At 42.3% G+C, this 62,185-nt stretch overlaps 1 protein-coding gene across 3 annotated transcripts; it reads left to right on the top strand.

The window, feature by feature from the left end:
- Window positions 1-15,612: 15,612 nt before the first annotated feature.
- On the top strand, window positions 15,613-53,467 carry LOC114049612 (presenilin-2-like). 3 transcript variants are annotated; one of them, XM_027870880.1, is made up of 11 exons: window positions 15,613-15,701; window positions 29,886-30,044; window positions 37,414-37,643; window positions 38,880-39,021; window positions 41,894-41,961; window positions 44,180-44,400; window positions 45,459-45,557; window positions 48,161-48,238; window positions 49,508-49,627; window positions 51,121-51,239; window positions 52,590-53,467. In XM_027870880.1, exons 2-11 carry the CDS (start codon window positions 29,907-29,909, stop codon window positions 52,743-52,745), a joined length of 1,371 nt encoding a protein of 456 aa, XP_027726681.1. In that variant the 5' UTR covers window positions 15,613-15,701; window positions 29,886-29,906; the 3' UTR covers window positions 52,746-53,467. The 3 variants fall into 3 exon arrangements, with proteins under 3 accessions (XP_027726681.1, XP_027726683.1, XP_027726682.1); XM_027870881.1 differs by lacking the exon at window positions 15,613-15,701 and adding an exon at window positions 16,095-16,116; XM_027870882.1 differs by lacking the exon at window positions 52,590-53,467 and having other exon boundaries at window positions 49,508-49,632; window positions 51,121-51,214.
- The last annotated feature ends 8,718 nt before the right edge of the window (window positions 53,468-62,185 follow it).

The following is a 62,185-nucleotide window of genomic DNA, read 5'->3' as shown; positions in this document are numbered from 1 at the left end:
TCTATCTATCTATCTATCTATCTATCTATCTATCTATCTATCTATCTATCCATCTATCTATCTTTTTATCTGTTTTAGAGTTCATTTGGCTGAACTTCCCCCCTATTCCAATTAATCTCCCAATAGGCAAAAAGCAGTTGTGATGTATTATTTTTGTAGGCCACCATCACTCTCTGGGGCTATCTTACAGACTGGCAAGTTGCTCTATCTTTCAGCTACCTGGTATGGGATGGCTTTCCATTGTCAAAGTTCCTTGAGGCAAGGACTGTTTCAATTTTTGTACCACCAGAGCTAGCATATAGTCTTAACAAATGCTTGTTGACTGATTGAGAGAAAGAGACCTTAGGGGACATCTAGTCTAATCCTTTCATATTACAGATGAGGGAACTGAATCCCATTAAGGTTCAGTTATTTGCTCACTAGCAGTAAGCATCAGAGGCAGTCTGACTATAGGGTCAGGGTTCTTTCCCTTGCACCAGCCTCCTATCTTATGTGTTACCTGCCTACAAAGATCTCTTTAGGAAACTATCCCCTCCATGAAAGTCCTGATAACACATTCAAACTTCATATCCTCTTGTTTCTATTGATGCTTTTCTGAGTGGAGGCTATCTCAAGGCAGAATGCCTTCTTCCTTCAATCAATCTTATTTTAGAGACATATTTATTGTGAACCTCTTTCTTTCCGTCCTTCTAGACTCCAAAGCACAAGTCAACAGACAAATGCTAGCTCTTGCCCAAAGGCATAAAGCTTGTGGAATTTATCATTCTTGGTAGCATTGTACTAGGAATGTCACATGCTGATTCCATTGTATCTTCTGCTCAGACCTTAGGGTCCCTAGTACGATCAGCTTGGAGTGATTAGAATGCTCAAATTATAAGTCTACCTAAGATTCCTATAAAAGTCAACACTTCCATAAGTAGTTTGCTCTCCAAGTCTCTCCCTTGATCATTGTGGAACCTGTCGGGAAAGGCATAAACCAAGAAATATTTCTTCTACAACATTATTAGCAATTAAAAGACCTTTCTAGTTTTTGCCTGTGCAAATTGGATGAAATGATCTGTGAGCACAAGGATGTTGCTCATATTTTTTTCCTGTCTCCTTCCAAAAACAAAAGTCTATGTTCATAAAATTCAGTGACTTGCTGGTAGTTATTTTTTTCCGAGTATATAACAAGTTAGTAATCCTTTCCTCTTCTTATATGCATCTGATGTCATCATGAGCCAGGAAATTTTTTTTTAACTAGTTCAGGTGTTCTCTCTTGACTCATGCCCAAAGTCATTCTGTAGACTTCCAGAGCCCTAGAGCCAAAGAACTTGATTAGCACCAACTGCTTCCTGGTACTTTGTGTGGGATCAGTGATAGTCTATTATATAGTACTCCCTTGCATGGTTTCTTACTTTCTCACAATAGTAAGCACCCCTTAGAGAATAAAACTTAGGTCTTTGAAGGTCACAACCTCATTTTTTGTCTTGTCTCATTGCTCTTCATCGAATATTTGCCTCCACCACTAGGCATATAAAGACAATAGAATGAAATAGGGTTTTAAGCACTGACTGGCATGCTAGGATTTGTAGTTCAGAGGGACGAGAATTTCCTGAGAGAAATTTGGAACTGTCAGGATCTTTGAATCAGAAGTCACAACCAGAGACACACCATCTGTGAGACATGGTCTAAGATGAAGGAGTGGGGACTCGAGCAGCAGTCCCACTCAAGACTTAAGAAAACGGAGTTGGAAAGAATCTATGACGTAAGAGCAATATGTGAAAGGAGAAACTGGAAGAAGAGACTGAAAGGAGAAAGTGAAATGAGACTGAGCTGTGGCAGAAAAGGCAGAGATAGAAGAGGGTCACCTGGCCTTTGCAAGCATCTTAGCGGAGAAGGCTCAAGCTGAAGCTATTGGTTGTACTTACTCTTGAAAGCCTGGAAAGGAAAGGACTAGTCTTTAAAAAAAACTTTAAAACTACCCAAGTTTTACTTCCCATGCCTTTCCAATAACAGGCTCTGTAATAAACTCTGCTTGTTTCTTTCACCTAAATGTTTCATATATCTTGATTTTTGTCTCAAGCATAAAAAAGCCAGGGGCTAGCTATAGATTAGGGCAGTTGGGTGATATAGTAGATAGAGTGTCAGGCCTGGAGTCAGGAAGACTCATCTTCCTGAGCTAAAATCTGTCCTCAGACACTTACTAGCTGAGTGACCCTGGGCCAGTTACTTAACCCTGTTTGCTTCAATTCCTCATCTGTAAAATGAGCTGGAGAAGTAAATGGCAAACTACTGTAGTATCTTTGCCAAGAAAACCCCAAAAGGGGTCACAAAGAGTCACTGAATAAAATAGCTACAGATTAACATAGATTTAAATTAAGTCAGAGAGCCCAATCTCTGCTTGAATGTTAGGATTTTTCCTACCTGAGCTACTATGATTATATTACTAATTTTACCTCTGACATAAAAACCCCATAAAATAGCAGAGAAGAAGATTACATGGATCTAAAGGCCATCATATCCTTCTCTTGCTAAAAATGAATTAAATTGTTGTAACAGGCTTATTAAATCTCCAAAGAAAAGAGAAATTGGAAGAAACACACTTTTTTTTAACTTTTGTTATTTTTCTTGTTGTTGTTTGAGGTGGGAGGGCACTATTTTCTTTCACATCATGGCTAATATAGAAATATTTTTTGCATGACTGTTCCTGTATAATCTATATCAAATTGTTTGCCTTCTCAATGGGTGGGTGAGGGGATGAAGGGAGAGAATTTGAAACTCAAAAATTTAAAAAACAAATGTCAAAAATTGTTTTTACATGTAATTAGAAAAAATAAAATATAATTTTTTTTAAAGTAAGTCAGTGGACTGTTGTTAGTCAATATGTGAGATTATGATGCATACACCTAGTATCAGAGGTTATCAGTGACTACCCACTTCAAAACTAAGAACTCTAATTTGTATATGAGATATTGGGACTCACTATTAGTAAGTTCTCTGCCAGTGCATGCAACAGGTTTTTAGTGATCATCATTCTCCTTACTCAAGAATACCCCCAAACATTCTAGGCTAGCACCATCAAGCAACACAAAGGACTTTATTAGGGTCTTCCTAAGTCAACACTGGTCCATTTATGAAGCAAATGACCAAGTCCTTCCAAAATAGCCAAAGAGAAAGCATGTACCAGCTTCCACTGACTGGTCACTATTCCCTCAATCCTCTCTTCACATTTCAACTTGTCCCTTTCAATCCCCTCCCCCTCCCCAGGTTTCCATCATTAATTGTTCCATTTTACAACATGTATGCATTACCCCTAGGGGTCTATGGGAGAAACATAAATAGTACATTCACATAAGGAAACGGTTAAGTTAGAGAAGTAAATCTCATAAGTATTTACTTGCCTGAAAGGCAGTGTACTCCAGTAGAAAGAGCCTTGGATTTGGGATCAGTGGACTTGGGTTCCTCCAAGCCCTCTTACTTACTATCTAGGTAAACTTGGGCAAATTTCCTTGACTTCTCTAAGTCATCATCATCATCATCATCATCATAGCTAGAATTTATATAGCACTTTAAGCTTTGTAAAGTATTTTACAAATGTTATTTTATTCTCACAACAACCTGGGAGGTAAGTGTTATTATTATCCCCATTTTACAGATGAAGAAACTGAGGTAGACTTGTTCTGGTTAAGTGACTTGCCCAGGGTCCCACAACTAATAAATATCTGAGGCTGGACTTGACCTCAGGTCTTACTGACTCCAGGGCCAGCTCTTTATTCACTGTACCACCTAGCCAACTCTGTGTGTGTGTGTGTGTGTGTGTGTGTGTGTGTGTGTGTGTGTGTGTAAGAGAGACAGAGAGAGAGAGAGAGAGAGAGAGAGAGAGAGCAGGGAGGGCGGGGGTTGGGCTAGATAACCTCTAAGCTCCCATCCTGCTCTAAATCTATGATTCTAATTCAACAAACATGTATTAAACACCTACTACTTTACAGAAGAGAGATATCCTGTTGTGGTAGATGGAGGATTGGTAGGTATCAGGAAAACTTTTAACATATCCCATGACACTCTGGGCAAATCACTTAACCTCTCACTGTCCCAGGGCAATTCTCAGAACACTCAAAGATGCACCAGTAGAGTTTATTCAATGGGAGTTCTCTATATCGATGAAATCACAGGAGTGGAACAAAAAAAAAATGGAATAAAATATGCCAAGCATTGTGTTAGATGCTGGATATATGTAAACAAGAGGGTGATTTTTGCCCTCAGAGAGCTTGCATTTTGTTTTTAAAGGGAATTTAAAGTCAAAAGTTATTTTTTTTAAATCAAGGAATAATCCTGATCAATGCACTATGGAGGAGGTTTGGGGTGGGAGTCGGGGGGTGAGGGGGTGGGGAGGGGGTGGGAAAGAGGCAGGGAAACTTTCCTCAACGTAGAAATACTCCTAGACAACAAAAGGAAAAGAGGAACCTTTTTAAAAATTTTAAACTTAAATACACCATAAGAAAAGAAAAAGAAACATATTATAAACTTAAATACAAAATAAGAAAAGGGGAAAAAAGCATTGCTATATGCACAGCAGAACATAAGAGAGGATTTAAAATACACCGTAATAAATTTCCATTTCAAGAAAGCCTATATAATAAATACTATGGGCGCAGCTAGGTGGCGCAGTGGATAGAGCTCCGGACTTAAAGTCAGGAGGACCTGAGTTTACATCTGGCCTCGGATACTTGACACTTACTAGCTGTATGACCTCGGGCAAGTCACTTAACCCCATTGCCTAGCAAAACAAAAACAAAACAAAAAAATGCTACGCTTGGTTTTCAGAGCTGTCCATCTTAAAAAGGAATTTTTTCATCTTCTTGTCGTTCTTCCAGGTAGACCCAGGAAGCTCCAACCTGCAGCACATGTATTATGTATAAAGGTAGCACCTACCGACCTGTGGCTTCTCATACCCACAGGCCAGCTTTCCTGTCCAGCTGCTGACCTCTGTGACTGAGGAGAAGTTTCAAAGGGTGCTTAACGAATTCTTAGCATTTCACCGACTTTTGACTGAACAATGGTGTCTGGCCCGGAGATGACTCAGTCTTTAGCTCCCAGTCACTCTTTGGTCTTGGATGAAATATTGACACCTCAAGGTTTAGGCCTCTCTGTGTAACACTGTAAACCACCTGAAAAACAAGCAGAGGCCTTGCTCATGAACTCGCTGGCAGAAGCATTCTCTTCCAGTTAGCAGTTCGAGGCTTTTAAAGTAAGAAGGTTGCTCCTAGGAAGAGGAGCGAAAGATTCCTTGTAATTAGGAACCAGCTTCATTTGCTAATTGAATGTCTGCCTGGCTGAAGAGTTAACATCTTTTACTTTCATTTTCTAAAATTAGCAGAATAGTTCCAAGGATAGTAATTTAAGGCAGTCATCCCCCGTAGTCCATGAGTCCTAGTGAAATTAGGATAACAATAATAATAATAACAGCTGGCATTTATAGAGCCTATTAACGGTTACAACTTGCTTAACATCCATATTTCATTTGAACCTCTCAACAACCCTGTAAGGCAAGTACATCATGTGCTATTATTCCCATTTTACAGATGAGAAAACTAAGACTCAGAAGAGAAGTGATTTGCTCATGGCAACCTTGGCACCCTTGAGATATTAAAACAACTAGAGCAAAGCCTTGGTGTATTGGGTGGTCCTTCTACCAGAGGACACAGAAGAGAACCCCACAGAATAAAAAAACTAAAGGAGTTTTGACCTGAACCACTGGGGGAAGCAATTACAATGGTATAACAAATTCACACTGTGTCAGAGACAGTAAATATAAAAGGTAGGATTCGAACCCAGGACTTCTTGACTCTAAGCCCATCACTCTCTAGTGCTATTACTATTGTTAGTGTCACTAATGAGCATATTTTTTCCACTGGTTTTCATGAAAATATCACACAGAACTTAAGAGGTATTATAATAATAACTAGAATTTATCCAGCTTTTCAAGGTTTGCAAAGCACTTTGCATATGTATATATTGATTCTAACAACAACACTTTGGGGCAGCTATTATTATCCCTATTTTACAGATGAGGAAACTGCGGCTGAGAGAGTGCTTAGAGTCACACTGGTAATAAATAAGTGACTAGGCCAGGATTTGAACTCAGGTCTTCCTGACTTCAGCTCCATGACTCTATCTACTATGCTACCTAGCTGCTTTGGACATGTATATAACGCCAGGTATATCCATATCCTGGGAAAAACTCTAAGGGAATAATGGTGTGGTCTTTTTACTCGAGTTTCATAGCAATCACTTTTTTCTGACTATAAACCTGTGTTTTCTGACAACATGAATCTGCATCATAGCTTGAACTTGAACCTGGTTTTCCCCACTCCAAGGCCAGGCTTCTATCCATTTGACCATAGGTTCAGATGTGGCCATGTTTCTATTCAAAAGAGCACTGAATGTTAGAACCAGAAGACCTGAGTTTGAATCCTAGCTCTGCTATTTCAGCAGCAAACAGAATGGTGGACCCAGAATATTCTCCATGCCCCTGTTAAACATCTCAGGTGAACATACGATCCCTTTTCAAAGTCTCACTTGATGTTAATATTCAATGGGTCATTGAAAAAGTTTATCTCCACAGTTACATCCCATAAAACAGATGTAGACAGGAGTTCTGTATCCCTAAATTACATCATTGGAGGAAAGGAAAGTATATAAGCTAGGGGGCGAAAATGTGAAAAGCCTGGGGCTTTTTGGGAAAGTGTGCAATTAGAAAAATTGAAAAAACTTTAGTGCCCATATAGGTGAGACTGGCCATGACAACAGCTAGGGCAGCTGCTGAGACTTTAGGGGTTTGAGGGTACCTCAGGGAAGAGAGAGTTGAGGGCAGGGAAATTCCCGAGAGAAGGGATCAAGCTATGGAGAGAAGCCCTAGACCTCACTCACCTGTCCACAATCATTAGGATAATAGCAGCAGAGATTTAGAGGTGGAAGGGACCCCCAGGAGTCATCTAATCAAACCACTTCATTTTATAGGCAAGCCCAGAAAGGGTCACCAGCCCAAGATCACACAGGCAAAAGCAAGTGGCAGAGACTGGATTTGAATTCAGTGCCTCTGACTCCAGAGCCAGCACTTTACATAACCATCTGAGTTATTTAAAAACCAAACCAAACCACGACGGCGTCAAGACGTGCCCTTCATGGTGCTGATCACGGCTTAACGTGGCGGCAAGATCCAGCCCCTGGGTGTGTTGGTGATGAGCGTGGAGCTATTACGAAAAGAATGTGCTCGGATTTGGGTGTGTTTGTGGTATACCATGGGGAGGCTAAGTGAGTGAATTGCATAGAAAGAAATGGGCAAGAGAGACTGAAGAGGGGCTTGAGGACTATCAGAGACTTCAGAGAGCATCATATCCAATTCATTCCTTTTACAGATAAGATAACTTACCTGAGGTTCAGGGTCACACAGCTAACCAGTGTCTGAGATGGGATTAGAACCCAAGTCTTCCTAACTCCAAGTCTAGGGATAAGTACTCCGTCCATCATTCCACACCACCCTCTCAGTTGCCCATAATGCAGGGTAAGAGAAAAACACCGGGGAATGAATATAAGAGGGGAAGAGTACAAAGGTATGGACTCTCAGAGTGGATTTACATTTGGAGCAAAAATAGGATGGACACCCAAGTGTGAATTCTGGGATCCCATTTTCTGTGTGCAAAGGAAGCAGTAGCATGTGCAAGTCACTGGAGGTCATTCCATGTTGGGTGATCAGGGGGCAGACTACTCTAGGGCAAGGCAGCAGAAGGAAACCACTGCTTGCGTGCCTCCCCGAGAGGCTGCAGGCCCTGGGCCACAGTGCCGGTCTCCTTGAAGCAATAACAGCATCATGGGTGCTGCAATGATCAAACCCTAGCAAATATAAATATCTGGTTGGCACAGTTCTGAGCCTCCGGTAGTATTTGTATGGGACAAAAGTATTCATTTCAGTCCCTTCTGACTCTCCATGACCCCATTTGGGGTTTTCTAGGCAAAGATAATAGAGTGATTTGCCATTTCCTTCTCCAGCTCATTTTACAGATGAGGAAACTGAGACAAACAGGGTTAAGTGACTTGCCCAGGGTCATACAGCTAGCAAGTGAACTCATGAAGATGAGTCTTTCCGATTGCAGGCCCAGTGCTCAATCCACTGGGCCACTTAGCTAAAGGAAATTAGGGATTCTAAATGTTGTGGGGGTGGGGTGGGGGCTGGGTTGAGGAGGGAATGCATTTCGGATCTGGAAGGGCTGGGGGGAGGGGTGGGAGAGAGAGTGTTGTACCCAGGGAACAGTTAGACTGAAAAGGATTGCTGTTTTTGTTGTTTGTCCTTTGTTCTCAAAGACCATGACATCAGGATGATGCCATGACTTGCAAGTGAATTGGATTTAAGTGAGAGAGGGCTGTGCAAACTCCCCAGCCTCGCTTTCCCCTCCAGAGCCATCTGGGTCCAGTGCCAAGATATAGATCAGGACAACTAGAGATGGCCCCCTCCTTTCAGGGCAGGAAAAGGGTAAGTGTAGAAAGGGACTGGACCTGTGATTTCATTGATACAGGGAACTCTCAGATGAAGAAACTCCCCCTACTAATTTAAGAAAGGCAATAATATGGAATAAGATTGCAAAGGCTGCTGGAAGCCACACCAGATTACTTCTTGTTCCTGGCTAAGCCACTGCCTCCCTCAAGGCTTCAAATTCTCCATCTAAACAGCAGGTAGAATAGGTTCTTCTACGCTAAGATTAAAGTGAGGTCCTGTCCTCATAGCATTGAAAGCCATGGGGAAAGGCACATTCTTTTACCTCTGATATTGAGCTAAGAAGAACCCGGAGGCAACAAATAAAAATAAATAAATGAAATTAATAAGATGAACAAAAATGAATGAATGAAAAAAGAAAGCAACATTCAAGGGGAATATTTTCCCCACACCTCCAATAGTTCTAAACTAAATATTTGAAAATGACTGTGAAAGGTCTATGGTGCTTTTAATTTGTTTTCCTTCTTTGATGTATCTACTACTTACATTTTGACATATATGGTCAAAATCACATCTCCCCTCCTCCAAATATCATAGGGTCATAAACTAGAAAATATCTTAAATATCTAGTGCAATCCTTTCATTTTACAGATGAGGAAACTGAGGAGGAGGGAAGTTAAGACATTGAATGACTCATGTAACCTCTTTGAGCTCCAGTAGGATCATCTGTAGAATGGAGAGATTAGATTAAGTGCTTGCCTGGGTTCCTTCCAACTCTATAATGCACTATGATTTTATGAAGAATCATATAGAGGGAGCATGGGAGTTGGATTCAGGAAAACTGGAGTTCAGATTCCATCTCTGATACTAGCTATGAGACCGTGGTAAAATCACTTAGCCTCTCTGCATCTCAGTCCCCTCATCTTTAAAATGGGAATAATAATACCAGTAGTAGCTACCTCACAAAGTTGTTGTGAGGCTCACACGAGATAATGTGACAAAAGTATTTTGTAAACCTTAAAGGGTTATATAAATGTTACTATTAATATGAACAACAGTGGCTAGCTGGCACAGCGCATAGAATGGAGTCAGGCCTGGAGTCAGGAAGATTAATCTTCCCGAGTTCAAATCCAACCTCAGACACTTACTAGCTGTGTGATCCTGGGGAAAGTCACTTAACCCTGTTTGCCTCAGTTTCCTAATCTGTAAAATGAGCTGGAGAAGGAAATGACAAACCACTCCAGTATCTTTGCCAAGAAAACCTGAAATAGGGTTACAAAGAGTTGGACCCTACTGAAATGACTTAACAACAACAACAATTAATATGAACAACTGAAGGCTGGATTAGGAATCATAATCAATCAACGAGTATTTATTACGTTACTACTGTATCTGGTTTTGTACTAGGCCCTAGAGTCAGAAGACCTAGGTTTGAATTTTACTTCTGTCACTTACTGGCTATATGACTTTTGAAAGGCCATTCCATCTCCCTAGGCCTCAGTTTCCTTATCTGTAAAATGAAAGTATTCAACTAGATGACCTTTAAGTTCTCTTCTAGTTTTAAATCTATAATCCCACGAATTCACACCCTCGTTCTTTTATCAACTATGGCTGGATGTTAAAAAAAAAACCAAACCAAAATCTATCCCTTTTGGTGACTGACACCTCTTATGAACTAAACTACTTAAAAAGGTACAGGTTCACCTGTATTTTATAATTTTATTCATATTATTTCACTGCATAATATATCAACATTGTTCTTTCTATTATCTTCAGACTTTAAAAATACAAGTATTTATTACTTCTCAAGATGACCTTTAGCAAGTATTGTCATCTCTATTGCAAGTTTGGATAAATTGAGGTACATAAAAACTCTCTTTCTAGGTCCCACTACCCTAAGAAGCTAGAGTCCAATGACACTATCCAACAGTAGGACCCACAGAAGAAATTACCACCAACATCCACTAGATGTCCCTGAAGCATCTCTGTTGGTAAGCCAAGAGCCACATTTCATCAACCTCTATCTCCTGTTTTTAAGAAAAATTTTGAGATAATTCTTTCTAAAAATTAAACAACAAAGTCAGTAATATGATCACTGACCTGAACCCTCCTAATCTGTCTCATTTCTAACTTATTTCAAAACTTCACTGAATCTGTGATACAGGATTTATACTATATACAGCATATTCCAAAAGTCTTTGTTCAGTTTTTAGCTATCCCTAATGGGGACACTGCCTCCAATGGTGCAGATTGCAGTCACCCATACTTTCTCATCCTGTGCAATTCTCATCAATTCCATCCTCCAGAGAATATCAACCAGACTTTCTGGAGGTGTTCCTCTAAGTCTTACTACATTCCATGGGGACAATGCAGAACTCTGATTCTCTATTCTCTCTCTCTTCCTTCATGGCCAGCTCAGTCCTCTTCCTGATCATGCATTTTTCCTAGATTTCCCTCATGTTCTGAAGTCTCTATGGTGCAGAGCAGGCACTGACTTGCATTGGTAGAGGGAGTTTCCTTGCTGAGAGTTCCCATCATCAAGTAAAATCATGGGTTCAGAACAACAACAACACACACAAAAAAAAACATAGCTTGGGCTACTTCTTGCACATGAGTCATCTTCATAAATATGCTGCTGCTGAGTGACTGATGCTGACTATATCTCTCCACTAACCTGTGGATCGCTTCCATTTTTTCATCTTCATAGATAGGGATATCACAGGATTTGTAAATATATCATATAAAATGCTGCCATATAGAAATCAGTGATAGGGTACTCAGTGTTCTCAGACTATGTTAAACTGAGTTCCTCCCCATAAACAATATGCTTGAGAATTTAATTTAATAATTTATAGTCATTAAGCCCCTGTAAGGTACTGTTTGAGGTGTTTAGGGTATAAAATGGATGAAAAATTCTCCTCAAGGAGCACACAGACAACTCTAAACCTACAATCTAATAGAAAAAATGTCAGAATAATACAGTGGATGCCCATCAATTGGGTAATAACTACATAAATATAATGCAATATTACTGTGCCATAAGAAATGACTACAGAAAATATGGAGAAGCATGAGAAGACTTATATGAACTGATGCAAAGTGAAGTAAGCAGAACCAGGAAAATAATATACACAGAGACTACAACACTGCAAATGGAAAAAAAAAAACAACCCAAAACCAAATGCTGTGTAATTACAATGACCAATCTTGGCCCTGTAGAAGATCTAAGAAAATGCTTGGCCCTCCTTTGTTGGCAGAGGTAGGGAACCTTTTATATACTATAAGACTTGTTGAGTTGATTAGTTTCACTGAACCTCTTTCCTCCCCTCTTTCCTTTTTATTCCTTGTAACTAGGGAAGGCTATCTTAGTAGGGGAGAGAAGATATATTAGGAAATGAAGACAGTGTTTAATCATTTCCAATTTATCCTGCATGTGACTTGTTTGTAAATCATTGTTTGTATTTTGCTTCTCTTACTAGGATGTGAGCTTCTTGAAAGCCTTTCTTTGTATCCCATGGCCTAGCATAGTACCTGGCATGTAATGGGCATTTAATAAATATTTATTGACTGAATTTTTTAAAAAGACATCAGTATTTTTTCTTTTTTTAATGAAATTTTTAGTTACATTTTAAGTTCTGAACTGTCTCCCTCCCTTCCCTCCCCATCTCACACTAGAGAAGGCCACCATTTGGCACATATATGTGTGAGTATACATGTGTGCATATGTATGTATGTAAAACCATACTATGCATACTTCTATTTATCAGTTCTTTCCCTGGAAGTAGATAATATCTTCTTTCAGATATCAGCAAACTTTAATGCCAGAATTAGGCTAAAATGGAACTGGCTTCAAAGCCACTGTCTTTCATCCCCCCTCAGAGGTATCATATTTGTATCCTCTGAAGGTAGATTTGAATTTGAGAAAAAAGCCAAAGTTATTCAGCACCAAGGCTAATGAACAAAGTGGATCTAAGCAGAGTCATACCACTTGGAGTCTAAATTAAATTAATTAATTAGCTTTCTCAAGTTGTGATGCAAATTTTCATGAGACTCAAAACTGTTCAGGTTATTACAAAAGCAGAGCTCTAAAAATGGTGTGCACAATGATAGTACTACTACAATGTAGGGATGACTCCTGACAGTGGCAATTATGAAAGACAACACTAGTTTGGATATACAAATTCTGTTCTTTTGTTGTGTCTTAGTTTGTGAATGGGTCAAAGGAAGTTTCAACAGCCACTTAGTTTATTATAATCTTGCCTTACTTATTATTACTAATACTGTCTTTTCTTTTGCTTGTTTTTGTATCTCCAATCCTTATAGCACAGTGCCTGACACACAGTAAACATTTAATAAATGTTTGTTGACTTGATTTACCTTGTATACAATTTACATATCCCAGATGAACTCTTCCATGAAGTAGATATTGAATCTAGCAATTTGCAACTGAGCTCTATAAAGACCAAGCAGAAGATGAGCGAATGATTTCTCTAACATACATAGTCTGGTAAAGTGTCAAGAGCACTGGTTTTGGAGCCAGAACATTTGGACCAGAGTCCTGGCTTTACCACTTACTGGCTGTGACTTTGGGCAAATTATTTCACACAAATGAGCCTCATTTCCCTCAGCTGTAAAATGGAGATTATATTATTTGCACTCCCTATCTTGTAGGATTGTTGTAAAGAAAGTACTCTATAGGGGCAGCTAGGTGGCGCAGTGAATAGAGGAATGGCCCTGAAGTCAGGACGACCTGAGTTCAAATTCAGCCTCAGACCAAACACTTGATACTTACTAGCTATGTGACCCCGGGGAAATCACTTAACCCCAACTGCCAAAAAAAAAAAAAAAGCACCCTATAAACCTTAAACTGATATACAAATGTAAGTTATTGTTATTGTATCCTAGACAGTTAAGGCTGGAAAGGAAATTATCCGATCTTGTCTCCTCGTTTATACAGACGGAGAAGCTGACACTTAGAGAAATTAAGTTACCTGCCCAAAGTGGTAAAGCTAGTTAGCAGAAGAGCTGGGAGGTGAACCCATTTTTCCTGAGTTCTCAGTTTGTGTTCTTTCCATTGAATCACACAGATGTGCCAACATTGGCAGCAAAATTAAAAAATCTAGGGGCAGCTAGGTGGCGCAGTGGATAGAGCACTGGCCCTGGATTCAGGAGTACCTGAGTTCAAATCCGGACTCAGACACACAACACTTAACTAGCTGTGTGGCTCTGGGCAAGTCACTTAACCCCATTGCCTAGCCAAAAAAAAAATAAAAATCTAACAGTCCCATTAAGGGAAGGGAGGGGGAAGAAACGTGACATAGTCAAGTCATTTAGTCAGCCAACAAGCATTTATTAAGTGTTTATTCTTTGCCAGGCACTATGTACCAGGCCTTGGAAATACAAAGAATGGCACAAAAAAAAAAAAAAAAAAGACAGTGCCTGCCTTCAAGAAGCTTATGTTCTAATGGGGGAAACAATATATAAATGACTACATACTACAAGATGAATAGAGTAGATGGAAGTTAATTCAGAAGGAAGGAACTAACAACAGGGGAGGAAATAGTTGACTTGCCCAGGATCACACAGCTAATAAGTGTTTGAAGTCAAATCTGAACTCCCTTCTTCCTGACATTAGGCTCAGAGCTCTATCTACTGTACCACCAGCTGCCTCCTGTTATATTGCTATGTTTATACACACATCCACATAACATGGCAGCTTTGTCCTGAGCCCTCTCCTGATCTCCCTCTTGATCCCCTCCTTCCCGTGGATTCTGCTATCTAAATCTGCACCTCAGTCTTAATTCTGTAGCTTCTCTTCCCCCAAAGCTCTGCCTACTTCATTCCAGGTTAGTATTGTCTCCCGTCATTTGCACCTGGCATCCATTTCTATGTCAATGTCCAGGCCAGCCGAGAGTGGGTTTGCTTCAGTGCTAGAAGACTAGATAGATGTGCTCTAGAACCTTGCTGTCAGTAAGCCCACCTTCTTTTACTTACCTCTCCATTCTCTGTTCTCTAGGTAACACTGAAACCATTCAAGGCATCAAACTGTCATCATGATGGCAGATCCAGGCCTTTCAGTTGCATGAAAGGTGTAATATAATACTCACCTAGTTTTTCTTTTGCATTTTTCAAAAGAGATAAAATTTTCCATTTCAAAATCTTAGATTTCACTACAAGGATGTCACACAAGTGACTAATATTACTAAACATTACTTGAACAAATAACTGTCCTTCTCAAAGCACAAACTAAGCATCTTACCATTTTACTTATTTGGAAGTACTGACTTAGGTCACACAGGAATACATTTCTCTCTCTCTCTCTCTCTCTCTCTCACACACACACACACACACACACACACACACACACACACACACACACTGGTTCACTATCTTTTGCCTACTTCCAACAGCCTTTTGGGGGCAGTGAGGCACAGCTGGAAGACTGATGAAAATGGAGTCACAGATCTTACATCCCTGTGCTCCCTTAACCTCACCGGGACATATCTGTAAAATGTGGGGACTGACCTCAATGACCATTAATCAATCAACCTTTATTTGTTGTTGTTCAGTTGTTTTCCAACTCTTCGTGACCCCATCTGGGGTTTTCTTGGCAGAGATACTGGAGCGGTTTGCCATTTCCTGCCCCAGCTTATTTTACTGATGAGGAAATGGGGGCAGAGTTAAGTGACTTGCCCAGGATCACACAGCTAGTAAGTGTCTGAGACTGGATTTGAACTAATGAAAATGAGTCTTCCTGACTCCAGGCCTGGAGCTCTATGCACTGTGCCACCTAGCAGCCCATTAACCTTTATTAAACGCCTACTATGTGCTTTACTAAATGCCTGCTTGTCCCGAGATTCAGTCCAACTAGGGGACTTGCAAAGGCACCGGCTGAGAAACCTCAGATACTTGTTGCCCAGGCTGGGCTTCTGAGGCTCACGCAGTAAGTTACCCACCGCATGCAGGAAGCCGGCATTCTTGAGCTCTCTCGCCCACTGGCCCTGCTTTCGCCCCGCCTCCAGCTACAATTGGCCTACGAGCGGGGATGACCCCGCCCCCCCGTCTCTGGGCTGGGCCCTCGGGATGAGCCAATGGGAGCTGCGCAATGGGGCTCCCAGTGCCGGGAGGGGCGGGCCGGGCCGGGGGTGGTGCCTCGGCCCTGGGCTGGGGCTGGCTCCGTTACCCTGAGAGTTAGGTAAACATCGCCGGGGCGCTTCTCTGGGAGCAGGTGAGTGGGGGCTGGGGGAGTGGGCGACTGACGGCGAAGCCCCCCCCCCGGTTCCCCGTCCACGGGAAAGCCCCCGCCTCCCTCCCCCCCCCGCGCTTTCCGGCCCCCGGAGGAGCGGGCACCCCGGGGTCCGGCGCGTGTGCGCACGCGCGTGCTCGGCCCGGGGCCCGGCGGGGTGGGGGCTCTCTTGGTTGCGCGCCCCTCCCGGCCGCTGTCCTGTCTCGCTTCCCTTTACCTGCAGCACCCTGGGCTGAGGGAGAGGGATAGGGGAGCGTTGGGTGCCTCGCACTGCATCCCCGCGCATGGCCTGGGAGCCTCCACTACCGGGGAGCGTGCCAAGCAATCTGACTGTGAACGCCGGGCCCTTGCGCTGCTGGGGAAGGCTGCTCAGGCCCACCTCCCACCCGTAGCCCAGGTATGAGTGGAGCACAGCTGTCCCCAGGTCTCTGCATCCCCAAAGCCCACCTGCCTTGTGTGCACTCCTCTGTGTCGGGCCGGAGTGTGTGCATTTAAAGGGACCGTGCATATGACTGTCATAAGACTTGGTGAAGGGTTTCCCCTTCCTCTCGGTAAAGAAAACCGGTTGCGTTTGTTCATTCACGCCTTATGTTTTCCCATTTTCACTCATCAGCCCTCAGCGTTAGCCAAGTTGGGCCTGCTGCCTCTCTAGATCGTGCCTAGGGAATTCATGTGCAAAGGAAGCACAGAAAAGCTTATTTTTAAAGACAACTTTGCAATGAAAAGTAACCTTAAGCATCACTAATAGTGTTATGAGTGCATATACCAATAGATATATGTGTGCTAGCCACCAGAGTATGGCTTTTAGGATAGGGTGCCTACTTCTGCTTTTCTCACTTTGCATTATTTTCTATAACTCTTTAAAAAACTTTTTAAATATGTGTTTTAAAATACGTATTATTTAAAAATACATATAGTCCATATAGCACTGGGGTCACCCCTCAGGTACATTAGTTTTAGCAAAATGTCTAATGATTATATATGCAAGCTGATAGTGTTGCAGAGTACATTTTGTGTACCTACAGCTATACTAGGAATTGTGGTGGAGAAAGGGGAAGTAGATTTGATTTCCACCATGATGGGGTTTATTTTCTATTTCTGTAAGCTTGAACATTTTAGTTAGGTAGAATGTTGCCCCTTGAACTTGTTTTGAGGAAGGTAGAGTGGAAAGAGTGCTAGATTTGGCCTCAGAGGACCTGTGGATGGACAGTTCTGGAGTTAAAAGACCTGAATTCAAATTGTACCTTCGAATAACTGTGTGACTTTGGGCACATCACTTATCTTCCCTTAGCCTCAGTTTCCTCATCTGTAAAACAAGATTAGCCTAGATGGCCTCTAGATTTTTAATGCTATGAAACCCTACACAGAGTATATCACTTAACTAAAAGGTTCTCAGTTTCTTCATCTGTAAAATGAGGAAATTGAACCAGATAACGTCATAGTTTCCTCCATCTATCAGTCTGTCATCCTATTAATTCACTATGCCCACAAATCCAGACACACACAATGTTCACACATGGGCTTTGAGAAGCTTCTAGTGGAGAAACTCCTTTCACTGATGCAGATGGCAGCTTCCCTCTCTTCTTCCTTCCCCACTCCACCACTCACTGCCTTAGAGAATTGTTTGAGAGACACTGAGAGATTAAGGTACTTGTCCAAAGTCTCACAACTATTTTTTGTCATTGGCAAGATTTGAATTCAGGCTTTCTTGACTCCTAAGGATCCACTCCAATGCACCATTGGTGTCAAACTCAAATAGAAAGGGGATCACTAAGCAGCACATAAAGATCTCTAAGGCTGCGTATTAACTTAGTTTTAAAATGTAATGTTATCTATGTTTTATTGTCTTTTTGTTTATTTCGTTAAATATTTCCCAATTTCGTTAAATATTTCCCAATTACATTTTAATCTAGTTCAGCATAATAGGGAGTATTGATCTGCTGGGACCCTTCTGCACAATACCATGCTAATGTTTACCATTTTTCCATGTAAACTAATTGGCACTTCTCTGCCATTCAGTGATCTCTACTTTCTAGATGAAGGCACTGAGCAGCCTCATCTTTTGTGCCTAGACAGCCTGGAGCAGACTTTATTCAGAATTAGGAAGCCCAGGTGATTTGATTTATTGTCTCTCCTTGAAGTATCCTTCATACACATAGCCTGTCCTTTCCCTAGGGACTTGAGTGCTCAGGCAGCCTCCATCTGCTTGATATTTCAAGGAGTATTTAAAATCACTGTACGAATTATGTCATTGACATGAGATTCAAGTTCCCTTTCTGTGAAATGTATGTCATGAGTCAGTGAGGGTGGAGTGATTTGTAATCATGTGAACACAGTATTTCTGCTCCTCTAAAGGCAGACTTTCTAAGAACCCAGTGGTGAAACAAATGGGTAATTCTGTGTTGCATGGACAGCCCAAGGAACCTAGGCATCCCTACTCCCAACCCAGAGTTTTATTTCTGCCAGGCTGTCTTGCCGAGAGGTCTTCAAGGAGCTGAAAATCCATAATTAGATGTAGGGGCCATTATGACTATTTAGTTGAGGTGATGCTATGGGTATGTTAGTAAGTTGCTATTCTCCAGTAAAGTTTTTGCCATTTGGACTGGAAATACTAATTTTCCTGGAGACAACAGTTTGCATGTTTTGCTTGCTAAAGGTCAGCCTTCTGTTCTTGTGTTTTTGGAAAAATACCCAGAGGTTGCCATTTATCTTTTCCAGAGGGCTGATTATCACCCCCTTTCAGCTCTTTTATTCCATATTTATCCCCAATATCCCCCTCCTGCTTAGTCTCCTTCAGACAGGAGGCTCCCAAAGCCATCCCACCTTGACTGCTTCTTAATAATAATGTTGCATTGTGTACCACTTGTTTCTTTTCTTCGAGCTTTCACATACATCATCTTATTTAAAGCAACAACCATAAAAGCTAAGAGCAGGGCAATCATTATCCCATTTTACAGATGAGGAATACTGGCCTTCACATCTGTTAAGTGGATTTGTCCAAGGTCATAAAGGTAGTAGATGGCAGAGCTGGGTCTTTTGCCTTCTTTCTACTCAATTCATTCTTTTACCAGATGGTACTGCCATTGTGATCTCAAAAGAGTCTGGCTCAGTTTACCCCACAAAGGATTTTAAAAATAAAATGCCTTTTTTAGAAGCTAGAGTGCCAATGTGGCCTACTGAATGGAAAAGCACACAGCATTACGAGTCAGGGACTTCGGTTCCAATGCTGGCTTTTCTATTAACTAGTTTTGTGAGCTTTGGCAAGTTATTTCCCAACTCTCCTCAGACCCTTCATCTACAAAGTGAGGGAACTGGACTTTTCCCTCTTCCCTCAGTTACTTTGTATTTATCGTATTTGTATTTTGTATGTTCATACATTGTTTCCTTCAATAGAATGTAAGCTCCCTGAGGATCAAGAATGTTTTGTTTATGTCTTTATGTCCCCAGCATGTGGCACAGAGCCTGGCACATAATAGGTGTTTAGTAAATATGCTTCTTGAATGATCAGATAGATCAGTGACCTCAAACTCAAATAGAAATGGGCCACTAATCCGTACGTAAGAATCCCTGCCAGCCATGTATAGACTTACTTAGTTTTAAAATGTAACGTTGTCTGTATCTTATTGTATTTTCATATATTTTGATAAATATTTCCCAATTACATTTTCATCTGGTTCCTTCGGGGAGCGTTGAGGGGCCTCGTGCTCTGAGTGTTTGATGTCTCTGATCTAGATGATCTTTAAGGCCTGTCCTAGCTCCAAAGCCTATGTTTCTTTACATGGATTCAATTTAACAGCCAAGATGGCTTTCTGTTGAAAAAAGTTTATTTAGCTTAAAAAGCTAGGACTGGAATTTTAAAATATCCTGAAGGGCCAAGCACATTTTTGTCGACTGATGTGCCTCGTCCTTCTATTAAACTTTCAGTATGAAAGCATCTAGAGGTCAGGAGTCCTCTTTGTTTATTGCCTTGGTGTCCCTTGTACTGAGAACTCTGGCACATGGTAGGAGCTTAATAAATGCTTGTTGAATTGAGATTGAATGGAATTAGGGTTAGGGACAGACAGAAATAGGGTTAGAAAAGGAGACAGGGGCAGAATTAGGGTCAGAGATAGAATTAGGGTTTCCAGGTTATAAATGTTAGTTACTTCAGGGGCCTGTGGAACTTCAGCTCCTTTTAAGATTTCCTTACTGTTCAGAGGGATATTGTGGCCTGCGGGAAGAGTCTTCTCTGGAGCTAGGATGGTCCAGATACCTGCAGAGGTGAACACTGGTATGGCTCCCTTCAGGATGCTGCCCAGAACATGTCTTTGCAGGCGCTTGAGTAACTTACCCTAACCCCGCTAGATTTGCCAGCTTGGGTTTAGGCTTCAAGAATTTTCTATTAACTGTTAAGGTGAGTCCATTGGGATCCGTGCAACTATTGCTGGTCAAGCAGAATCCATGGCAACACCAGGAACAAACAGCTGCTTAAAATCAATGAACAGGAAGAACTTCAAATCTGAGAGCCATAGAATGTCAAAGCCAGAAGGCACCTTGGGGATCATCTAATCAGGTCCTTCATTATACAGATGATGCAATATCCTTTTGGGGAAAAGGTAATGGATTTATAGATTGTTAAAGCTGAAAGGGAATTTAGCAATTATTTAGGCAGTGATGGTGTAGGAAACAATGTAGGCTTGGAATTCGGGATACCTTGGTTCAAATTCTAGTTTTCTCATTAGTTGTATTACCTTAGAGAAGTCACATCACTCCCCTGGGCCTCATTTTTCTCATAAGAATAGCTAGCACTTATTACTAATAGTTATTATTTATACAGCACTTACAGTTTGCAAAGCTGTATGCAAATATCTCATTTATCTTCTAAACAGCCCTAGGAAGTAGCTACTATTGTTATCTCCATTTTACAGATAAGGAAACTGAGGCAGACTACAGTTAAGTGACTTGTCCAAGGTTACACAGCTAGTGTCTGAGGCTAGTTAGGAACTTAGGTCTTCTTCAATCCACGTCGAGCAGTCTATCTGCTGCACCACCTAGCTACCTCATTTGTAAAATGAAGGGTTTGGGACCAGATTCTGTCTAAGGCCTCTTCCAGCTCCAGGTCCTTTGATCTCTTATTTTTTCTGAGGCAATTCTTTTGTCTTACAGATGCCAGGCCCTGGTAAATTCTGCCTTTAAAAAGACTCTGCAAGGGCAGCTAGGTGGCGCAGTGGATAGAGCACCAGCCCTGAAGTCAGGAGGACCTGAGTTCAAATGCGGCCTCAGACCAAACATTTGACACTTAGTAGCTGTGTGACCCTGGGCAAGTCACTTAACCCCAGTTGCCTGGGGAAAAAAAAGAAAGAAAAAAGAAGACTCTACAACTAGAAAGAGAGCAACAAACAGATGAAAGATGGGGAGGCAGCGTGGATGCAGTGGAAAGTTGTTGGATCTGGAGTCAGAGGCCCTGGGTTCAGATGCTGACTCTGCCCTTTTACTGCCTTTATGGCCTTGATGAGTGGCCTTGAGCTGTATGGTCCTCAGTTTCCTTATCTGTAAGATGAGGAGTGTGGGATACGGTGACCTCTAAGGCTCCTTCCAGGATCTACATCTGTAAACTAAAGATCCCTTGAAAGCATCTCTGGAAAAGAGGCTCTCTCCTTCCGGTCCTCCCTGGGATGCAAAAGCTGCTGGTGTAGGCCAGTACTTAAGTGTTATATCTTACTTGTCCAAAGCGAGCCTATTTATCCCCTGGCGTTTGCCAGAAATGTGGGTCAGTGTAAAAGCACCTGGGCTGTTTGTTGCCCAGGACCATCACAGGAGATGGGAGCTCACTGAGTGAGAGGCACCATGGCCTAGTGATTAGAAAGTCAGCCTTGGAGCAGGGAAGGCTTGGGTTCAAGGCCCGCCTCTGACCCTGGCCAAGTCACTCAACCTCTCAGTGCTCCTGGAAACTCTCCAAGACTACAGATTGCAGAGTAGGCGCTGACCTGCGTTGGTAAAGGCAGTTTCCTATTCTGTGCATTCTCTACCAGTGAAATCACAGGACCAGTCTCTACCCCGAAGGAGACTGTATGACCTTGCAGATGACAGCCAAGGGCTTGGATGAACAAACCAGGGGCTCTGAAGACTGTTTCTGGGAGCCTAGGCTTCCTCAGTGGGTCTGACACAGGAGATGAGTGAGATTAAAAATAGTCCGACTTTCCAACAGGGAAATACTTCTTTGAATATTAAAGATACACAGCGGAAAGGAGTAGCTTTGCTTAACGTGATTGCAGTGAATGCAGCCACCTGGATGTTCCATTGCAACACATCTCACCAGTGGTGCTGTTGTCAGGACACAGGAACATCTAGTCCACAGACATATGTTGTTTCGTGACAGAATCCTTTAAGAAGGGCCTGCTCCCCTCCCTGCCCCCCATGGGGGCTCAGCATTCTAGGGGGATATGAATGCAGTCAGTCCATATAGAAGTGCTGTGAGAAGGAGAGATGAGTCATGAAGTGTGCTAGAATTTGGAGTAAGTGGGAGAGGAGGATGTAAATTGAGGAAACCCTTGGCCTTCCAGCTTCACTCATTCCTTGTCAAGGTGTGGACCAGGTGAAGGGGTGGTATGTTATAGTGGGAAAATTGCTACATTTGTAGTGGGCCACTTTGTATCTAGGTGACTGCAGAGAAGTCAGGGGCCTCTCTGTGTAAGAAGCAAAGGGGGTTGGATCAGCTGGACTCAGGGATTCTTTGTGTCTCTTAGTCAGAAGCCCTCTGAGCTCACGAGGAACTGAGGAGGATGGCCTTTTTCTGGAGGGGTAGAGGGGTAGGGTTGGAGACAGGGCAGTGGCTGGTGCCATTAACTATACAAGACTCATCTCAGTATATTGGATAAAACCCTGGACTGGCAGAGAAGAAGACTTTGGTTCACATCGTGCCTTAGACACTTTACCAGATAAGTGACCCTGAGCAGATTACTTGACTGGTGTTTCAGTGGACTTATATAGGGATAAAAATTATAGCACCTACCTCACAGGGTTATTGAGAGGATCAAAAGAGAGCTCGCTGTATCAATGTTAGCTATTTTTATTAATTTGTAAATCAGAGAACCCTTACTTTTCTAGGCTAGAGCAACTCTCCAGGGGCTCCAACATGTTTCTTCTACTTGCTGATGTATGTCCACTCCCTATTGTATTCCCTCTCTTGTATTACAGATGTCTCCAGTCAGAAAAAAAAAAATCCGTAATTTTTCCTCACTGCTTGTTTGGCGGTGGGGTTGGGGATGAACGGATGGACTTTGAATTGTTGGCTTCTGGTGTTTTTCATGTCCTTAAATGTGTGTACATGTCATCCCCAGGGCTCCTTCCCTTCACCCTCCCATCAGAATGGAAAAAACAACAAACCTTTATTAAAGGCCTGCTTTGTGCAGAGCGTTGTCCTAGTCAGTGGGGCTGATACAAAGTGTAGCCAAGACATAGATTATAGGGTTATAGAGGTAGAAATGGAAGGCTCCTCATTTTACAGATGGGCAAACCGAGCCAGGAAAGGTGATCTGACTTGCCCACTTACTACAAAAGTAGTGTCAGAGGTGCGATTTGAACCCAGGTCCTCTGACTTCAGAGCCTATGCTTTGGTCTCTATCCTTATGGAATTTAGAGTGTAGTAGCTACTTAAGGGCAGAGTCAAATTTATTTTTTCTTTTTTGTGTTTCTGGCACGTAGGTCAGTAGGCATTTAAGGAATGCTCATAGGATTGAACTCTTCATAACCACTTGAGGAAAAAAATTCCTCTCCCCCCACTTTCATAGCAGTAGGAAATACAATAAAATATTGGGGGGGATGTTTTTATCTTTTATTTTTCAAGTATCACTTTTCTAGACAAGACAAGAAAATTGAAGGCCAGAAAAGAGACCATAATGAAGACTGCTTGGGACCCAAGGGGCAGTTTATTGGTATATACTAGGCCAGTGCAGCCCTCATGATTGATTCTCCTGTGGGATAACCCAGCCTGCTCCTACCTTGTCTAACAGCTAAGGCCTTCCTGATCTCCTAGCCTAGCTGGCTGCTCTGGGGATGGACCAGGGCACATGGCTGCTGCAGGAGTGTTGCATTACATGGGCTGACAAAGCTGCTCTGCTGAACTCCAGGTCCCACCACCACCCTTGGCCAGAGCCGTCTCAGCAGCCAGATTGTGGGAAAAGCAATTGCCCAGGTTGGTTCCATGTGCACTCAATCAAGTGTGACTTGATGGATAGTGGCCAAGATGATCGAAGACATGGCCAGGGACAGGCTCTGGTGCTGGGGTGACCATGGAGGGTTATGGAAGGGGATGATGCTCCGTGATTTCTAAGGGCAGTACTCAGCTTTTGGTCAAAGTAAATGCTCATAAAGGCAAGGCTGTAATCATTTCTCATGCAGTGAGGTTACCGTGACCTCTGTGTGAGAGCATACAAGGTTTACGTACCTTTTGTACCCTTCCACCCCATGGCAACTTAAGCCAGGCCGTTTTTGTTTGCTTTCTTAAATAAACAGGGTTCCCTGAACCTATTCCCCATGCTGCAGACTCAAGTGAGGCTGCATAAGTACTTAATATCCAGTGTTCCAAATTTGCTTTTAGAGCAATAATTCACATCTCCCAGAAGGCACTGCTTTTCTCCATCGGGTTTTTGACATGTTGCCAGTTCTGCTGTCGTTTGGCCTTCAAATTTAAGGGCAGACCTCCTTTGCATTCCTCCATGAAGCTCCTTTTGGATCTAGATAAAACAGGACCGAAGTGGAAAGTGGGTCACTGGGTTTCATTATAACCGCAGGGAACTGCAGGCCTAAGCAGGTTTGCTGAAATTCTGCAAGTCAGAAGAGACAATTTTGCCAGATCCGCTCATTCAGCTTTTTCAGCTAGATACACCTGAATAATGAGACCTAGTACCGGAGTGTTTTTTATAGATATTTGTTTTAAAAGGTTCCCAGAGTTGGAGTAGGTTTCAGCAAAAATGTTCTTGTTCAACTGGGTGGTTTGGGTTACTGTGGGAAGGAGGCTACCTGATGTAGCCCTTGGTGCCCTGGTCAGACTTGATTTGTTTGTTTTCTTTCCCCCCTCCCCTCAGCCCTCCACCACCTGGCCCTGCCTTAGCTTTGAGATCAGTGTCAGGTAACTAGAACCTGCTGCCATCTGTAAGTCAAATAAATGGGCTTCGTAGAAGGACCATGGGAGGAGGGAAGAGCTGGTTGGAATCTTCATTTCCTTGTTTAGGTATCGCTTTACCTCTACCAGGTGTGTCAGTTGCACAGCCTTACCCTTACCTGTTTGGGAGCCACAGAATTCCCTCCCCCATTCCACCTGGATTACTTCTGTGCGTCAGCAAAGCTTGGGGTGGACAAGCATCTTGTGGTGTTGCTTGGCAGAGTTGTTTATAAATTGTATACTGTCTGAGTGACTTTTTCTCTAAGGACTTCTGGGCACTGTGGAAAACTTAGCTATACCTTGGAAAGCAAGGTACTTGGGCAGTGGGAAGAGCATTGGACCCACTCCACCGCCAATTTAGTCTCATCTCTGCCACTCTCAAGGAAATAATCTCTCACTGGGCCTCAGTGTCTTAATCTGTAAAAGAATGCTGCTTTAGTTGATCTCTAGTCAGTCAATCCACAAACATTTATTCAATGCCTACTCTGTGTCAGGCACTGTGATGGGTGCTGGGGTTACAAAGACTTGTCCCTGCCCTTGTTAAGCCTTTGCAGCTCTTAACTAAGTCAAATTTATAAGAGTACAAATCATTCCCCAATTGATAAATGGTCAAAGGATATGAACAGGCAGTTTTCAGATGAAGAAATTAAAGCTATCTATAGTCATATGAAAAAATGCTCTCAATCACTGTTGATTAGAGAAATGCAAATCAAAACAACTCTGAGGTACCACCTCACACCTATCAGATTGGCCAAGATGACAAAACAAGAAAATGATAGATGTTGGAGAAGATGTGGGAAAATTGGAACACTAATGCATTGTTGGTGGAGTTGTGAAATGATCCAGCCATTCTGGAGAGCAATTTGGAACTATGCCCTAAGGGCTATAAAACTGACCCAGCAATACCACTTCTAGAGATCATACAAATGGGAAAAGGTCCCACATGTACAAAAATATTTATAGCAGCTCTTTTCTGTGGTGGCAAAGACTTGGAAATTGAGGGGATGCCCATCAATTAGGGAATGGCTGAACAAGTTGTGGTACATGAATGTAATATTGTACTATAAGAAATGATGAGCAGGCAGACTTCAGAAAAACCTAGAAAGACTTGTATGGACTGATGCTGAGTGAAGTGAGAGAAGAATGTTGTACACAGTATCAACCACATTGTGCAATGACTTTGTACAAAACTTTGATAGACTTAGCTCTTCTCAGCACACATGGATCTAAGACGGTTCCAAAAGATTCATGATGGAAAATGCTATCCACATCCAGAGAAAGAACTATGGAGTTTGAATGCAGATCAAAGATACTATTTGCTCTTTTTTTTCTTCTGTTTTGTTTTGTTTCCTCTTTCCTGTGGTTCCTCCTATTGGGTCTAATTCTTCTTTACAACATGACTAATGTGAAAATATGTTTAATAGGAATGTATGTGTAGAGTCCGTATCAGATTGCATGCCATCTTGGGGCGGGGGGGAGGGAGGGGGAGAAAATTTAAAACTCAAAAACTTATGGAAGTCAATGTTGAAAACTAAAAATAAATTAATTTAAAAAAATAAAAAAATTTCCAGCTCTTAATCCTGTGATTTTCCTCCCGTCTGTCCTTCAATAGTTTGCTGTGGCTAGGTAGGCTAGGCAAGGACCTCTGCCCAGGGCTTGGATGTGCTGCTGGCCTATGGGGATTAGGGGCTACCTTGCTTTCTTCCTGGGGAATCTACACAGTGCTGGCTTTTCTCCCTGGCTAACCCAACTAGTGAGAAGTCAGTTCTGCTACCTTTCTCCATGACCTGGAGTCCCCAAGTGAACCTTTTACACTTTTCTCTCCAGAGGGGACCAGGTGTTGGCTCAGCAGGATACCTTTTGATGGCAGGTAAAAGCCAATTTATAAAGGGCCTTAACTACTAGGCTGAGTTGGCACTTATTCTAGTGGCAGTAGGGTAATGTGAAATGTTTTTCAGAAGTGATAGGATGTGGTCAGACCCGTGCTTCAGGAAGATCATTTTAGCAATCATGTGGTAGATGAATGTGAGAGTGAGAGAGAGAGAGAGAACGGGAGGGAGTTCAGTTGGCTCCAAGAGTGATCTGGGAGAGAGTTGTTGCATTGGGGCTTGAATTCAGGTGACTGTGTGAGAGGAGAAAAGGGGGACAGACACATGTTGTGGAATTAAAATCTCCCAAACATGGCAATTGATTGGATAGATGAGGGGCGGGGACTGGAAACATAAAGGATTACACACACGGGTTACTAGAAGGATGGTGGTACCCTCAAGAGAAATAAAGAAATGTGGAGGAGGGGCATGTGTAAAGAGAAAGATGAGTACAGGTTGGGCCATGTTGAGTTTGATATGCCTATGGGAGAGCCAGGACCATGAATGTCTTTAATTTAGTAGTATTTTCTGCTTACCTACAGCTCTAATTCTTTTCATGGTATTACATTGTAATAGTCATAGGTGAAAGGGTACCAGAAAAATCCCATGTTATGGGATTTTAGAGCTGGAATTTAGAATTTAGAGCTGGAAAGGACCTTAGAGATATTATCCTGTGTAATTTCTGAGCCCTGAGAGATTTAAATGATTCACTCAGGGATGTATAGTATAGTAAGTAGCACAGCTGCATTTGAACCAAAGACCTCTGTTATTCCAAATCCATTTTTCTTTATGCTGTGACATGAAACATATCAGAAGCCCAGGTTGTGTGTGTATGTGTGTATAATATATAATTTGTAGTTTCTATATCTATGTATACTTATATTTATATATACATATACACATGTGCATTGTATATGTGCATGTATATAATTTGAATACATGTATGTATATAATTTTGGGGAAGGACTGGGGCACGCATTTTATTTGTGTTCGGGGGAATGAGAAAAATTTGTGATATTTTTTGTTGAATTTAAGTAGAGTGGGTCAGGAAAGAAGATCACATCAACATTATTTTGAGGTTTCCCTATGCTTTGACTCATAGGATTTAGACCCAGGGAGAACTTTTAGATGCCATCTGTTCTAATCCCCTGAAGACTGAGAGGTACATTTGACTTGGCCATGGTAACACAGTCTATAGTAGGGCTTCTGTCTTCAAATCCAGTATCCTTTCTCCCATTCCCAATCTCCTGTGGGTTGTTAAGGGATGATGACATCTAGTACATAGCACAGTGTCTTGCACATAGGTGATGTTGCTGGGAGACCCATTCCTAGAAAAAAAGAAAACATTCCACCATTTCAAGAGCTCACATGCACATATCCCCCATTTGGAAGCCATTCAATAAGTCTGCCGTTTTAGTCTGATGGCCAATCTCCACAGGACAAAGGCATCAAGCCAGAATTTGTTTTGTGAGCCATTGCTGACTATCAGTCAGTCAACAAGTATTTATTAAGCATCATCGATGTGCCAGATGCCGAGGATATGAGGACAAAAAATGAAACAGTCCTATTCACAAAGGAGCTTGCATACTAATAGAGGAGATGAGATATATGAATAAAGACAAATACAGCTTCAATGTCAAGTGAATAAATACAAACACAGACAAGATAGTTTGAAGGGGAAGTCATGAACAGTTGGGGAGCTCAGGAAAGGCTTCTTGCTGAAGATGGTGGGGTCTAACTAGGGAAATTCAGACAAAAAGATACTCATTTCTATCTGCTCTTATTCCCTTGTTCACCCTGTTTTGGTTGATGGTTCTCTCATTTCCCTTCCCATTTTATCTTTAATCACGAGTCTTTGTTCCATGTTTTTCCACCTCTCCTTTCACACATACTGTTTCAGAGTGTGATGGAAGGAGGAAGAGTGTTGCATTGACTCTTCCAAGGAACAGCATTCATGTGGAAGGTTGCTCATTCCTACCTAGGTCAGTAGTTCCCAATTTATTATTATTATTATTATCATTATTATTATTTAATCTGTAGTCTCCTTCATCCATTTTTGGTGACCCACCTACCCCTACATGCTTCCTCTTGTTACTGGGAAAAAAAAGTCATTATTTGAGAATGACTCCCAAGTTTAATTCTTAAGACACTGTGTATTTCCATGGATTTCATAGCCATAGAACATTCCTGGAAGGGTTGTTATCAGTAAAAAGATGGACTTTTGTTTCAGAATGGAGCCAATTGTCACCCATCCCTCAGCCGTCCTTCAGGATCTGGGGTATAGGAGGAATACAAGAATGATGCTCTTGATTAGACATTAGGGAGAAAGATAATAATTTAATAATTAACTTATACCAGAAACCAAAGGATAACTATTTTACAATGTAAAATTTCATAGTACGAGAAACCACCGCCCTGTAAGCCATCAGCTGTCTTGGGCTTGCTGATCAAGTGAGATAATATTTATAAAGTTCTCAGCTCAGTGTCTAGCACATAGTAGGTACTTAATAAATGCTTGTTCCCTTTCCCAGGACCATACTTGAGAATGAAAGTGAAGCACTGTGGAAAGGATGCTGAGTTTGGAGTCAGAGGACCTGAGTTCTAAAGCCAGTTACTTAGATGGAGGACTTGCAGGCTGGTTTGCAGAAAGAGAATACCTTTCTTTGAGAATCATTTGAGGGCCCTGTTGTGGGTGTGAGAAAAGAGGGCATTCTATGTCCCCATTCAGATGTCAGCAGTTAAGAGTGTACCTTAGTGTTATCTAACAACTCCTTTTTTCATTAAAGTGGATATCAGAGTGTCTTTTCTCTTGCTTCTCTGAAATAACTTATTTTATTTAGTCATCTTAGAATACAGCTGGTATGTTAGGACATCCCTTCTCTGGGGGTCTGTGCTTGGGCCCCAGGCACACTAATATAGACAATTTTAGCACCCCATCAGAATAATAGGCAGCATCCTTTACTAGCCCTTTGCGTGAGTCTTGTGACTTGACATTTCTCTTACAGATATTTAAAATGTGGTTGTTCTATTATAGCTGAGGTCGCTACCATTTTTCCAGCCCCTTCTGGTCCTGTCTGCTCCCCTCTGCAAGTAATCTTGCAGCCTCTTGCAATCCCCAGTAGCCTTTATGGATTTTCTTTGTGCCTTTCCTTTCAGACTCTTCCGAAGGAGTGAACCATGATCACATTCATGAATTCAGACAGTGAAGAGGAAGTCTGCAATGAGAGGACGTCCCTGATGTCAACAGAGAGCCCCCCAGCTCGGTCCTATCATGAAGGGATCTGCACAGAAGAAAGGGACAAGGAGGTCCAAGAGGTAGGCCCACATCGGGACAAAGGGGAGCAGCCATACAGGTGGCCTGGCTGGTTGTAGGCTTTAAACAGCTTTCCTGGGGTGGTTGTCCTTTAAAAACTCAAATCAGAAATTTAGTCACCCCCAGATGATCGATTCTGGTGCGGAAGCAATAAAAAGTGTAGATAAACCAAAACTTTGAGCCATCTCAAATGCACTTTACCTTTGGATTTGAAATGGGTGATATGGTTTTTTTATATCTACATTTACCTTCCCAGTTATGTGTTGCTCAGGATGATGCTTTGTTCAGAATAATATTAAAATGGTTTTGACTCCTAGAGAAAGTACTGATGAGTATTGGAAGAGAACAGCACAGAAGCTAATAGGTGTCATGAGAAAACCAGCCTGGGATTAAACTTTTTGTTTGCTAACCTACAAATTAGAACAAATAAGACGATTAATAAATATTTACATAATGTTTTATAGCGAGGCAACGGATAGTGTATTGGACTTGGAGTTATGAAGACCTAAGTTCAAATCCAGCCTTAGATACTTAATAGCTGTATAACCCTGGGCAAGTCAGTCAACCTCTGCTTCAGTTTTTTCAGCTGTAAAAATGGGGATAAGAATAAGTGAGATAATAATTGTAAAGCTCTTTGCACAGTGCCTGGAACACAGTCGATGCTATTTAAACATTAGTTATTATAGTTGTTGCTACCGTTACTCTACTCCCCACCTCCTGCCTCTATACTAGAACCTCATGTCAAGAATGCTCTCCCTCCCCCGCTCTGCCTCTCAGAATCCCTACTTTCCTTTAGTGCTGCCTTCTCCAGGGGCTGCCCAGCAAACTACTGATATATTGACTTACCTATATACTGATTGTTTCCCCAACATTCTTAACCCTGCAGCCCAGCTTGTTACAGGCACCTAACAAATGCTTGTTAAATTTCATTGAATTTTTTTAAATGGTCTGGCCTCTCCTGCTCCTCTGCTTTATTTTTCCATTGGTTCTCAGTGGACATAGAGAACTGCATTGAATGCGTTGGACTTTGTATGACGACTCAAGTCACCCTTTGGCCTTCTCTTGCCAGGTTAAATTATCCCAATTTCTTTAACCTTTATTTTTTTAAATGCCTGTGGATTTTAGATTTTCTCTCTTCCTGTTCATCGACTCTTTGCCTCTTTCTTCCTCCTCTTCCTCTAAATATTTAGATTGGAATGTGGTCTGGAAAAGAATGATACTTGAGCTGCAAAAGGCTTTCTCCCTCTCTTTTACTTGGCTCTGGTTTCAGGCTGTTAATAAAATGAAGTAGACGGCTAACATGCTTGTGTGACTGCAGCTGAAATATGGAAATTCTTGCATCCATCAGGGTCCCCACTTGGTCTTTTTCTAGCTGCCTGTTTACAGAATCCCACCTTTTTGCCCTGGGCTTGCCCATGAAGCACAATTGTGACAGAGATAGCACAAGCATTACTAAGAGCCTGCTGTAAGCCAAGCACAGTGCATTTTTCAGCAAAGTCAAAAAATGGAATGCTTTCTACTCTAAGGGAACTTATGTTTTCTATGTAGCAGTAGACAACATGTACATACACAAATGGAATATGAGATTGTTCAGGAGGGAGGACTCTAGCAGTTGGGGGCATCAGAAAAGGCTTCAGGCAGAGGAAAATGGGGAATTCTATGAGGCAGAGGTGAGGAAGGACTACATTCCAGGTGGGTGGAATGGCCAGCCAGTGCAAATATATGTGGAGACAGGAGATGGAATGTGATAACGTGAGAAACAACAGGATGGATTGTTAATTGGATCATAAAGTCAGGAAGGGAAGTGATGTTTAACAAGGCTGGAAAGATAGCTTGGGGCCAGGTTGCAAAAGATTTTAAAGGGGAAGAGGGGGAAGGGAACACATACTACTATGCCTAACTATCCCTTTCTCCCTCTGAGATTACCTTCCATTTACATTATATGTGTGTGTGTGTGTGTGTGTATGTGTGTATGTATATGTGTGTGTGTAGATATATAGATATAGATATAGATATAGATATCTTATTTAATTAAGCCTTGCTTTATTCCAGGAACTGTATTAAGCTCTTTACAAATAGTATCTCATTTGGTCCTTAAAACAACCCTGGGAGGTGGGTGCTGTTATTATCCTTATTTTATGGTTGAGGAAACTGAGGCCGTCAGAGGCTAAATGACTTGCCTAGTGTTTGTGTTTGATCTGAGAAGTGATAAGGAGCCACTGGATTTTACTGATGAGGGAAAGACATAATCAGACCTGTCCTTTAGAAATATCAGTTTGGCAGCTGTATAAAGCATGTATTGGAAAGAGAGAACCTTGAGGCAAGGAGACAAATCAGGTGACTATTGTAATGGACCTAAGTGAAAGTCAGTGCAAGCATGATTGAACATGGTGGCTGTGTGAGTAGAGAAATGTAGCATGTATGGTAATGACAGAAACAGCCTGGTTTGGCAACTGGTTGGATATGTCAGAGGAGAAAGAATGAGTAATTAAAGATAACTGTGAGGGTAAATTTGGGAACCCAGAGGACAGAAATAGGAAAGTTTAGTAGACGAGTGGGTTTGAGAGGAAAGGTCATGGGAGCATAGATTTAGAACTGGAAGACGTTTTAGAGGCCATCAAGTCCAGCCTCTTTATTTTACAGATGAGGAAACTGAGGCACAGAGCAGTTAAGAGACTTGCCTAGGTCATGAAACTAGTAATTGAGGCAGGATTCTGACACCCAAGTCCACTATGACTGACACTCTATCCACCATGCTACATAGATGATGAGTGTTAAGTCTGAGATGTCTCTAGGACTTCTAGTTTGAACTATCCAGTAGGCATTGGATCTTAGGGTCATGCCTACCAGCTATGGACGATTCCTAAGAGTCTATCCTGGACCCTTTTTCTTTTCCCTCTACATAGTTTCTCTGTGATCTCATCACCTCCTTGGGTTCAGTTATCGTTTCTTTGAAGACGATTTTCAGATCTGTTTACCTAACCTTAACCTCCCTCCTGACCTCTAGTCTCACCTTACCTCTTGGACACCTCAAATCGGATGTCCAGTGGGCATTTCAAACTTGACCTGTCCAAAATCAGAACTCATTATCTTTCCCCAAAACCTTCCCTTCTTTCCAGTTTCCCAAGGCCACCACTGTCCTCTCAGTGGCCCAGCCTCAAAACCTTGGTGTCCATCTAGGCTCCTCACTGTCACTCACCCTCCATAGTCAGTGCAGTGCCAAGCTTCATTGTTTCCAACCTCATGACATCTCCATTCTTTTTATTTTAATTTTTAAATTTGTTAAGTTTTAGTTTTCAACATTCACTTCCATAAGCTTTTGAGTTTTAAATTTTCTCTCCTCCCCTAGACAGCATGCAATCTGATATAAACTCTACATCTACATTCTTATTAAACATATTTTCACACTAGTCATGTTGTAAAGAAGAATTAGAACGAATGGGAGGAACCCAAAAAAAGAAGAAACAAAACAGAAAAAAAAAAAAAGAGCAAATCGTGTGCTTCGATCTGCATTCGGACTCCATAGTTCTTTCTCTGGATGTAGATAGCATTTTCCATCATGAGTCTTATGGAGATGTCTTAGATCCTTGCATTGCTGAGAAGGGCTAAGTCTGTCAAGGTCAGTCATCGCACAACGTGGCTGTTACTGTGTACAATGTTCTCCTGGTTCTGCTTACTTCACTCAGCATCAGTCCATACAAGTCTTTCCAGGTTTTTCTGAAGTCAGCCCGCTCATCATTTCTTATGGCACAATAGTATTCCATTACATTCATATACCACAACTTGTTCAGCCATTCCCCTATTGATGGGCACCCCTTCAATTTCCAATTCTTGGCCACCCCAAAAAGAACTGCTATAAATATTTTTGTATATGTGGGTCCTTTTCCCATTTTTATGATCTCTTCGGGATATAGACCTAGAAGTGTTGTTGCTGGTCAGAGGGTAACAACATCTCCCTTCTTCACCAGTACCCTGGGCTGGGCTTTCTTCACCTGGACTGTTGTAGTAGCTTTCTGGTTGGACTTCCTGCTTCAAAGTCTTTCTCAACTCTGGTGCATCCTTCATTCAGCTGTCAGAATTATCTGTCTTCCTAAAGCACAGGTCTGCCCCCTCTTACCTCTAGGATCATTAGAACATCCCCTTTCCTACCTTTCCAGTCTTCTTACACTTGATACCCTACATCTATGCTACAATCCCACAATACCGTCCTTGCTGTTCCAAACATATAGCATTCTGTGCCTTTTCACTGGCTGTCCCCCATGTTTGGAAGGCCCTGCCTCCTTATCTCCTACTCCTGTCTTTCTTGGCTTCCTTCAAGACTGAGCTCACCTGCCTTCTGCTGGAGGCCTGTCCTGGTCCTGGTCCTTCCTTCCTCCCACCTCCCCACTCTTCTGTCCCTCTGAAATTATCTTCCATTAACATTATATGGATCTCATTTGCATGTAGTTGTTTGGGTGCTGTCTCTCCCATTAGAATGGGAACTCCTTTAGAGCTGGGCCTGCCTTTCTTTAATACCCTAGGACTTAACACAGCCCCAGCTAAAGAATTAAAGAATTCTTTTAAAATAACAGTTTCTAGGTCCAGGAATTAATTGTTAAATGTTAATACACTTTCATGTGTACAATAAGCTTTTGTACAATGTAGGCCTATTACAGACTGGATAAATTAAATTCCTTTTACTATTAGTTGACCCAATTTTACATTGCAGTGCCAGGTAGTGTAAAATGTGCCATGTCTGAAGGTAACAAAATCGTCTAACACGTGTTTTAGCTATTTTAAAACGACTAATTCATACTTTTCATAAATCATAGATATATATGTGTGTGTATGTGTGTGTGTATATATATATATATATACACACATGTATATTTTTTGCTTTTCTCATCATTATTCCATTCACTGAGACAGCTTTTAGTTGGTATATATTTTGTCTTTGTTTATGTTTGTATGTGTTGTTTGTTCCCTATAAAATATAAGCTTCTTGAAGACACAGACCTAGAGCCACAAGGCCATCTGGTCCAGGCCCCTCACTTTATAGATAAGGAAATGGAGGTCGTAAGCATCAGATGTGGGATTTGAACCCAGCTCCTCTGACTTTAGAGCCAGTCTATTTTCCACTGTACTGTAGTTTCACTTTTGCTTTTGGCTCCCCAGCACATAGTACAGTGCCTGGCCCACAGTAGACACTTATTAAACATTGTTGATGAATTGATTGTATAGAGCAATGAACTTGGAATCATGACTAACCCTGAGTTCAGATTCCATCTCTGACCAAGACTAGTTGGAAACCAGACTCTGCAATAATGAAATGTTTTGTTATGTAGCTCTTCAGATCGAGCATGGGGCAATTACTAGTTATTTGTTTTAAAAGAGTTCTTTAGCCAAGGACTATGCTCATCCCTGAGGATACAAAGAGAGGTAATTACATGGTCCCATCCTAAAGGAGCTCACATTCTAGTGGGGGAGACAGCACACAGACACCTCTGTAGATACACGGTGCATATTGTGTGATCCTGAGCACATTATTTAACTTCTCTCTCAGTCTCAACTTCCTCATGGGTAAAATGGTGACAAAAATAGCACCTCAGGGACAGATAGGTGGCAAAGTGGATACAGTGCCAGGCCTAGAGTCAGGAAGACCTGAGTTCAAATCCAGCCTCAGACACTAAGGAGCTTTGTGACCCTGGGCAAGTCACTTAAGCTCTGTCTGCCTCACTTTCTTTTTCTTTTTCTTTTTTTTTTAGATTTTTTTATGAATTTCTTTTGATTTATCAACAGTCACTTCCATAAGCTTTTGAGTTTTAAATTTTTCTCCCCCTCCCTCCCCACCTTCTTCCCTAAGACAGCGCACAATCTGATATAGGCTATACATAATACATTTCTATTAAACATATTTTCACATTAGTGATGTTGTAGGTAAGAATTAGAACCAGTAGGAGGAACCACCAGAAAGAGGAAACAAAACTCAACAGAAGAAAAAAAAATAGCAAATAGTGGGTTTCGATCAGCATTCAGACTCCATAGTATGTTCTTTGGATGTGGATCTGCCTCACTGTCTTCATCTGTAAAATGAGGATTGTTATCACACCTACCTCCCAAGGTTGTTGCAAGGATCATAGGAGACAATAACACTTAGCACATAGTAAGTGCATAGTAAGTGCTTGCTCCCTTCCTTCCGTTACAACGCTGGAGTAACAATATGAACTCTTCCACTGATGTCGCTTTAATGTTGTCCATCTGCCAGAGGGAACCACATCATCTTCAGTTCCATGAGTAAGGTTGCTAAATGTGTCTATCAAGAAGACACAGTTTCCTTCCCTTGTGAGCTGAGGGCCGCTGATAAGTTTTGCCTGAACTCACAAAGAAAGATTCTGTTGCTGTGAGGGTGGGGAGGGAAGGGTCTTAGAGCCGGGAGAAATGGGGAAGGAGGGATCCCAGTATCCCCACTAGCAGCTCAGTTTCCCTTGGGGAATCTGCCCATCAAGCAAATTGACCTTCCTTGCTTTGAAGCACCCGTCCTCTTGGTCTGTCTGCTCATAGACCCCAAGTTCAGAACCCCTGGACTAGGTGAGCTGCCTTCCAGCCCCAACATTCTGTGGTATTTGAACAAGCTAAAGGTTCCCCTTGACCTCTGGTTGTGCCATGTTAACGCCTCAGTTAACTAGAACTTTGGTGAAACATGACCAGGAACCCAAAATTAAGTTTAAAAAAATGTCTATGAGGAGTCAGAATAGATTACATCTTGAGAGCTTTACCATCTCTAACGACTCCTTCTTTCATCTGCACTCTGTGCTGGACCACCTCCCTGACAGAGGCCTGCACGTTTGGCCAGCATAGGTCTCTGTGCTTTATGTCCCTCTCGACATTAATAATCAAAGAGTCATCGAACAAAGTTGCTTTTGGTAGATAGTTCAAGGAATCTTGTATGATTTTAAGCACAGGAGGCACCTTGTTGAAGGAGAGTCATTAAGGTGGTTTTTTTACTCTGCCTAATCAAGTGCCTTTTTTAATAATCAGCAAATCATCCACTCGTTGGCTACGTCTTCTGTGTCACTGTTGTTTACATGTTGTCTCCAGCATTAGAATGTGTGCTCCTTGAAGGAAGGACCGTGTTCTCCGCTTTTCTCTCCATCCCCAGCCCGCAGGACATTGTCAGTGATACTTGTGAACTGACGTGCAGTATGCACAGCGGGACCTTGTATTCCCAGCATCTCTCCATCAGTCACGAGGATAGAATGGGAACACACATGTTGTTGTTTTTAACAAAAAGAAAGGACTCTCCTCATGCTCCTTGGGCCCCGTTCTTCAGTGCCCACCCGCCGGGGGAGGGATCCGAGGCTGCCATTGACGGTGCCTGTCGCCCTCCTGCAGAAACGCCGAGGCAGCCTGGGTAACCATGGCGGTGCTGACCAGTGTACCCCCGACAGCAGGGGCTCATCGAGAAGCAGCAGCCTGGAGGAGGACGAAGAGGAGGAGGAGCTGACGCTCAAGTACGGGGCGAAGCATGTGATCATGCTCTTTGTGCCGGTCACCCTCTGCATGGTGGTCGTCGTGGCAACCATCAAGTCTGTCCGCTTCTACACGGAGAAGAATGGACAGCTGTGAGTCCGCCCCTGTGTACGGCATACCCAGGCTAGCGAAATGTGTGTGTGGGTGGGTGGGTGGGTGTGCGCGCACACGCAGTATTCATTGAGGCAATTAGGTGGCACCTTTGGGCCACTGGACTTGGAGTCAGGAAGACCCGAGTTCAAATCCTACTTCATACACTTAACTGTGGCTTTGTGACCCTAGACGATGTCACTCACTTTCTCAGCCTCAGTTTCCTCATTTATAAAAGGAAGGAGTTGGACTCCATGTCCTCTAAGGGCTCTTCTAGCTCTAAATCTGTGGTCCTTTGATTACTGCTCATTGCCTGAGGGGTACAGCAAGCACATTATACCAGGGCCTGCGAGGAAAATAAAAATCAACCTATCAAAAGGCACGGCCCCTGCCTTCTATAAGTGACAGTGTGGTCAGGGAGGGTGAGAAGATTCGAGAGCGCTTACCAAACAAATGTAAGTTAACGTAGCTAGTGAGTGTTAAGGGTAGTGAAAAGTAAAGGAATGATTTAGGGCTGTGTAGGCTTAATATGTAGAGTATGGGGAGGGGGGCCAGAATGAAGATAAATGGACCGAATAGATTTGTAGGCCTCAATGTGGCGAGAGAAAAACTGTTAGAACTGGAAAAGCCCTCAGAAGGCATCTAGCCCAGTGGTGTCCAGCTCAAAATAGAAACTGGATCACTAAATTGTACCTGCAGGTGGCATATTGACGTTATTTATGTTCTATTGTATTTGTATTTGTTTTATTAAATATTTCCTAATTACATTTTAATCTGTTCCCAACAGTCTGACACCTCTGATCTAACCCAGTTTCTTTGTTTTACATGTGAGGAAACTGAGGCCCAGAGGTTAAATTATTTCCCCAAGGTCACAAAGAAAAGTAACAGTAGGGCAGAGATTAGAGCCCAGGACAGTGCTCTTATCTCTAAAACATACATATTTAAAGAAACTTCAGTCTGAGTTTCAGCCTTAGCTAACAAGAAGACTTTGACAAGGCCATCCCATCTCTCCCTCTCCTGCTAGATTAGAGCCTGCCAACAGACTGAAATCTGAAGTTGCAAAATGACAAAGCCTGACTGTAGATGGTGGGCACGTGGTCAGACAAGGGCATGGAGAAATAGGGGAAGAAGATGGGTGAGAGAGAGAGAGTCCAAATGGTGGAGGGGAAAACATTAGATGTAGAAAGATTTGAAAGGGAGAATGTGGGTAATGGGTCATTCTTTCTCTTTCCCTTCAGAATCTATACACCCTTTACAGAAGATACCCCCTCTATCGGTCAGCGCTTGCTCAACTCGGTGCTAAACACCCTCATCATGATCAGTGTCATTGTTGTGATGACAATATTCCTGGTTGTGCTGTACAAGTATCGCTGCTACAAGGTGAGTGGTGGTGGGGATCCCTTGCCGGTCAGGAGGTCAGCCGGGGGCTTGCTCGTGGCTTTGTTCTGAATCAGCACTGAAGCTCTGGGAGCCAATATTGCTTTTTGTCCAACTGTGGCCTTCCAGGCTGCTTGATTTGTACATACCTGTTTTGCATGTATGTGATGTATGTGTGAACATATGTATTTGTCTCATATAGTTTATACAGTGTGTATATGTGTCTCATATGTGCACTATGTGTATGTGTGTTTTGGGGACATACAATATACATTTTTATATATTGTATATATGTATATTTAGAGAGTATATGTATTATTAAATATTGTATATACTTACTCATATGTCCACATCAATCTGATATCTCATCAATTTGGGAGTTCCACACACCAAAACCCATCTATACCTGCCCATCCTAAGCAGTTCTTGTCTGTGTGCTTTGGAGAGTTTGATGTGAGGGTTCTCGCCTTGCTGAATGCCTCCCTCACTTTTGGGTTATGCTATGGACACTTGTGTGTAGTGACAAACCCAGAGGCAGCCTTCATGTCTCACCTGTCGTTGACCCTGGGCAAGTCATTTAACCTTAATGCCCCAGGATTGCAGAACAATTGTTTGCAGTTTACAAATGAGGAAACTGAGACCCAGAGCTCTATAGACTTGCCGACAGTTGCATAGGTTGTAACAGAAACAGGATTCAAACCCAGGTCCTCTAACTCCAAATGCAGCATTCTTTCTGCCATTCCACACTAGTGCCCACCACTGGTCCAGCCACAGTTATGTATGCATTAATGAATGAAACATTTATTAAGTACTTATTATGTGCAAAGTACTGTGCTAAGCACTGCATGTACAGAGAGAAAAATCACACATAATGCAAGACACAGTAGTCAGTGACTATAGTAACCTATTATTTGATAAACCCAAAGACTCCAGCTTCTGGGATAAGAACCCACTCTTCGACAAAAACTGCTGGGAAAACTGGAAAAGAGTGTGACAGAAACTTGGCATAGATCAAAATCTCACACCATATACCAAAATAAAGTCAAAATGGGTTCATGATTTAGATATAAAGGCTGATACTGTAAGCAAATTGGGAGAGCAAGGAATAGTTTACCTATCAGATTTATGGAGAACAGAAGAATTCATGACCAAACAGGAGACAGAGAACATTATGAAAAGCAAAATGTATAACTTTGATTACATTAAATTGAAAAGTTTTTGCACAAATAAAGCCAATGCAACCAAGATTAGAAGGAAGGTAGGAAATTGGGAAAGAATTTTTACCACCAGTTTCTCTGATAAGGGCCTCATTTCTAAAACATATAGAGAATTAAGTCAAATTTTAAGAATACATGTCATTCCCCAATTGATAAATGGTCAAAGGATATGAACAGGCAGTTCTCAGATGAAGAAATTAAAGCCATCTATAGTCATATGAAAAAATGCTCTAAATCACTATCGATTAGAGAAATGCAAATCAAAACAACTCTGAGGTACCACATCATACCTATCAGATTGGCCAACATGACAAAACAGGAAAATGAAAAATGTTGGAGAAGATGTGGGAAAATTGGAACACTAATGCATTGTTGGTAGAGTTGTGAAATGATCCAACCATTTTGGAGAGTAATTTGAAACTATGCCTAAAGGGCTATAAAAATGTTCATACCCTTTGACCAAGCAATAGCACTTCTAGGGCTGTATCCCAGCGAGATCGCATAAACGGGAAAAGGACCCACATGTACAAAAATATTTATAGCAGCTCTTTTCTGTGGTAGCAAAGAATTGGAAATTGAGAGAATGCCCATCAATTAGGGAATGGCTGAACAAATTGTGGTATATAAATGTAATGGAATACTGTTGTGCTATAAGAAATGATGAACAGGCAGACTGCAGAAAAACCTGGAAAGACTTGTATGGTCTGATGCTGAGTGAAGTGAGCAGAACCACGAGAACATTATACACAGTAACAGCCACATTGTGTAATGACAAATATTGATAGATTTAACCCTTCTCAGCAGTACAGAGATCTAAGACATCTCCAAAGGCCTCATGATGGAAAATGCTGTCCACAAAGAAGAAAGAACTATGGAGTTTGAATGCAGATTGAAGTATACTATTTGCTGTTTTTTTTTCTTCTGTTATGTTTTGTTTCCTCTTTCTGGTGGTTCCTTCTTTTGGCTCTAATTCTTACTTACAACATCACTAATGTGAAAATAAGTTTAATAGGAATGTATGTGTATAGCCTATATCAGATTGGGTGCCATCTTGGGGAGGGAGGGGGAGAAAAATTTTAAACTCAAAAGCTTATGGAAGTGATTGTTGATAATTCAAAATAAATTAATTAAAAATTAAATTAAAAAAAGAAAAGAAAGAAAAATCAGATGTTTCTTGCTCTTAAGGAGCTCACATTCTAATGGAGGCAAATGATGGAAACGGAGGTTTCAGCTGCCCATCAGATGTAAAGGTCCCATTGTCCTTAGAGCACAAAGGCCGAACAGCAGGTGGTAAAAACACAAGGAATTAGAGAGAATGGAATAGGATTGGAGATGTCCAATCTCTTTGTAAACTTTGAAGCCATATAGTATCCGCTGTAGGTACTATAATGAAGCCATTTGTTGACGTGAAAACTTTTGGAAACAGAAGTAGTGTGTGCCTGTGGGGCAGGTCGTGGGGCTCCTCATTTTTACTGCTCAGATTCATCTTGTTCTAAGGTGGCATCGTGGCAGTACGGACATCAGCTACGTGCACTGTTGCCCCAGTGTTGACTGGAGCAGCAGCACCCTCGCTACTGCTGATAAGCCCAGCGGTTCTGTCTGAAACAGCGAGCAAACCAAGAACTTTCCTTGTGTAAACTTGTGTTTCTGTTGTCTAGTTTATTCACGGCTGGTTGATCCTGTCTTCTCTGATGCTGCTCTTCCTCTTCACCTACATTTATCTTGGGTAAGTGTCTGCCCCAGGGTCTGTGATTGTTCCAGGCAACATTTCATCCACCCTGCTCCCCGACGTGGAGGGCGTGAAAGGGAGCACAGGTCAGAGAAGAGGATGGCCATCCGTCTTTCCTCACAACAACCCTGCAGGTGTATGTAGCAGTAGTTTTCCCATTTTACAAATTAGAAATCTGAGGCACAGAGAGGTTGGGAGGCTTGCCCATAGTCATGCAGCTGGGGGTTCGAGAGGTACATGGTCAGAGCCAGAACATGGATCCATTTCTTCTGATTCCAAGGCTCTGTTGCTCTTTGAAATACACTTCAGCGAGGGACAAAAAAGGTATTTAGCAATGGGATACTATAGGAACAAGAGGGACGAGGATTGCCTTCTCACTGGTGCCAGAACAATCAATAGATGTTTATTAAGCACCTACTATGTGCCAGGCACTGAGCTGGGCCCAGGTAAGTTCTCCACACATTTCCTTGTGAATATAATATGGTCTACCTCGATCGGCTGTGTTTTCAGTCCCCTGTAAAAATACCATGGAGGGAAAGGCAACATGGCATAGTAAATGCAGTGCTGGCCTTGGAATCGAGGAGACTTGGATTTGAGTCCTTCCTCCGACACCTCCTTGCTGCATGACCTGAGCAAGTCAAGCTCTCAGTGCTGCAGGCAGTTCTCCAGGACTAGCTATAGAGCGGGTACCGACCTGTGTTGGTGCAAGGGGCTTCTCCCCTCAAGCAGTGAAAACCCAGGTCCAGTCCACAAATTTAAAAACAAGTTGACACTTGACTATAAACTTGATTAGGGGATTGTGTATTGGGAAATGGAAGGGACCTCAGAGGGAGACCATTAGATCAAACCTTATTTTATAGATGAGGAAACGGAGGCACAGAGAAGTTGTGACTGTCCCATGGTTGCATTAGATAGTAAGTCGTAGAGAGGGCTTCAGACCAAGGCCCTCCAACTCCAAATTAGATAGTAGTTGGATGTTGGATGGAAAACCCTTCTTATTTGTTTTATTCTTTAGCCTAAAAACTTTAGCATAAATTCCAAATTTAGAAAATGATTGATTTGGGATGTTGTAGCCTGCTTTGGGACATCCTCTTATTCCAGATTCTTAAGGAATCTAAGAAAGACAGGGAAGGAAGGAAAGTTTCCCAGTGCTTTTGGGGACATGGGTAGCTAGTACTCACGTTTATTGCTGGGCTGATGAGTAAAATTGAAGTGTCTAAAGCAGGGATTCTTAACCTGGGGTCCATGAACTTGTTTTTTAAAATATTTTGATAACCAAAACAATTGGTGACCTTTTGAATCCTGTGTATTTTACTTTATGTTTTTAAAATCATCATTCTGAGAAGGGGTCGTCCATAGGTGTCACCCGATTTCATGAAGGGGGTCCATGGCACAAAAAGGTTAAGATCTCCTGGTCTAAAGGAAATTTAAAATGAAATTCTAAAATAAATCAAGTAGTAGACTTAAAATAAATGGAACAGGATCCCTCTTCATGGAAATATGTTTTGGGGTGGGGGTGGGAACTTATTTGAACATATAAGATCATGGAGATCTTAGCAACCTTGGAGATCACAGTACAATTTCCTGATTCTGCAGACTGGAAAATTGAAGCCCAAGGAAGTTAGACTTGCCTTAGGTCATTCAGATTTTAAGTGGAGAAGCTGGGAGATAAGGCCAGGCCTTACAACTCTAAAAGTCTGCTCTTTCTGCCTGGGCATTTGTAGGAGTTGGGGGGAAAGTGCATCTAGCTATTAGGATTGGAGGTGACATTCCATGAGAGAGTGTGTGTGTGGCCAGTGAAATATCTCTAACAGTCCATAGTGTGTGTTGGGGGCGGGGCCAGGGGGGGGCGGGAATGTTCATGGGGCCACTGAAGTAACTGTAACATTCCACAGAGGAGGAAAAGGATGCTATTAATAATAATAGTAATTGACATCGCATTTTAAGCTTCGTGAAGCATTTTACATAGATTATCTCATTTGATCCTTACAGAAATTCTATAGGGTTTTTGTTATAGGGAAGATGTTGTTATTTACTCTCCTTTTATAGCCACAGAAGTCAAGTCTCAGAGAAGGTGAGTGTCTTCCCAGGGTCACATAGTGAATAAGCATCTGAGGCAGGATTTGAACCTCTAATTAGCTGAAAGTGACTGTGGAGTCAGTGTTTTTTTCCCGTTTCCAATGACATCCCCTCATCTGCCGGTCTTGCTTTTCAGGGAAGTGCTTAAGACTTACAATGTGGCTATGGACTACCCAACCCTTTTCTTGGTCATCTGGAACTTTGGGGCAGTGGGAATGATCTGTATCCACTGGAAGGGCCCCTTGGTGCTGCAGCAGGCCTACCTCATCATGATCAGTGCTCTCATGGCCTTGGTCTTCATCAAGTACCTCCCAGAATGGTCAGCCTGGGTCATCCTGGGAGCCATCTCTGTGTATGGTAGGACAGCCATGGGCAGGGGTGGTCTGATGTGGGGTGCTTATCTTGCATGCCAGACAATAAGGGTCAAATCCTACCACTTTACCCACTAGATAGTCAGATCCTTGAGGGCAGGGACTGTCACTTGTATACTTAGGACTTACTACAGTGTCTGGTATATGAGGTGCTGAATAAATGCTTATTGATTGAGTAATTCCAGTTAGTTTTTTTTTTGGTTTTTGTTCTTTGCTAGCCAATGGGGTTAAGTGACTTTGCTAGGGTCACACAACTAGTAAGTATCAAATGTCTGAGGCCGGATTTGAACTCAGGTCCTCCTGACTCCAGGGCTGGTACTCTATCCACAGCCCCCTCCAGTTAGTCTTTTAATTATCTTCCTCCTGAAGAATGTAAGCTCCTTGAGGGCAGGGACTATTTCATTTCTGTCTTTATGACTGGCACTGTGGGCCCAGTTCCTGGTATACTGTAGGCATTTAATATGTACATGTTGGATTGAATTTTATGAAACCAAAAAGGGAGATTCTTCACCCGAAAGTGACTTTCCTTCAAAAAGGATAGTAGAGGGGGCAGCTAGGTGGCACTGTGGGTAGAGCACCGGCCCTGGAGTCAGGAAGACCTCAGTTCAAATCCAGTCTCAGACCAGACACTTGACACTTACTAGCTGTGTGACCGTAGGCAAGTCACTTAAGCCCAGTTGCCTCGCAAAAAAAAAAAAAAAAAAAAAAAAAAAAAAAGGAAGTACAAGTCACATAATACTTTGTTATCTTTTCTTAAAATTGGCTCTTTCAGACCTGCTTTAGATTCCAACCTGTTGCTGGTTCTTGGGCACACACCGTAGGTTAGGGCAGAAACCTGTTCAGCAATGGGTAAGCTCCAAATAGGGGCTGAAAACCAAGGATGAATGAGGACACCAGCACTCCCAATTCTCCATTTCTTCTCCTTGGTCAGGGGCGAGGGAAGCCCAGCTACCCATTTCTAAGAGCAGGAGTGAAACAAGTTCCTGGGATCTGCTTGAGAATGATGGCTGCTTTTCCCTGACAAAGACGTCTTGGTTTTCACAGATCTCGTGGCTGTGCTCTGTCCTAAAGGGCCCTTGAGGATGCTTGTAGAAACTGCTCAGGAAAGAAATGAACCTATATTTCCTGCCCTCATATATTCATGTAAGTCCTCCCTGCCTCAGCCCCTGCTGAGCAGTTTAAACCCTGTGAGTGTGGTTATCTCTCCACACCCTTTCCCTTTTGGTTTTGCCAGTGCCAATGACAACTTCTTGGCTCTCCTTCCTTTCAGAATGATAATAAAGAACCCCTTTCCAAGGTCAGGGAGGGTGGGGGAAAGAGAGGGGAGTAGGTCTCTATTTTCTCTGACGTCCAGTGCGGAGTTGGCCTTTTTTTGCTCATTGAAGAGTGTTGGAAAGCATGCTCTTCCACTGGAATTGTAGTCTTGTAGTTAGAAGCGGCCAGAGGCTACGCAAGTTCCTTGCATAGCCTCTGTGATGGAAGGTCCCTGTGGCTTGTGCTTGCGGGGATGGGGAGTAATCTGTCCCACCAGGAAGTCCCTCTGTCGTTGGCTGTCATTTTGGCTAGGGAGTCCTTTATAGGTTAAGCTGAAATCTGCCACCCAGTAACTTCCATGTGCTGAACTTGTAGAGAAGAAGCCCAGTATGGTTTTTGCATGACACCTCCCTACATGGTGACTTATGGGAGGAAATTATCTTAGATCAAGAGCACAAGGGCCCTTGGGGACCATCTAGCTCAACTACCTCGTTTTATAGATGAAGAATCCAAAGCCCAAGGTGGTTCAGTGACTCGTGCAAGGTCCCAGGCAGTAAGCATCCAAGTCAGGATTTAAGCCAGGTTCTGTGACTCTGAAGCCAAATCAGCTCCCTTCTCTGGGCCTCAGTTCCCTCCTCTGTCAGACGAGGGATCGGAGGAGAGAGAGGACCCGTCTGAGGTCGGTTCTAGCTCTAAAACACTTTGGATCTGTGAGTCTGTAAGGAGAGTTGTTAGGCCAGAGTCAAGGCAACACACTAATAATAGAGGGGGAGACCTGGCCAGCCTTTGGCGGAGTTCTGAGTATTTAAATGATGCAATATTGATGTAATGGAATTAGAAAATACTGACAGATGTGAAGAACACCAAAAAAAATGGAAACAGATGATCCAAATTGAGCCTAACAAGATAGGAACATAGATGTTGACTGGAATTATTTAAAAAGCAACAATGGCACAGGGTAAAAGGATCAGGATGAGGGAAATACAGTTAGCAATAGTAACTGTGAAAAAGTTTTGAAGCAAGTTTCTCTGATAAAGGCCTCATTTCTCAAACATATAGAGAACTGATTCAAATTTATAAAAATAAGAGCCATTTGATTAGTTAAGAGCCATATTGATAAATGATCAAAAAATATAATAAGTTTTCAGCTGAAGTAATCAAAGCTATCTGCAGCCATATAAAAATATTCTAACTCACTGTTGATTGGAGAAATACAAATTAAAACAATTCTGAGGTACTATCTATACCTATTAGATTGTCTAATAGGACAGAAAAGGTAAATGACAAATGTTGAAGGGGTAGTGGGAAAAATGAGACAGTAATGCATTGTTGATGGAGTTGTGAACTGATCCAGCCATTCTGTAGAGCAATTTGGAACTGTGCCCAAAGGGCTATAACACCCTTTGACCTAGCAACACTACTACTAGATCTGTATCCCAAAAGAGATAAAAAACAAGAGGAAAAGGACCCATACGTACAAAAATATTTGTAGCAGCTCTTTTCTGGGGGTAAAGAATTAGAAATTGAGGGGGATGCCCATCAATTAGGAAATGACTAAACAAGCTGTGCTTTGTGATTATGATGGAATACTATTGTACTATAAGAAATGATGAGCAGGATGCTCTCAGAAAAATCTGGAAAGTCTTGCATGGGCTGATGCAAAGTGAAATGTGTTGTGTACAAAGTAACAGCGATACTGTGAGATGATCCGCTGTGAATGACGTAGGTATTCTTACAATATAACAATCCAAGACGACCCTGAAGGACTTATGATGAAAAATGCTATCCTTCTCCAGAGAAAGAACTGGTAGTGTCTGAATACAGATTGAACCAGACTTTTTTTGCTTTCTTTATTTTTCTTGAGGATTTTTTTGTCTTTGATTTCTTTCACAGCATGAGTATTATGGACATGTTTTGCATGACTTCACATGAATAACCTATATCAAACTGCATCCCTTGTCAAGGGCAGGGGGGAGAGGAAGGGAGAGAATTAGAAACTCAGAGTTTTAAAACTGAATATTGTTGTTTTTACATGTAACTAGGGAAAAATAAAATACTAAATAAATACAAAAACGTAAAAATAAAATACATTTTAAAAAGCAACAACTATGGCAACAAAACTTTTTAAGCACATATATAGGGAAGAGATCAGAGAGGAGGCTCAGAGCCAATGCAGTGTTATTGTTAAGAATTATATTATATTATTGTTTCAATAAAATAATATAATAAGTATCATGATTACCCCCATTTCACATATGAGGAAACTGATCCACAGAGAAGTGAAGAAATTTGAGCCTCCAAGTAACAAGACCCAGGCCTCAAACTCTGTTCTTTGTTCTCCACATTCAGGGCTTTTTCTGCTACCTTGCATATTAAAAACAGTGTACTCTAATACTCAACCATTCTTTAAGCACAGTAGGAATAGGTAAGTACCATTTGCTGACTCTGTGCAGCCACAATGACCATGGTCATGCCCTGTCTTCTTCTTGCAGCTGCCATGGTGTGGACTGTAGGCATGGCAAAGGTGGATACTCCAACCAAGGGAGCCGTCCCCAAGGACCAAGAGCAAGGTCAGTGTCTCTGAAGCAGACCCCACGGGCCCAGGGGATGTCCCACAGCCGCTGCGAGAGGCGGCCCTCCTTCTGCCCATGAGAGACCAAGACAGAGAGAGAGAGAGAGAACGCTAGACAGTTTGCTGAGTGCTCACTGTATGCCCTGCAGTGGGTTGAGTGCTGGGAATTCAAAAACAAGGAAGCAGGCCTATTTCCTGCTCTCAAGGAGATTGCATTCCAGGAGGGAAAGACAAAACCGAGGGGAGCGGGAAAGCCAGGGATGGGAGGAGTAGAGCGAAGTGAAGAGTGTGGCTATGGTGGTCCATGTGGTGACTCCGCAGCCGGCCTCAGGTCAAGTCGTCCTCACTTAGGTGGTCAGGCAGCTGGTGTGGCTGTGGAGAGACTCCAGAGGCAGCAGGAAGCTGAGTGAGCACTTGGCCATTGTTACTTACTGCTGCAGGATAAGCAGTATGGGTTAGGGGACAGAGTGTTCGGTTCAAGTCCATCTCTGACACTAGTGGTTGTGGATCCTGGGCAAGTCCCTGAACCTCTTAGTGCTCTGAACTTTCTCAAGACAATAAGCTGCAGAAAAGGTGCCCACATCTAGTGGGTAGGAGTGTCCTTACCCGGAAATTCCCAATACCAATGAAATAAGGTCTGGGCCCAGTCCACTCCCTGATACGGTCCCAGGACTCCTAGTTCCACCCCTGACCCCTCTATCCTGCTGAAGCACAAGCATTAGTCCAGGCTAGAGATTTTCAGATGTGAAGAGGTGTCATTCTAGGACCTGATAACTCCCTAGAATTTACCCCAATATGTATCAAAATGTGAAATATCCTGCAAGCTCCGGGACATGTAAAATGAGTATAGCAGATTCCTTCTTTCATGGGTAAGGCTGGGGTGGCTTTGTTGTCATCCCGCCATTGCCGGCGCCCTTTGGATGTCCCAGACGACCCTTTGACCCTTTCCTTTTCAGTTATTTTTGTTATTACTAGTATTTTCTTTGAGCCAAAGAGAAGTAACTGACCAGGGTGGTGGGAGGACAGGAGGAGGATAGAGAAGGGCATGGCATCAAGGAAGTGCCAGTCTTGAGGAGAGGGACCCATTCAAATCCGAGTTCTGATCCACCATGGACCCTTCCCTGAAGGATAGTTTCCTTCTCTCCAGCTGTCAGCCTCTTCCTCTGCAATGAAAAATTCTTCTGACTGCTTCTCGTGTCCTCTCGATCCTTTTCTTTTTTTTTTTTTTTTGGACGCCACTGCTGCTCTTCCCTGCCTGGAAACACAGATGAAGACTCAAGCGACGCTTCTGGGGACCACTCTTACTCTGAAACATATGACTCTCCGAGATGTACCCCACTCCATGTGCCTTCCTGTGCAATGGAGGAGCTGGAGGAAGAGGAGGAAAGTAAGGTGGATTAGTTTTCTCTAGCCACATGAGGCTTTGCTTCTGGTGGGTGAGGGGTGCTAAGAAGGGTAGGTGGGAGATGGAGACCAATTCCCTTGAGAGAGTGTGGCCACACCCCGCTACTGTGATTTCCTTCCAAAAGGAAAAAAGGAAAGATTAGAAATTAGAAAGGAAGTCTGCATTGGCAGCCTCCTAAGAGGCCCCTGCTGTGCTGGCTTCTAATGGGTGGCCAGCTCCCCGGGGACAGGGATTGTTTCATTTTATCTTTGTTTTCCCACTGCCTTGCACAGACCCCTGCACATAGTAGGTGCTCAGTAATCACTGAATTGAATTGTATGTTAATCTCATGGGACGGTGTGGCCCAGTCACCACTGGAATAGAGATTGGCCTGTGGGAGATGGGGTAGAGAAAGACAAGGGAACTCATCCTTTGGCTTCTTAAGAGACCAGAGTGATTGGGAGTCAGAGGCTGGTGGCTGGTAGTAAGCGCAATCTTGCAGACAAATCGAAAAGCACTTTAAAAATTGGCGTTCTCAACTCAAATCATCCTTAATGATTTTTTGAAGCAGGCCATGAGATCATAGATTGAGAGCCAGAAGGGATCTTGTCAGTCATCTGGTCCGGTAATCTCAGTTCACAGATGAGGTAACTGAGGCCCGGAGAATGTTAGAGACCTGTCCAACGGCACATAGGCCTGAAGCAGCAAGCTGGAATTTGAACCCAGCATGTGATCTCACAGTGGAAATTTCTATGTGCTTGAAAGTTTTTATGTAAGCAAAGCAACTGTAATTCTGCTATGAATTACAGTTCCTTAAGATATTCTTAAATTCAGACTTACTTTTAATGTAACCTGGCTTACCCCTTTAGACTTACTGGCAGAGAAAGTGCTGGCCTGCATGAGTATAGAGAGTTCTTCTCCTGGAAGTTCCTGTACCAGTAAAATCACCAATCCAGTCCCAATCCCATTCATCAGTTTGGGCCCAGAACAACGCCTCTTTCCATGCCCGATCCAGCCAGCCTACTGAAGGACAAGCCTTAGATTGAGCTGCTCCGTTTCCCATCCACAAAGACCTAATGAGTTATTTTTCCAGGCGGTGAGATTTTCTAGCCTTTTGTTTCTCTGCCTTCTCTCACTGCTGGGCATTTTTTGAAGGATTGCCCATCAGAAAATTGTGGCTGGATTGTGGTATTCTGAGGCTATCGTCAAGTTTCAGAGCTGTTGCTGTTGCTTACGTGTGATTCAGTGTTTGGTGGGGAGGGAGGGCAATGACACAGTTGATGGGCCAGAGTGAGCTTTTGGCTCTCTGAGCACTTCAGATATGAGCCGTTTTCCATGTTCCTGATCGTCGGAGAGAACTGGCTGTCCAGTGAGTGTTGAGATAAGTCAGCTTTCATCACACTGAGTCAGTCTCATCCATCGCCCTTTATCACTGACCTTCCATGAGGAGTTGCCACAAGACTTACAAGACGTGGGTTTTGTTTTCCCTCAAACAGGGGGAGTGAAGCTTGGCCTGGGAGATTTCATTTTCTACAGTGTTCTTGTGGGCAAGGCTGCAGCCACGGCAAGTGGAGACTGGAACACCACACTGGCCTGCTTCGTTGCCATTCTCATTGTAAGTAGTAAGATGGGATGACAGGGAGAGCAATCACTTAAGTTCATATGACCCCTTCTGGCTGTTGTCCCTACCTACCTGTGACATAGCTTGCCTGTCTGACCCAGCCCTGTGAAATAAGTAGTAGTAGTATCTTCATTTTTACAGATGAAGAGACTGAAGCCCAGTAGTCCTGTGAGTCACTCAGGGTCACGCAGGGAGTAAATGTTAAAGGCAGGTCCTAAGTGAGATCACAGAACTCGAGAATTAAAAGGGGCCTTAGTGGTCCTCTAGTCTGACCTGTATGCAAAAAGAATCCCAACTATAACACGCCCAGCAAGCAGCTGTCCAGCCTTGGCCTTCAAGGAGGGAGATCGAAAATCTTCTGGCTTCCAAGTCCAGGGTCTTATACATAGCAGGTGTCTAACAAATGGCTGGGTTGGGTTCAGTGGCCCCCTTCCCATTCAGAAGCCGTTATGAATCATCTACTTGAACGGTACCATACCAGCTGTGTTGCAAAGAGTTGCTGAAATACCAGCAACAGCCTCTCAATGCTTGGTCTCAGATAGTCCTTGAGTATTTCTTAAGAAGAAAGAAGATGGTACCAAGCACAGAGAGCTTACTTGCAGTGCCCTGCAGGTATTACCTTGCTGTATGGGTGATTTTTCAGAGATCACATGTGTAGCATTATCACATAGTTTAAGCTGGTGACACCATTGGCCATTCTCCTGTAAGGTATGTATACTGCATTAGAGATACGGTGTCCTCATACTAACATTTCATTGCCTTGGAGGGTGGGAGGGGATGTCCTATGGTATAAGTAGATAGAGCGCTGGACCTAGAGTCAGGAAGTCCTAAGTTTAAATCTGGCCTCAGTCACTTGCTGGATGTGTAACTACTTTCTGCCTCAGTTTTCTCATCTGTAAAGTGAGGATAATAATAACACTTACCTTCTCCCACCCAGATTTGTCATAAAGATACAATGAGACCATATTTGTAAAGCATTTTGCAACTCTTAAACTGCTCTCTAAATGCTAGCTAGAAAGGTCCCTAGACTAGAGAGTCAAGAAACCCACATTCTCATCTTGCTGTATGAGCTTGATGTCTTTGTGATTCATTCTCCTCCCATAATAAAGAGGGATAAAATAACACTCCCGGCACTTGCCCCACAGGGTTGACAATCCAGTGAATCCAGTGAACCTGGGGATGGGCATGCACCCCACAAGTGCTAGATGCTTTGGGGGCTTAGCTTCACCATGGGCTGAGGCATTCTTTGAAATCTCTCCAGGGGTGTGCGTTCATTCACACACACAGGCACGCATTGTAGCTTCCCCTGCCCCCCTCCAGCCTCACCTTCTGTCCTTCCCGCAGGGTCTGTGCTTGACACTTCTGCTGCTGGCGGTGTTCAAGAAGGCCTTGCCTGCCCTGCCCATCTCCATCACCTTTGGTCTCATCTTCTACTTCTCCACCGACAACCTCGTGAGGCCTTTCATGGATACTCTGGCATCCCACCAGTTGTACATTTAGAGCAAAGTTTAGCTGCTATTATCTGGAAATTAGGAAATTCCAATTCTGCGGAGTCATATAGTTTTACACGTTAGTGCCATATATTTTTAAAAACTTTTTTTTTAAAGAAGACAACACACAAAAAAGTATTATGTAGTTACTTTGTGAGATTGAGCATCAATGCAATGGAGTAGAACAAGGCCCAGGATCTGGGTTCAAGTCCAGGTTCTGCCACTAACTAGCCATGCGACCTTGAGCTTCAGTTTTCTCATCTGTAAACTGAGGAAGTTGGACTGAGCGATCTCTAAGGTCCCTTCTGGCTCTCCCATGATTTAGGTATCTATACTTCTAAGTTCAGCCATTTACCCTTTAAGGACCTGCACTCCCCCTGATGGAAACCCAGGAGTTCACCCAGGTGACCTAAAAAAGGAGGTCACACAACGTGGCTCTGGGCAGAAGGGGATGGTCTGGAATTTCACGGAAGGGTGATCTGAAGAAGATTGTGACATATTGGAAGCCCATAGAGTGCTCTCAGGAAAGTAGATCAAGGGACTGGGCCTGCTCACTAAGATCAGCAAAGGCACCTTGTTCAGGAAGGAATGTTCACAATGTTTTATCAATGATGTTATTTTTATTACCTATTGGAAAGGAAGTCCAATTCTTGTTACATTTCAGATGACTACCTGCTGGGAAGTGGCTCATTGGCCATCAGGACTTAGTACTAATAAACTTCCTTCGATTGACTTGTTTGGGATGCTCTTTCCCTCACTGTAATTGTGACCCTTCTCTAGTGTGGCTGAATGGAGAGAGAGCTGGCCCCGGGGCCAAGAGGACTTGGGTTCAGGCCCCACCTCTGACACGTATGTCTGTGTGATCCTGAGCAAGGAGATTTATTTCTCAGTACTCAAGGTGTCTAAGTGCAGAAAAGGTACCAGCTTGCCTTGACAACAGGACTTCCTTCACAGCCAGGAGTTCTTTATAACAATGAAATCTCGGGTCCAGACGCTTTCCCTGTTTCTGGTGTCACGTGTCTGGCTGGTGAAGCAGGTGCTACATTCGAGGGTAGAGTGGTAAGCAGAGTGGGTAGAAAAAACACACAGGCTCCAGTTAACTGGGGAGGGACATCATGGTGGGGGAAAAGGATCAGGACACCTGGGGTCAGATTCCAAATCAAGTACCTGCTTAGCTCGCATGTCCTTGGTCAAATCACTCTTTATCTCTTGGTCTCTGATTCCTCATCTGTAAAATGAGAGGATTGGATCAGATATCTTAATGTCCCTTCCAATTCTCAATCTGTGATCCTAGGGCACCCCCCCCCATTGCATGTTAAACCCTCGTTTAATGAGAAGTAAATTGAGGGCCTATGGTGTCATCAATGTGGGAATTCTCTCCTCTTGTCCAGATCCTACCTCATTATTAATTTTGTTGTTAAATCTTCCTGTGTCATCTGAGGCACGGAGAGGTTAAGTGACTGATGCCCATAGTTGTACAGTTAAGTCAGTGTCAGAGGCAGAATTTGAACCCAGGTCTTTGATTCCAGGTCAAGCACTAGCCATGTGGATTCTTAATGAGAAGATTTTTTGTTTGTTTTTTGGTCCAGCCCTGTGTTTTCATTGATGTGAGGAACCCCTGATAGGAAAACTATCTCTACCTACATATAGTCAACTTGTCTATAATCTGCAGTCTCAGAAACTTGCCTGGGTATAAACATAAATGAAGGTTTTCAAAATGGTAAGGTTCTTCTACATGAATGCTTTCAGTTGTGTGGAACTCACTACCTTTTGAGGTATCCTGTCCTATTATTGGATGTCTCTAATTTTTCTAAATTTCTTTTTTATATTAATCTGGAATTGTCTTTTTTTTCTCATTACTTCTATCCTTCGGTTCTGGTTGTGTTTCCAGGAACCACACAGAACCAGTCTCCTCTCTCTTCTATGAGACGACCCTTCACATATTTGGAGACCACTACCAGGTGTCACCCCTGCCTGCGGCCATTCCCAGTCTTTCTGTTCCTCTTTTGTCATGATTTCAAGACTCATTGTCGTCTTTCTTTCACCCTCTCTGGACAGACTCTGTGTGAGGTACTGAAGTTGAGGGAAGAGTTCAGGGCTGGAGTCAGTCAAGTAGAAGTTACAGTTTGACCTGTAGCAGTGAAAAAAAAAAATCCCCTAAGGAAGAAGGGACAGGGAAAAGAGCTGAGGGGTCGCTGACAAGCGGAACACTGGCTTGGAAGTCCCAGGACCTGGGCCACTTGCTACCTGTCTGGCCTTGGGCAAGCTACTACTCCTTTCTGCGCCTCAGTTCCCTTGTCTATAAAATAAATGAAGGGTAGACTCGATGACATCTAGGGTCGCCTCTAGTCCAGAATCAATGCTCCTCTGTATTGAATATCATTGAGATCTAATAACACCGTCTAAGTGCTGAAAACAAACTGGGAAGTAGACCACAGGTGCAGTCCCCTTTTTTTAATGCACATTTTAAAAACCACAGCAAAGCCGATGACAAAAAATTCATCATGATGGCTGCTTGAGAACTAAAGCCAATCCCCATCCTCTCCAAACATGACAGAGTAGTGATTGCTGGGTTATGGGGAAACATCCTCCCCTTCAGGGCTGTAGCACCACAGTTCTGTGGGCCCTTGTTGCTGTTACAAGGTAGGTGGATTTTTTCCTTTTTGGAGGACCAGACTCTGCCCTTGGGAAGAGACAGGCCTTAGGAAAATGTCCCTGTCTTTGTGTTTATTTCTTCTTGAAATAATGCAGAATGCATATAGAAGTATCAAGGCCAAAGGAGGTAAGCATTTTTTGTAAACCAAAAGAAAACCAGTCTTACTCCAGAAATGGCATAGATATTTTGATTAATTTGTTATGAAAGGAATAAAGACATTTTTATACTTGAAAGAAGCTTCCTTTTCTCTAAACTGTACGAGATTTAAGCAAAGTTTTGGTGAGCCGCTTTCTAGGGAGAATGTAGGCAGGCGTTTCAGTAAAGCAATGCTGAAAATCAATCTTTTTGGTAAGTCTTGCATTGGCTAAAAAAGCAGTAACATTTTTATCTGACCTATCTGTAGAGTAATGAGAGGATAAGCCAGTTTGTAGGGGGGTTAAAGAAGTGGATTCAGCAGGTGTCAACTAAGTTTTTCAGAAGTTTGGCAGTACATAAAAAGAGATAAAATAGAGATTCATGTAATAGGATTTTTCTCAGGATGGTAAGCTATACTGTCTTGCCCTTCTGACCTTTCAAAGCTCACAAGGTTGTAAGCTAGCCCCTTCATCTCCTGTATTCATTCACCTAAGAGCAAGAAAGAATGAAACACAACACAGCTAGAAAACCAAAAGTGCTGGGTGTTCAAGGTCATGTTTTGGTCTGAGTGAGGAAATACAGGCTCAAGGCCTCTCTCCCCTCCCGGAAGTTTACAGCCTGTTTTTCGTCCCTTGTCTCCAGGAAGGAGCTCAGTTTGGATGGTTAGTGTCTTTTGTATGAATGCCCAGTTCTCCCTCCTACTCAGAATATGGGGATAGGTCACAAAGTAATTCTGTTCTCTGAACCGGGAAGCAGGACGCCTCCAATTCACTCCATCACACTTTGAGAAGTGGGTTCACCCACCACAACCCCTACTCCTGAGATCCTAATGTGCGTGTTCCCAGGAATAGGCCCTCATTGTCCATTACCTCATAACATAAGTGAATATCCTTTTGCAAAATCGAATGGATGTTAATTATTTACCAATGATATTGAGAAATATCAATAAGGCAAATTACATTAGGCCAATAATCAATGGCTATTGATACTGATAACACACTGGAATAGGGGATCAAGCATAGCCTTAGAAATCTCAACCACCCAGGGGTACCCATAGGTCCCAGGAGATGTGTAGCTAGCCATGCTGTGGGGACCCTACCTGCTAGTGCCCATGTGGGTTGGTAAATTAAGAGCATATAATTGCTATACCAGTAAAGAAGAACATATTAAAGATGGTAGGCTGATTTCCTGAAAATAATAAGGAAAATAAGGAATAAAAAATAGAAATGAAGGGAGAATAGCTCTTCTAGCCCTTAAACCATATTATAAAGCACCAATCGTTGAAATGATTTGGTATTGGGTAAAAAAATGGAAAAGTGGATCAGTGGAATGGACTACATAAGAATCAGAAACAAACTCAATAACGTATTATTCAGTAACGTTCATTAACTAGTATTGCTGTCTTCTTTTTGACCAAAAACATATGGGAAAATTGGAAAACAGTTCAGTAAAAAAGTAATGGTTTAGACAATGGTCTTCCACTTCTGTGTACCAAAACCCTCGGCTCTCAGTTCTCCACATACTTTTTCCCTTGAAGGACTTCTTCACTGTTAACAATTTGAAAGTCAGTTCTGTGTCTGGGCCTCAGTTTTCTCCTCTGTAAAATGAGGGATAGAACTTGACAACTTCTGAAATCCCTTCCAAGCTCTATAAATCTCTGTTCCAATAATATGCAAATAGAGATACTGCCCATCTCGGTATTTTTTTTTTTTTGAAATGGAGAAAAAGGGATGGAGGTGCCTTACAGCCATGACAAGGAGGGAGAATTCTTCACCAAACAAGGGATAGAGGAGATGATAAAATAAAATAGACAAATTTAATTATATGACATTGAAAAACTTTTGTGTGAACAAAACCAACACAGATCAGATGAAGGGAACTTGGTTGTGGAAAAGCCTTTGCATCAAAAATCTCAGATAAACGTCCGCTATGCAAGATACATAGGGAAATGACACAGCTATAAAAGACGAAGTGCTTTTCACCCAATAGATAAGAGGTCAAAGAATATGAATGAGTAATCAAAATTGCAAACTATAAACCATATGAATGATTGCTCCAACTTATTTCACCTTCCTGAGCCTCTGTTTTTTCATGTAAAATGAGTGGGTTGGATCAGATGGTCTCAAGTCAATTTCCAACTCTAAATCTACCATCCTGTGATTTGTATATGAGTTGCTGAATCTAAAGTCAGTTGGAGAACCACCAATGGATTCTTTTGGGATGAGACCACATGTTCCCAAGTGAAGGCATCATTTTGTCACTGCAGTGAAGGTGTGGCACCATTATCAAGTGTGGCAAAATGGCTGCAAAGTTTTAGGTTCCAGATTTGGTTGGCAAGAGATGCCCCCCCCCACCCTGATACTACAAATTTGGGTTTCTGTGAGGTTATCCAATTCAGCTCATACATCTATTATGTACAGGCCATTCTGTTAGACCATGAGGCTGCAAAGACAAACATTAAAGCAATCCCTGCCAACAAAGAATTTATGTTCTTCTGGCATGATGTAACATGCACACAAGTAAGTATATACAAAGAGAGAGAGAAGAGAGAATGCTAATACCCAAGGGGCAGAGAGATCTGAAAGGACTATTTAGGAAATATGATCTGAGCTGTGCTTTAAGGAAGCTAGACTAAGCCAGGGGTTCTTAATCTGGGGTCCACAACCCCCCCAAGGGGTCTATGGACAAAATATAGGGGTCCATGAACTTGGAAAAATGCATCTTTATTTTCACTGTCTTTGGTTTACTTTACAATCCTATGTATTTTATTTATGCATTTAAAAACATTCTGAGGAGGGGTTCATAGGCTTAACCAGACCATCAAAGGGGTCCATTTTCCCCATTTGTGGATGTGCACCAAGTTATAACACCACCCCACACTCAACCTCAGTTTAGGGAATATCCAAAATAACCCTGACTGGTCCTGTAGATCTAATATTAAGAGCAAGGGGTGGTGTGCCCTCACCAGTGAATGTGCGGTCTCACTGATGGAGGGGCACCCATCTCGGGTAGGGATCACAATCCTTCCATCCGTGCCCATCTTGTACAACCCTTGTCCATGCCCTTCCAGAAGTTTATTATAGAGGGAGCCATACAGTGTCCTAGGGGCCTTCCTTATATTCTCCAAGGATGCGAATAAAAGGACACAGCGTCTATCTCGCCACATGACCAGTTCATCTTTATTTTTGATTATACAGTTCTTTGATGACATCCTTTCAGGATTCCTTGTTTGTAATGGGCTGTAGCTTTCTAATGCCTGGTTTATACCTCTCCATTACCTCTGGGTAATATTCAAGTACATTTCCTTAGAGTCTATACTGTACCATTACTTGTGGTAATACAATATCACCAGAAGACTATTAGTGTCAAAAAGATGGACCTTTATTTCAGGTAGTAGTATGATGCCATTAAAAAAACTTTTTAGTTTTCTAAAGACAATCTACCCCACTCACCTCTTCCTGTTCAATTCTGGCCCTAATTCATTGTCAGTGGCTGTCCAAGATAGCATACGTACATACATACATATTTCACAGAACAAATCCCCCCTTAATAAAAGATTTTGTTCTATAAAACTTGGAGTCAGTCAAAAGGCTGCACCCAAGGACCTAGAAGGCCACGTTTGGCCTCGAGGCCATAGGTTCCCTACCCCTGGTCTGGACAATAGGCATTCTTAACTGCTTGGTTTTTCCTATGGGGATCAGTTGGGCCAAACTTTTGACAGATGATGGATCTCCCTGAGGAGGCTTTGAAGATTTCTGATGGTGGTGAACACTTTTGGCAAACATACTTCTCCCTGTTTAATGTGTTGTTTGAAATTAGTACCTTCAACTGTGTTCCCCTCTCTGTAAAATTGGTCTACCCCGGTTTCATTTTCTTTGTTTTCTTTGGTACCATTTCCATTTCTTCTCTAAGCATATCCAAGTCTGTGATGTTAGAGTCCCATTGTGGTAGATTTAATGTCCTTAATGGTGTAAAAAAAAAGAAAAAAGAAAAGAAAGAAAGAAAAAGAACTTTGCAGATCCTTTCTATCTTCTGTCTTTTTGTTGTCTCTTTCCAGTTTAATGCTTCAGTGCGTTCTAGTTGAATTTGCTTAGTTGCATATATAGCTAAACTTTCTTTCAACTGATTTTCCCCTCCACTGATTCTCATTACTTCAGGCAGCAATACTTCTCATAACTCTCCACCATCCTTCTCCATTAAGATTTTTACAAAGGAGTTTATATTCTAAACTGGTGTTACCCTAAGCTGCCATATCTCTCTACTTGGTAAATAGGTCATAGCTCACAGATTTAGAGCTCGGAAAAATGTCAGAGGTCATGTAGTCCAACTTATTCATTTCACAGACGAGGAAACTGAGGACTGGAGAGGTAGAATGACTGACCGAGGTGTCTGTCTTCAAATACCTGAAAAAGACGTCATATAGAAGAGGTATTAGACATACTCTGTAACTGCAGCAGGCAGAAGTAGGACCAATGAGTGGAAATTACTAGGTGGCAGATTTTAGATCAGTGTGTACAAGGACTCCCTAGCAGAGCTTTCCAACAATAAAATATACTTTGCCAAGAGATAGTGAATTTTGCAGTCATGGAAGATAAGGCTAAATGACTATCCATTTGGGACATTATAAAAAGATAGTATAGATGTTGTAGATATCATAGAAGGAACTCCTGCCTTGGGAAGTTGGACTAGTGGGTTTCTAAGTTTGCTTCTAACTCTTAAGATTTTATAATTCTTGAAGAATAGAATTTGTTAATAGTCTTCAATCATCAAAAAGGCCAAATTCCTACTATCCTAAATATCCTACTCTGTCAGAGGTAATAGAAATCCTCTCCCACATACGTACCAGTTGTTGAAAAGAGGCAAGAGAGTTAGGAAATGATGTGCCATCATTGGCACATGTCAGTGATAAACAAATAGGTCAAGGGTATGGAAGAGAATCATAAACAGTGGTCTAAACAATTTAACAAGTGCAAGAGAAGATGAATGTAGAAAATATAGATTCATTTTTCCGATGAACAGTTACAACTTAATGTATTCAAAAGTCCTTTAAGGGCAAATCATCACCATGAGATCTCATAGACACATAAAATCTCAGATTTAGAAGAAATGTCAGAGGCCTTCTGTGAAAACCAAGTGTTTGCTGACTGGGGTGGATTTTTTTTTTTTTGATGGGAGGAGGTCTCTTCGTTTTAACAATTGATTTACATTGGTTAAATTTCTGTATTAAATATTCTATTCTGATGACCTTTCTTCCATCCATTTCCCATTTTTCCCAGTTTTATAACTTGTTTAAATAGAGGTCAGACTGGAGTTATTTTAATTTCACACAGTCTTTTTTTTTATCATTTCTATTCCTTCTAGCTTTGTGTTAATTCTGACGTTTGCTCTGACAAGTCAGCAGTCTCTACAATCAATCACCAAACATTTATTTAGACCCTGTGATAGATGTGCTCAGGTGTTGTGAAGCACTGGGGATACAAAAGAGAAGCACTGAGTCCTTGCATTCAGGGAATTTACATTCTAATGGAGGTTATAACATAAGCATAAATTGGTACGGAGAGTTGATGCTGGAATGAGACCCATATAATTAAGGAGTTGTTTCCTGTCTGTTAAGATACAATAAATTTCTTTCTGTGTGATGCTATTCAGTGCTTAACATGCCTAATTCTTTTCTTGAACATGTTGTGTAGGTGAAAGTTTCTGTGGAGTCTGTAAGCCTTTGGCCTTTCTCAATCCTTGCTCCTGAGCCATATTTTCCAACGTATTTTTGCCATCCCCACCTATGCCCACCATTCTTTTGAAGTCACCAAATATCAGAGTATATATTTACTTAATTTGTAAGAGCTTATCAAATTCTCAATAGAATTTCTGTTCATCTTCAGCAATGTTTTGTACAGTCGTTTTTTCAGTCATGTCTGACTCTTCATGACCCCATTTGGGGTTTTCTTGGCAAAGATACTGGAGTAGTTTGCCATTTCCTTCTCCAGCTCATTTTACAGATGAGGCCAACAAGCAAACAGGGTTAAGTGACTTGCCCAGGGTCACACAGCTAGTAAGTGTCTGAGGCCAGATTTGAACTCAGGAAGATGAGTCTTTGTGATTCCAGGCCCAGAATTCTATCCATTGCGCATTGTAGCTGCCCTATCTTTGGCAATAAATGTTGGCAAATAAACTCTAATTATTCCCTTGGTGATCTTGTTGTGAATCCTTCAAAGTACTGCAATATGAGGTGACCACATATCCAACGAATTATGTGTCTTCTTGTGTTTTGGACACAAAACCAATCCCACCAATTCTTTTATTTGCCTGTCCATGAAGAACTGGTGAACCAGCCCTCCATTTAGCTGTACTTTCTTTGGGTTTTCTGGTTTAACTTAGAAGCCATTTCATTTAGGTAGATAGCACAGTAGATAGAGCACTGGGCCTAGAATCGGAAGTCCTGAGTTCAAATGTGACCAACCTCAGACCTTACTAGATGTGTGAACTGACTAAATCACTTAAATCTGACTGCCTTGTTTTCTACAACTGTAAAATGAGGCCTCCCAGAGCTGTCATGAGGATTAAATGAGATAATTTTAAAGCACTTAATACATTGCCTAGCACACAGTAGGCACTTAATAAATGCTTATTTCTTTCCTTTCTTTATGGATTATATCATA

Source organism: Vombatus ursinus, unplaced genomic scaffold (assembly GCF_900497805.2).
Source record: "Vombatus ursinus unplaced genomic scaffold, bare-nosed wombat genome assembly UNPS02014798.1, whole genome shotgun sequence".
In the NCBI taxonomy this organism is placed as follows: Eukaryota; Metazoa; Chordata; class Mammalia; order Diprotodontia; family Vombatidae; genus Vombatus; species Vombatus ursinus.
The sequence above is the reverse complement of the archived record's forward strand: the minus strand, read 5'-3'. Positions and strand labels throughout refer to the sequence as shown.

Excerpts from the sequence above, each read along its gene's own strand:
- LOC114049612 (XM_027870880.1), top strand. The coding sequence starts at position 29,907 with ATGATCACATTCATGAATTCAGACAGTGAAGAGGAAGTCTGCAATGAG. Across the intron at positions 41,962-44,179 it reads TTCACCTACATTTATCTTGG|GGAAGTGCTTAAGACTTACA; the intron begins GTAAGTGTCTGC and ends CTTGCTTTTCAG. Across the intron at positions 45,558-48,160 it reads TCCTGCCCTCATATATTCAT|CTGCCATGGTGTGGACTGTA; the intron begins GTAAGTCCTCCC and ends TTCTTCTTGCAG.